Here is a 72089-nt window from a genome sequence, read left to right as displayed (position 1 = left end):
ACTTTTGATTACCAGACGTTGAAGGTGGGGGAGCTTGCATTCCAGGTTGACTGCTAAGATGGCCGAATACGCAGACCATGGTCAAACCAGCTAGTTACATGACTAACCTGCTGGGTAACCTGATTTTTTTAAATAATACAAACAGTTTGGGCAAAAAGCAGAATGCTCCTGGACTGAGAAGATCTCTCTTGGCTGGCTTGCTACAGCCTCTCCTGTCTGCCTGCTCCCATCTCTTTCTCACAAGCCTCTGAATCCACTGAAGACACAAGAACCCCAAGAGAGAAAAGTCTCCGACAGTGAACAAGATTTAAGAAGAATACTGTGCCCCAATGAAAAGCAAGATCTACCTACAATCAAAGACTCTACACTGAGCGAGAAGAACTACAACAAAAACTCTTCAGATATTGCCTCAAACTTTTCCACTTTATTTTTCTTCTGCTCTTTTCTGTCTCTATTTGCATGTGTGTATTGCGTGTGCTGCTAGGGTGGGGCATGTCATGTATCCGTAGACATCAACTGAATTAGAGTTTAAGTTTAAATAAATTTCAACTTTTCTTCTTTAAACCTAAGAAAGCCTGTTTGTGCTGGTTTCTTTGCCTTATAATTGGAAAGCAGTGAACAAAGATTCACCAAGAGGGAGCTAAAAACATGGTGTGTTTAAAATTAAACCCTGTTACAGTCAGACCAGGTGAAGGCTGAGAGAGACCCTTAGACACCTTTCTCACCTGTTCATAACAATATGAAGACCGTGCCCTTTTAAACACATACTGCCAATCAGCTGCAGCTTCACCATACAGAGTCATTGGTACATCTGCAGGATAAAGGGTGTTATATATTATATACAGATGTGGGCCACTTTTCTGGGAGTTGTCTCCAGGTGGTTTGTGCCTGTATTTGTTACCTGTAAGCACTATGGTGTAGAATGCAGCAAACTCAGATGCTGTTGTTTTGTAGGACTGGTGCTATCAAGTTAATGAGATCTTGAGGACTTCAGTTTTTATAGTGTCCGCATGGTTGCAGGCTACGTAAAGTGATTAAAATATTAGGCAGATTCCCCGCAGAATATATGAGACAGAAAATGTTATATTCAATGAATGTGAAACAACATTAATTCACAATATTTTCTATGAAACAAGCAATTAATATTTTAATGAAATTGACTAGTGATCTATTTGTTTTATTTTGCTTTTTAAGGAATACTTCATCCAGCATAAATATGTTAAAATTAGCAAAATGTTCATAGTCCCTCCCTTGCTAGATCTACCACCAGATCTGATGGAACCACCTTAAAAAATATCGTCTCTCCCCTTCTGTGATCAAAACTGCCAGATATTCCAAAATCTCCTTGAAGGATAATAACAATCTCTCAATTCTGTATGAGCTCAAATTTCCTCCAACTGAATATTGGGAAGACCAAAACAATTGGCTTTGGTCCCCACCACAAACTCAGTTCTCTAGCCACCAACTCCCTCTCCTTGGCAATTGTCTGAGGCTGAACCATACTGTTTGCGACCTTGGTGTTATATTTGACCCCTAAATGAGCTTCTGATGATATATCAGTACTTATTCCACCTCTGTAATATCGCCCACTATGCACTTGCCTCAGCCTATCTGCTGCTGAAGCCCTCATCTATGCCTTTGTTACATCAAGACTTGATTAGTCCAATGTATTCCTGCCTGGCCTCCCATGTTTCACCTTCTGTAAACTGGAGGTTTGCCAAAACTTGGCTGCCCATGTCCTAACTCACACTAAGTCCCATTCATGCATCACTCCTGTACTCGCTGACCTACATTGGCTCCCAGTTAAGCAACACCTTCAATTTGAAAATTCTCATCCTTGTTTTCAAATCCCTTCATGGCCTTGCCCCTCTTTATCTCTGTAATCTTTTTTCAGCCCTACAACCCTCTGAAATGTCTGCGTTCATCTAATTCTGATCTCTTGAGCATCCTCAGTTTTAACTGCTTCACCATTGGTGGCCATGCCTTCAGCTGCCAAGGCTCTGCACTCTGGAAGTCCCTCCATAAACCTTTCCATCTCTCCACCTCTCTTTCCTCCTTTAAAGCATTCCTTAAAACTATATTTTGGTCATCTGCCCTAATATCTCTTTATGTGTTTTAGTATCAAACTATATTTGATAATGCTCCTGTGAAGCACCTAGGGATGTTTTATTATATTAAAGGTGCACTATAAATACAAGTTGTTGTTTTATTCTAAATAATGAAACAACAGCATCAACCCTGTACAAAAAGCTCACTGCATCAGTGGCATATGACATGATTGTGACAACAATAATGTGGTGTGTGTGACTTGACCTTTTCTGAACAAAACGTATACTTAATAAATGTTTTCTTACAATGTGTGACTCTACAGATCATCTTAAACTAATGGAGCAGAAATTGGTATGCATTGAACCCAGTTCCCATGTATAAATGGACAAAAAGCAGTGGGACAACTTGTACCCAATCTCCACAGGCATTGGTCACATTGCTAAATCCGTGGCACCTGTTTTCTAGGTGTTCTTGGCAACACTTAAAACAGGCCTCAGGCCTGTGAACATGTAAATAAGGGGCCTAACTCCCTTTGAGCACCCCTTTCAGAAATGTAGCTCCCATGAACCGGCAGGCATCAACCAAGGACAAAAGACAACCAAAGATAGGTTTTGAAAAATAATTTAACTTTTAAAAAAGATCCTATGGAGCTAGCAGGAGCTGCAGTTCTCCTCTGACTCCACATGAGTTGTGATTGCCCCGTCCCCTCCACCCCTGCCCCCATAGCTTGCTCCAATCCCCTTTCCCAGGATTTACCTGAAGGCTGCAGCTGGCAAGGCAGGCAGCCCAAAATTGAGGTTTTCTCATGGTTGAGCTGCCTGTGGGGGCACGATGGGATGAATTTTGTTCTCAGCCCAATGTCTGGTTTCATGGGCGGGGAGAGCTGGAGAATTGGAGCGGCAGCGGCCGGCACAGAACTTGATGCCAGGATTGCCAGGCCTGATCTTCCCGGCAGCGGGAAGCTCCATGGCAGCCCCACTGCCACTTTGCAACAGGACCCTGGTTTAAATATTTAAAATACATATCTGCCTACATCACCAATACGTTTGCCGCAATCTTCCCAACCATTCCCAATCATTAGCACAACGTGTGGCACTCACACAATAGATTTGGGGGGGGGGGGTGGAAGGGGTCAACTCTGCATTGTGTGTAAAGATAAGGCGGGAAAGGGGTTAATTCTGCATTGCTATGAAAGGATAAGGGCGGAAGGAGTCAATTCTGCATTCTGTGTAACAATAAGGTGGGAAGGGGTCAATTCTGCGTTGTGTGGAAGGATAAGGTGGGAAGGGGTCAATTCTGCATTGTGTGTAAGGATAAGGGGAGAAGGGGTCAATTCTGCATTGTGTGTAAGGATAAGGGGGGAGGAAGTCAATTCTGCATTGTGTGTAAGGATAAGGGGAGAAGGGGTCAATTCTGCATTGTGTGTAAGGATAAGGGGGGAAGGGGTCAATTCTGCATTGTGTGTAAGGATAAGGGGGGAAGGGGTCAATTCTGCATTGTGTGTAAGGATAAGGGGGGGGGGAAGGGGTCAATTCTGCATTGTGTGCAAGGATAAGGGGAGAAGGAGTCAATTCTGCATTGTGCGTAAGGATAAGGGGGGAAGGGGTCAATTCTGCATTGTGTGTAAGGATAAGGGGGGAAGGGGTCAATTCTGCATTGTGTGTAAGGATAAGGGGAGAAGGGGTCAATTCTGCATTGTGTGTAAAGATAAGGGGGGAAGGGGTCAATTCTGCACTGTGTGTAAGGATAAGGGGGGAAGGAGTCAATTCTGCATTGTGTGTAAGGATAAGGGGTGGGGGAAGGGGTCAATTCTGCATTGTGTGTAAGGATAAGGGGAGAAGGAGTCAATTCTGCATTGTGCGTAAGGATAAGGGGAGAAGGAGTCAACTCTGCATTGTGTGTAAGGATAAGGGGGGAGAGGGGCCAATTTTGCACTGTGTGTAAGGATAAGGGGGGAAGGGGTCAATTCTGCATTGTGCGTAAGGATAAGGGGGGAAGGGGTCAATTCTGCATTGTGTGTCAGGCTAAGGGGGGAAGGGGTCAATTCTGCATTGTGTGTAAGGATAAGGGGGGAAGGAGTCAATTCTGCATTGTGTGTAAGGATAAGGGGGAAGGGGTCAATTCTGTATTGTGTGTAAGGATAAGGGGGGAAGGGGTCAACACTGCATTGTGTGTAAGGATAAGGGGAGAAGGAGTCAATTCTGCATTGTGTGTAAGGATAAGGGGGGAAGGGGTCAATTCTGTATTGTGTGTAAGGATAAGGGGGGAAGGGGTCAATTCTGTATTGTGTGTAAGGATAAGGGGAGAAGGAGTCAATTCTGCATTGTGTGTAAGGATAAGGGGGGAAGGGGTCAATTCTGCATTGTGTGTAAGGATAAGGGGGGAAGGGGTCAATTCTGCATTGTGTGTAAGGATAAGGGGGGAAGGGGTCAATTCTGTATTGTGTGTAAAGATAAGGGTGGAAGGGGTCAATTCTGTATAGTGTGTAAGGATAAGAGTGGAAGGGGTCAATTCTGTATAGTGTGTAAGGATAAGGGGAGAAGGGGTCAATTCTGCATTGTGTGTAAGGATAAGGGGGGAGGAGGTCAATTCTGTATTGTGTGTAAGGATAAGGGGGGAAGGGGTCAATTCTGTATTGTGTGTAAGGATAAGGGGAGAAGGAGTCAATTCTGCATTGTGTGTAAGGATAAGGGGGGAAGGGGTCAATTCTGCATTGTGTGTAAGGATAAGGGGGGAAGGGGTCAATTCTGCATTGTGTGTAAGGATAAGGGGGGGAGGGAAGGGGTCAATTCTGCATTGTGTGTAAAGTTAAGGGTGGAAGGGGTCAATTCTGTATAGTGTGTAAGGATAAGGGTGGAAGGGGTCAATTCTGTATAGTGTGTAAGGATAAGGGGAGAAGGGGTCAATTCTGCATTGTGTGTAAGGATAAGGGGGGAAGGGGTCAATTCTGCATCGTGTGTAAGGATAAGGGGGGAGGAAGTCAATTCTGCATTGTGTGTAAGGATAAGGGGGGAAGGAGCCAACACTGCATTGTGTGTAAGGATAAGGGGGGAAGGGGCCAACACTGCATTGTGTGTGAGGATAAGGGGGGAAGGGGTCAATTCTGTATTGTGTGTAAGGATAAGGGGGGAAGGGGTCAATTCTGTATTGTGTGTAAGGATAAGGGGGGAAGGGGTCAACACTGCATTGTGTGTAAGGATAAGGGGGGAAGGGGTCAATTCTGTATTGTGTGTAAGGATAAGGGGGGAAGGGGTCAATTCTGTATTGTGTGTAAGGATAAGGGGGGAAGGGGTCAATTCTGTATTGTGTGTAAGGATAAGGGGGGAAGGGGTCAACACTGCATTGTGTGTAAGGATAAGGGGGGAAGGGGTCAATTCTGTATTGTGTGTAAGGATAAGGGGAGAAGGGGTCTATTCTGCATTGTGTGTAAGGATAAGGGGGGAAGGGGTCAACACTGCATTGTGTGTAAGGATAAGGCGGGAAGGGGTCAATTCTGTATAGTGTGTAAGGATAAGGGGGGAAGGGGTCAATTCTGTATTGTGTGTAAGGATAAGGGGGGAAGGGGTCAACACTGCATTGTGTGTAAGGATAAGGGGAGAAGGGGTCAATTCTGTATAAGGATAAGGGGGGAAGGGGCCAACACTGCATTGTGTGTAAGGATAAGGGGGGAAGGGGTCAATTCTGTATTGTGTGTAAGGATAAGGGGGGAAGGGGTCAATTCTGTATTGTGTGTAAGGATCAGGGGGGAAGTGGTCAATTCTGTATTGTGTGTAAGGATAAGGGGGGAAGGGGTCAACACTGCATTGTGTGTAAGGATAAGGCGGGAAGGGATCAATTCTGTATTGTGTGTAAGGATAAGGGGGGAAGGGGTCAACACTGCATTGTGTGTAAGGATAAGGGGGGAAGGGGTCAATTCTGTATTGTGTGTAAGGATAAGGGGGGAAGGGGTCAATTCTGTATTGTGTGTAAGGATAAGGGGGGAAGGCGTCAATTCTGTATTGTGTGTAAGGATAAGGGGAGAAGGGGTCAATTCTGCATTGTGTGTAAGGATAAGGGGGGAAGGGGTCAACACTGCATTGTGTGTAAGGATAAGGCGGGAAGGGGTCAATTCTGTATTGTGTGTAAGGATAAGGGGGGAAGGGGTCAACACTGCATTGTGTGTAAGGATAAGGGGGGAAGGGGTCAATTCTGCATTGTGTGTAAGGATAAGGGGGGAAGGGGTCAACACTGCATTGTGTGTAAGGATAAGGCGGGAAGGGGTCAATTCTGTATTGTGTGTAAGGATAAGGGAGGAAGGGGTCAATTCTGTATTGTGTGTAAGGATAAGGGGGGAAGGGGTCAACACTGCATTGTGTGTAAGGATAAGGGGGGAAGGGGTCAATTCTGTATAAGGATAAGGGGGGAAGGGGCCAACACTGCATTGTGTGTAAGGATAAGGGGGAAAGGGGTCAATTCTGTATTGTGTGTAAGGATCATGGGGGAAGGGGTCAATTCTGTATTGTGTGTAAGGATAAGGGGGGAAGGGGTTCAAACTGCATTGTGTGTAAGGATAAGGCGGGAAGGGGTCAATTCTGTATTGTGTGTAAGGATAAGGGGGGAAGGGGTCAATTCTGTATTGTGTGTAAAGATAAGGGTGGAAGGGGTCAATTCTGTATAGTGTGTAAGGATAAGAGTGGAAGGGGTCAATTCTGTATAGTGTGTAAGGATAAGGGGGGAAGGGGTCAATTCTGTATTGTGTGTAAGGATAAGGGGGGAAGGGGTCAACACTGCATTGTGTGTAAGGATCGGGGGGAAGTGGTCAATTCTGTATTGTGTGTAAGGATAAGGGGGGAAGGGGTCAACACTGCATTGTGTGTAAGGATAAGGCGGGAAGGGATCAATTCTGTATTGTGTGTAAGGATAAGGGGGGAAGGGGTCAACACTGCATTGTGTGTAAGGATAAGGGGGGAAGGGGTCAATTCTGTATTGTGTGTAAGGATAAGGGGGGAAGGGGTCAATTCTGTATTGTGTGTAAGGATAAGGGGGGAAGGCGTCAATTCTGTATTGTGTGTAAGGATAAGGGGGGAAGGGGTCAACACTGCATTGTGTGTAAGGATAAGGGGGGAAGGGGTCAATTCTGTATTGTGTGTAAGGATAAGGGGAGAAGGGGTCAATTCTGCAGTGTGTGTAAGGATAAGGGGGGAAGGGGTCAACACTGCATTGTGTGTAAGGATAAGGCGGGAAGGGGTCAATTCTGTATTGTGTGTAAGGATAAAGGGGGGAAGGGGTCAATTCTGTATTGTGTGTAAGGATAAGGGGGGAAGGGGTCAACACTGCATTGTGTGTAAGGATAAGGGGGGAAGGGGTCAATTCTGTAGAAGGATAAGGGGGGAAGGGGCCAACACTGCATTGTGTGTAAGGATAAGGGGGAAAGGGGTCAATTCTGTATTGTGTGTAAGGATCATGGGGGAAGGGGTCAATTCTGTATTGTGTGTAAGGATAAGGGGGGAAGGGGTCAATTCTGTATTGTGTGTAAGGATAAGGGGAGAAGGGGTCAATTCTGTATTGTGTGTAAGGATAAGGGGGAAAGGGCCAACACTGCATTGTGTCTAAGGGTAAGGGGGGAAGGCGTCAATTCTGTATTGTGAGTAAGGATAAGGGTTGAATGAGTCAATTCTGTATTGTGTGTAAGGATAAGGGGCAAAGGGGTCAACACTGCATTGTGTGTAAGGATAAGGCGGGAAGGGGTCAACACTGCATTGTGTGTAATGATAAGGGGGGAAGGGGTCAATTCTGTATTGTGTGTAAGGATAAGTGGGGAAGGGGTCAATTCTGTTTTGTGTGTAAGGATAAGGGGTGAAGTGGTCAATTCTGTATTGTGTGTAAGGATAAGGAGGGAAGGGTTCATCACTGCATTGTGTGTAAGGATAAGGCGGGAAGGGGTCAATTCTGTATTGTTTGTAAGGATAAGGGGGGAAGGGGTCAATTCTGTATTGTGTGTAAGGATAAGGGGGGAAGGGGTCAACACTGCATTGTGTGTAAGGATAAGGGGGGAAGGGGTCACTTCTGTATTGTGTGTAAGGATAAGGGGGGAAGGGGCCAACACTGCATTGTGTGTAAGGATAAGGGGGGAAGGGGTCAATTCTGTATTGTGTGTAAGGATAAGGGGGGAAGCGGTCAATTCTGTATTGTGTGTAAGGATAAGGGGGGAAGGGGTCAATTCTGTATTGTGTGTAAGGATAAGGGGGGAAGGGGTCAATTCTGTATTGTGTGTAAGGATAAGGGGGGAAGGGGTCAATTCTGCATTGTGTGTAAGGATAAGGGGAGAAGGGGTCAATTCTGTATTGTGTGCAAGGATAAGGGGAGAAGGAGTCAATTCTGCATTGTGTGGAGGATAAGTGGGGAAGGGGTCAACACTGCATTGTGTGTAAGGATAAGGCGGGAAGGGGTCAATTCTGTATTGTGTGTCAGGATAAGGGGGGGAAGGGGTCAATTCTGTATTGTGTGTAAGGATAAGGGGGGAAGGGGTCAACACTGCATTGTGTGTAAGGATAAGGGGGGAAGGGGTCAATTCTGTATTGTGTGTAAGGATAAGGGGGGAAGGGGCAAACACTGCATTGTGTGTAAGGATAAGGGGGGAAGGGGTCAATTCTGTATTGTGTGTAAGGATAAGGGGGGAAGGGGTCAATTCTGTATTGTGTGTAAGGATCAGGGGGGAAGGGGTCAATTCTGTATTGTGTGTAAGGATAAGGGGGGAAGGGACCAACACTGCATTGTGTGTGAGGATAAACGGGGGAAGGGGCCAACAGTGCATTGTGTGTAAGGATAAACGGGGGAAGGCGTCAACTTTGCAATATTTTGTGAATATGGGGGGAAGACGGGATCAACTCTGCATTATTGTGAACTGTTTGCAGGGCTGGCAGCCTTTTAAAAATGGTGCCAGCACCTGCTCCGGCATCAGGTGACGCCGTGAACAGCGTCGCCAATGCCGCCCCCGCCAACTGTTTGGTGGGGGGGGGGGGGTGGCGGGGGGGAGTGGGTGGGTGTGGGAGGGACGGCTGCCATCAATATGTTAAGGGTTGCCTGCTGTGTATTCGCGGTGGCGTGGCGGCACGGCTCCCATGCAGGGTGGCTGCCATTTTCTGCACCTGCCGCTAATCCCAGTGGCTGGACAACAAAATGCAGCCCGGTGAGAGCAGCAAGCTCACAATGAATGTGCTGATGCGGCCCAAGGATCAATTTGTATCAATCCGCTGGTCAAGAAGCACCAAGTCTGGACTGGAAAATGGATCCAGGCTAAGTTTCATTCCAATGAATTTGAATATTTCCTAACTGTCCCATATTGGATCCAAAAACTACTGGTTGAGATGTTTATATATAGACAAGTACATAATGAAAGTCATTAAGAGAGGATGTATTTCAGCTTGATCATTGACCAAGAGGAAAACATATTAATGTTTGCTGCCAAAGGACACGTGAAAGTGTAATAATTTTGTTGTTTTGAAATGCGGAATGTGTACTGCCTCACAGAAAGGACATAGTGCAGTTTTCAGGAACTTGGTTTAAAGTTTTTCCAAAAGTAATGGCTAGGATGAAGGTATGATGGGTAGCTTTTTTCTTTATCCATCACACTTTTGTGTGAAATAATTTTAAAAGTTCAATGTCAATCTAGAATTGTGTTCAAATAATTTTTGTTTGAATTTTTCCTGTAAATAATATTTTGTAATTATTGATAGTATCCCACAGTGTTCGATAACATATTCCTTCTGAAAACAAATCCATGAAGATTTGAAGGAATTAAAATGTCAAAGGTCAAAGGTTGATAGACCCTTCAGAATTGTTAACATCTGAAAGACTGCAGAATGAAATGATTCTCCACATTGGCAATTGCTTTGCTACATATGGGGAATAAACAGTCATAATAGTATAATCAGCAAGATTTGAAGCATTGAAGAATTTTCAGTTACACTTTTGTGAAGATTGAGATTGTGCTCTTATTGCAATTAAGGCCTTGGTCAAATTACAGTGGAATAACAACATTAAAAGGAGCCATTACCTCATCTGAGCGGGTGTAGAATTGGGAGGTCAGGGCACATCTATAACAGTAGAAGCCATTTTAATTACTTATTTAAACTCCAAAAGCATTATCCTTTCACTACAGCATTAACAATTCTCAATTTTGAAAACTCAGGCCGGAATTTTCCAGACTGTTTGGCGATGATCTGGGAAATGGGAAGGCTAGCAAAATGACAAAGGAAGGTGTTGGGGGGTGTCAGATGTCTTTCCCACCACTATACCATTTTGCCTGCAGTGGAAAAGTTGGCAGATCGGCTTCCCATTAGGAGGCCAATTGAGCCACCTAAGTGGCCAATTAGGGGGCACCCCACCTCAAAAGGCTGGGCACGGTGGGAGGTGGGGAGCGGTGTGGCAGGATGGTGCAATGAGTTCCTTCTCTTGTGCAATCTGAATGAACATCTTGCCCAGAGAGATTTAATTCAACCTCTCAGTTGGTGGGGCCCACCCCCGCGTGGGGAGACCGCCCAGTGGGACCTGGTGGCCTCCCAGTGGGCTCTGAGGGTGGCCATCCCATTGGTCCAACAGAGTAGCCTCCCCACCCCCGGCAGCAATGGCCGCCCGCACGGCAACAGCGCTGCCAGTACTCAGCAAAGCCCACCCCACTCAATTGCGAAGGCGTGCCCCAGAATCCTCTAATCCCACTTGCCTTTCTTCAAGGGCACCCAGCCACTGAGGCACCTTCTCCTTGGTGTTGCAGCCTCGGCAATGGCCATCGCTAGCAATAGCACTTCTGCGGTTGCTGAGCTGCTGGCCCTGGGCCAGCAGGTCTTGGGGGCAGGCCGCCATCCTTAATTGTATGTTGGCCCTGGCAGTGGCCTCTTAATTGGCCACCAACTGCAATATGCCTCCCCGCGTTCTGCTGCAGGCTGAAGTGGGGTCGCCTCACGCTTTTGGTTCCGGCAGCGGGACTTATGCTGCAGCCACAAAATTCAGCTCTCAGTCATGACATCCATGATTGATACTTGTGATAGTTTGATGCTTTCTCTAGGGGATGTTTCTGGAAGAACTTTTATCCCCTTGCCAAATTAAACCAAGTAGGGTGCTTATCAATAAACACAATAGGTCTGTCAGTCTAAAGCACATAACCATTTCACAATGGCGTGATTGTCAATTGTGATTAGCACAACAAAACCCTTCATACAAAGGTACATTGACATCACAAATTTATGTTCAGAAGAAAAGAAAGGGTCAATTATAGGGGAAGGGGAATTATTCCTAAGGTTATGGTATGACAAGGAATTCCATTGTCCAATGCACACATACTGCAGATCACACTTGATTTTGAAACGGCTGGGCAAGGGCGGGTGGGGAGGTTGGTGGTGCAGGATGGTACAGCAAGTTACTCTCCTCTGCTACCTGAATGAACATATTGTCCAGAGAGATTAAATTCAATCTTTCAGTCTCTGATGGTTGTTAACTGAAACTAATTTTGATTACCTCAACACACTAATGTCAGTTTACATTGCAAAACTGCCCCTAATTTCACACTATGGACACTAATAGGGTAATCTCCCTTTGAGAGGCCAGGATGACAGGTGTGTGAAAAGGAGATGTTGAACTGTTGTCATTACTGATCTTTAGAGTATTCTTTTGAGATCAGGGAACCAATCAAAGAGTTTTTTACTTCACTTGATAGTTCTTCATGGTTGCAGTGTAAGGAAAATAATAGAAAAAATGTTTCATTCACCAGCATCGTCATCCTTTATCTCAAATATAAAAACACACAACTGGAAATTAATAGAAATGGATTATTGTATTGTCAACGATGGGCATTTCAAATGCTACTTTGCAATTTGACTTTACATTTGTTCCATTTATTATTGTATTTTATGGTGTAAGAGATGAGAAATATTAAACAGACTTTGTAGATTGAAAAAAAATGATGTAAACCATTCACACATGTTATATGGGCTGAATACTTCTGGGCATTAATCATGGGCTATTATCTAATAAATCAGCATGGTGAATTGACTTTGTGGATATTCACCTTACAACTGGAACATTTTTCAAACCCTCATCAAATGTGTCTTATTTATATGAAAATGTTAAAATGTTCTCCCAATGGCTCAGCTTGTTCAGGCAGTGAGTCACTGAGCCATACTGAGCAGGAATGTATTAGTTCTATTAATGCTCAGTTAGCTGATCTCAGCACATACAGCAGAAGGAACACGATAATTAGCCTCAGTGCCCCTGGGTAGGGAAAGGAAAATCAGCCAAAGTTTCCACTCCTAGCTGGTATTCATTGGTCCCTGCTGGCAATGCATGATTCTGGATGTTTGGTTATGGATGAGATTGGGTGATGAAATTCATGGTCAAAGAGCCTGCTGTTACATGCTGTCTGCATCAAACATGAAGAACAGTCACTTGGTCATGGTATCAGTGGTTGTCCAGCTCCCATGGAATCATACTCGAGCGAGGAGTCAGTGTCTTCATGGGAGCAGGAATCTGAGCAAATTAGTGGCAAAAAAGAGAAAAATATGTTAAAACATGCATTTTTAACAGATTCCTGGCACAGTGCTGTCGGTTTTTTTAAGTGACTTCAAAGAGGAAGAAATTGTAAAACTGAGTCTTTCTGAAGATACATTGCGAATGCCAAAAATTGTTGGCTCATTAGTGCCAAATAACCCCAGACTAAAATTTACCTCATCTTCAATGCTGAAAACATTATTAGAAGGAACAATTTGATGTGTGCTCAGCTAACAGACATCAGCAATAATAAACAAGACTTCATTTCAGGATCTTTATTAAACACCGTGAGGCTAACATTTACAGTGACAAAATAAAAGGCACTCAGAATCTGAAATAACGATAGAAAATTCTGGAAATACACCACAGGTAAATTGGCATCTGAAAGAAAGGTTAACATTTTCGACGTGATTTTGCATTAGAATTATGGGACTCATTTAAATGATAACCTGACTATTCTTTCAAAAGCTAGATGACCTGTTGTGCATTTCCAGCTTATTCTTTGTACTTTGAAATACATGCCAGCAAATCATCATTTGCTCATGCTGCATTTTTCTGGATGCAGTTCAATCTGTCCTGTCTCTTCAAGTCAAATCCTGCTGTACCTGTAATGTTTGAGTTGCTTAGGAGGAAGAAAAAGGCATCTATATTAAATCTCTCAAAAAATTTAAAATGTGCGACAATGAGGAATCATCTATTCAAGGAAGTTAAAAGCAACAACAAAATACAAAACACCAGTGTCATTTTAATTGAACGCGCACAAACCTCAAGTATGTATATTGTCAAAAAAAAAGTCTCCCTGCTATCTCCATGTGGGATTGGAAAATTAGATGCACATTATGCATTGGAAATTGCTCACTGCTTCTGCTAGGGACTGGCTGCATTCCAAATGAGAGACTACAATGGGAGTTAACAAAGATATCAGCTTCAATAATATAATATTCTCAGCAGATATGACAATATCAGCATAACCAGATAGATTGGATAGATGATATGTAAATGCATCAAATATTCATACTAGATGCTTTCAGATGCAAGTGGAAAAAGTGGGAGGCAGAGGGTGCGGGAGGTATGATGAAGATGTTTACTCTCTGCATCTATGGTCCTGTTTAAACATTAAATGAATTCTGTGCACATCTAGCAACAACATAATACTTGGGACACAAATTTCTGTCTATTCCTACTTCCTTTTCCTGTTTTAGACTAGCATGCCATCCTGTGATTATAATCAGCAACCTGTGGGAGGCCTGGGCAAGTTATTCGCAATGCCTCTATGTTAATTTGAAGGATAAAAAATCTGTTGTCACACATAGCGATATTGGTATAATTATAATGCATAGACTACAAATCATTATGTTCTGAGATCCTTCTGTTCTGTCTAGTTGTTATGTAGATCAGCCAAGTGCTTTGTTAAGCCCCCAACTGGTTTGAACGAGCTGTATAGTCAAAGCATTTGAGGATGTAAGTAGTCAGGAGTAAAGAGCAGTAAAAAACATACTGAGTGAGCTGTGAGCCAGAGACATCAGTACGTAGTGACAGAAATGATAAAAACTGCACACTGAAGCTGAATAGAAATAAACAAACATAAGTTTGAAGTAGTGGCAGAAGGATTACCACAGCTGCAACTCCCAACTGTAACCCCAGCACAAAACTGGAAGGAGTTTAAACAAAGAAAGGTAAATTAGGTACATCAGTTCCGAAGAAGGGTCACTGACCCGAAACGTTAACTCTGCTTCTCTTTCCACAGATGCTGCCAGACCTGCTGAGTGAATCCAGCATTTCTTGTTTTTGTTTCAGATTTCCAGCATCCGCAGTATTTTGCTTTTAAATTAGGAGCCAGTTGCCTGTCTTTTGAAGGAAGAGGAAGAACGAAGACTCTCAACATTCATCACTGTGTTTGGTGATGAACTGATGAAGAGTATTGTTGGGGTCAAAAAACTATAGCCGTTCCACAAGGCAGTCAACGTAGGTTCAGTGTGCGTCCTTTGGAAACTTGACTGGGACAGAATCATAGAATCATAGGAATTTTGACACAGAAAGAGGCCATTTGGCCCATCATATCTGTTCTGGCTGAAAAACAGCTATCCAGCCTAAACCTATTTTCCAGCTCTGTGTTCGTAGTCTTGTAAATTACGGCACTTCAAGTGCATATCCAAGTACTTTTTAAATGCGATGAGGGTTTCGTCCTCTATTACCCTCTCAGGCAGTGAGTTCCAGAATCATATCACCGTTTGAGTGAAAAATTTCTCCTCAGCTCCCTTCTAATCCTTCTGCCAGTTACTTTAAATCCATGCCCCTTGATTATTGACCTCTCTGCTAAAGGCAATGTGTCCTTATTATCCACTCTATCTAGGCCCCTCATAATTTTATACAGCTCAACTTAATCTATCCTCAGCCTCCTCTGTTCTCAAGAAAACAATCCCAGCCTATCCAATCTTTCACCTTCGCTAACATTTGCCAGTCCTGGCACTGCCTCATAAACCTCCTCTGTACCCTCTCTAGTGCAATCACATCCTTCCTACAATATGGTGACCAGAACGGTACACAATACTCCAGCTGTGGCCTAACTAGTGTTTTATACCATTCTAGCAAAACCTCCCTGCTCTTATAATTTTTGCCTCGGCTAATCAAGGAATGTATCCTGTATGCCTTCTTAACTGCCTTATCTACCTGTCCTGCTACCTTCTGGGATCTGTGGCATGCACACTAAGGTCCCACTGTTTGTCTACACTTCTCAGTATCCTACCATCTACTGTCTAGTCCCTTGCCTTGTTTGCCCTCTCTAAATACATTACCTCACACTTGTCCGAATTGAATTCCTTTTGCCACTTTTCTGCCCATCTGACCAGTCCATTGCTATTTTCCTGCAGCCTACATTATTCTTCACTATTAATCACACAGTCAATTTTTGTATCATCTGCAAACTTCTCATCATGCCCCTCCATTTAAATCTGAATCATTGATACATACCATGAAAAGCATGGACCTAATACTGATCCCTGTAGAACCCCACTGGAAACAGCCTTCCAGTCACAAATACTCCTGTCGACCATAACCCTTTGTTTCCTGCCAATGAGGCAATTTTGTATCCAACTTGCCACTTTCCTTTGAATCCCATGGGCTTTTACTTTTCTGACCAGTCTGCCATGTTGGACCTTGTCAAAAACCTTGCAAAAATCCATGTAGACTGCATTAAACATGTAAACCTCATTTACTCTGCTCATTACCTCTTCAAAAAATTCAATCAAGTTGGTCAGACATGACCTTCCCTTAACAAATCCATGCTGACTGTCATTGATTAATCAGTGCCTAAGTGACGATTTATATTGTTACTCAGAATTATTTCCAATAATTTGTCCACCACTGAGGATCGGCTGCATTCACTGACTCTATCCACCCCTACAAGGCCATTGACATAAGAGGTGGTAAGGCTACAGGCAGGGGCACAGACTCCCCAAGTTTGAATTTCCTGTGCACCACCCCCCCCCCACCCCCCAGCCCTCAGCTGGCACCTAGCATAGGATTGCATAGGAACCTTACCAACAAGGATGGATGCAAAGTGCATATGGGAGTCCTATGGTGAATAAACATACGACCATACGAATTAGGAGCAGAAGTAGGCCATTCAGCCCCTCAAGCCTGCTCTGCTACTTGATAAGATCATGGCTGATCTGATTGTGGTCTCAACTCTACTTTCCTGTCTATCCCCCTAAACCCTGGACTCCATTATCATTCAAGGATCCATCTAACTCAGCCTTAAAAATATTCAATGACCTTGCCTCTAATGCTCTCTGGGGAAGAGAATTCCACTGCCTAATGACTCTCTGAGAGAGCCTCATCTCCGTCTTAAATGGGTGCCCTCTTCTATTTCAACGGTGTCCCTGGGTTTTAGTTCCTCTCATAAGCAGAAACATCCTTTCAACATCTACCCTGTCAAGTCCCCTCAAGATCCTATATGTTTCAATAAAAGCACCTCTCATTCTTCTGAACTCCAATGGATACAGGCCCAACCTGTCCAACCTTTGTTCATTATTAAGATAATCCCTTTATCCCAGGAATCAGTCAAGTGAAGCTTCTCTGAACTGCTTCTAATGCAATTATATCCTTTCTTAAGTAAGGAGAACAAAACTGTACACAGTGAATTTGGAGTAGTACGAGGCGACTTGATTGAAACATATAAGATCCTGAGGGGTCTTGACAGTGTGGATGTGGAAAAGATGTTTCCCCTTGTGGGAGAATCGAGAACTAGGAGTCACTGTTTAAAAATGAGGGGTCGCCCATTAAAGACAGAGATGAGGAGAAATTTTTTCTCTCTGAAGATCGTGAGTCTTTGGAATTCTCTTCCTCAAAAGGCAGTGGAAGCAGAGTCTTTGAATATTTTTAAGGCAGAGTTAGATAGATCCTTAATAAGCAAGGGGGTGGAAGGTTATCGGGGGTAGGTGGAAATCTGAAGTAATCAGTTCAGCCGTGAATTTATTGAATGGCGGAGCAGGATCGAAGGGTCGAGTGGCCGACTCCTGCTCCTAGTTTCTATGTATGTTCATACTCCAAATGCAGTCTCACCAATGCCCTGCACAACTGTAGCAAAACTTTTTTACCTTTATATTCTATTTTCCTTGCAAAAAATGACAACATTCCATTTGCCTTCCTAATCTCTTGCTGTAACGTTTTGTGGTTCAAAATGAGGCCCATAGTCTGAAGAGGAGTGCTGGAAACTTTTTTCTTCATATTACAATACAGAAACAAGCCTTTTGCTTTCCAGGAGGCTAGATGCAACCCCTCAGCTCCAGGTTGGCACACGTCTTCTAGACTTGCTGGTCTCTTCATCTTGGTGCGGGGGGTGGGGGGGGGGGGGCGCGCCTCAGATGTACCTCTAATCCACCAAAGGCCCACTATTTCTGGCTGCTGTCTTGACCCTGAGAACTTCCATGGGATCAGTGGCAGAGACTGTGGGCAGGCACTTGTACCAGGATGTGGCCAACTATGGATTTTCATGGTCAGCATGTCTGTACAAGAGAGTAACGAAAAGAATGTATAGAAAATTACAGAGAAGGTTAAGAATTTTTGACAACAGTAAAAATGTGGTCATAGCATCACAATTGGCATTGCTAAAAAGGTTTTTTGGGCTATTTAGCTTATGAGATTAATTTTAATGACTGGAATATTGGGAGCACAGAGAATCAGGTGCACTGATTTGGTAATTCCCTATTCTGCAACCACATTGAGCAAGGTTCCATCATAGATGTGCAATCTTGCAAAATTGACCCTATTATGCGGGAGCAGATAAGTCCAAGATTGAACAGAAATAACAACAACAACCTATATTTATGCAGAACCTTCAATGTAATAAAAGATGCAAAGGCACTTCATAGCAGTGGTATAAAGCAAAATTTGACTTCAAGTCACATAAGGAGATATTAAGGCAGATGACCAAATGATTGGTCAAAGAGATAGGTTTTAAGGAGTGTCTTAAATGAGGAAAGAGGGCTAGAGAGACTGAGAGGTTTAGGGAGGAAATTCCAGAGCTTGGGGGCTTTGGCAACTGAAGGCACAGCCACCATGGTGGAGCAATTAAAATTGCGGATGCTGTAGGAATCAGAATTGGCTTACCGCAGATAATGTGGAGGTTTGTAGGGTTGGAGTTTATTACAGGGATAGTGAGGGGAAAGGTCATGGAGGGATTTGACAACAAGGAGGAGACTTTGAAAACTGAGGCATTGTTTAACTAGGAGCAGGCGAACACTGGGGTCATGGGTGAATGGGACTTAGTGTGAATTAAGGCAGATTTTTCGATCAGCTGAATTTTATGAACTGTTATTGGAAAAGTCCATTCTCGAAGTAACAAAGGCATGAATGAGGGTTCCAGGCGCAAATGAGCTGAAGCAGGAGGTAGAAATAGACAAATTTTGTGATGGTGCAGATATGTGGTCAGAACAGGGGTCAGCAACATGTCCGTACACAGTCACCAGTGTCCATGGTAAAAGATTTTGAGGTTCGTGAGTGGTAATTTCAGGGACGAGAAATTTCCCATTGGTTTCTTCTTTCTGACTCAAGTGGCTGTAAAAGAAAAATCACACTGTCAGTTTCACAGCTGACAGCTGACAGTGCTGAGAGCAGGAATGGCACTTCCGAACTTCAGACACATTCAGGATTTTCCGATGGTTTCTTTTTTTTTAGCAATGGTCAGAGAGGGAAGGGGGAGTAGAGAGAAAGGGGGAGAGAGTGAGAGAGAAGGGAGAGAGAGGGGGAGGGAAGGGAGAGAGAGATGGGAGAGATGGAGGGGGGAGGAGAGGGAGAGAGAGAAAGGGGAGAGAGGGGGAGAGACAGAGATTGAAAGGGGGAGACAGAGAAAGAGAGAGTCCGTGGGAGGCAAGGAGAGATGGGGGGCAGAGAGAGATGACACACGGAGAAAGGGGGAACAGAGAGACAGAGAGGACAGAGAGACAGAGAGAGGGGGGCAGAGAGAGGGGGACGGAGAGACAGGGGGACAGTGAGAGGCGGGCAGAGGGAGGAGGGAAAGAGAAATAGGGAACGACACAGGGAGAATGACACAGAGAGCGAGAATGATACAGAGAAGGGGTACAACACAAAGTGGGGGAACATAGAGGGGGAACACAGATAAGGAGAGGGAGAAAGAGAGAGAAAGACAGACAGGGAGAGAGGAGGAAGACAGCAATCAAGATCACTGCTGACAGATGAATATCTATCCGGAATGCTCCGCATCACTACAAGAAATGTGCAGGCAGATACTGACTACTTGTGCAAGCAACAAAATGCCAGGTATCCCACTAAATCAGTGTCCAACATAGTGACCAGAAAATAAGTCAATAAATTAGTCTCATTTAAAGCTTCTTCACAAAAATGCACATTTGTTGTTGTTTTGATGAATAGTAAGATACATTTTTAATAAAATTTAATGCATTTTTAATGCCTTTATCTTTACGAAATTATTTTACCGGCCCCCTATGTAAGACAAAAAATTTGGACACCCCTGCTCCAAGCCTTTAACCTTGTGTTTTAAAATAACTTAGCAGCTAGGTTATTTTAAAATACAAATTTAAAGGTTTGTGTAATGTAAACTTAACTCAAAATGGCAAAAGTCACATAGGGAATGTCTCAATTTCTATGCTCTGGCACGCATTACTTTCACTTGAGACACAAGTTACTGGAGTTTTATTTCTATATAAATGTCACAATTCCGCTGCTATCCATTTGGAATCACATTGTTCCAGAACTTCTATTAAGGGGGAAACAGGCAGGAAAATCCAGGGAATCTCCAGAAGTCAGCACTGTATGATCCTCATGAGTTCAAGCATTAGTTTCAATTGGGGCTGAGTTATATTGACAAAAACAGGATGCTGCTGACCCATATAAAATATTTAGTAAACATAATGTAATGGATAGCTTTAATACAGCTTAACCTATGATGAACTGTCTGTGATTCCTTAACAAAATCCATACTGCATTTGTAGGTTAAAAAGCTGTCAGGAAAAACATAGTAAAAATTTATTATGTTTCAATGACCATGTTCGAAATAGTCATTAACTGATCTGTTTTGCTGTGAATTGGATTAAAGGACAAGTTTTACAAGTATATCAAAGATCAGTAACTACAATGTGTAATGTGCATCATTTACTATCCAGTTTGAAGGCAGATAACCTGAGTGGCCAATGCCATTTGAAAGTTGTCTGTATCATATAATTACTTTACATTAAAAGTGAACGTTTGCTAACAGGTAAGAGATTTGGCTTGGACATAAACTGGTTAGTCTGGAGTACAATCTTACATGCAACATCTTATAGGCAACATGTCGGTGCCCATCCCTGGGTCAGAACTCAACTCAAGTCAAATATGATATCATGGCTGCGAACAGTCTGGTTCCACTTCAGAACGTTACCAGGGAGAGGGATCGAGTTGATGGCTATGGAACGGATCTTGATGTGAGGACTGAAGACAATGACTTTGGTCTTCCCAATATTTAGTAGGAGAAAATTTCTGCTCATTGAGTGCTCGGTGTCGGAGAAGCTTACAGATTCAAACAATAGATAACAGACACTTCATTGACTTCTGACACAATGGGCAGGATTTTATCTTAACAGACCTGCACACAGCTGGGAGGCTGCGAGTGGCTCGGGAAACCCATTGTTACAGCAGCAGGCTTTGCCATTGAACATAAGAAATAGGAGCAGGTGTAGGCCATTCAGCCCCTCAAGCCTGCCCTGCCATTCAATAAGGTCATGGCTGATCTCTCCCAGGCCTCAACTCCTCTTTCAGGCCTGCTCTGCATAACCCTTGACTCCCCGAGATTTCAAAAATCTATCTACCTCCTCCTTAAATACATCTAGTGATCTAGCCTCCACAACTCTCTGAGGTTGAGAATTCCAGCGATTCACCACCCTCTGAGAGAAGAAATTCCTTTGCATCTCAGTTTTAAATGTATGACCCCTTATTCTGTAACTATGTCCCCTAGTTCGAGATTCCCCCACCAGTGGAAACATATTCTCAACATCTACCCTGTCAAGTCCCCTTATATGTTTCAATACGATCACCTCTCATTCTTCCAAACTCCAATGAATAAAGGCCTAACCTGTTTAGCCATTCTTGATAAGACAAGCCCTTCATCCCAGCAATCAGCCTAGTGAACGTTTTCTGAACTGCCTCCAATGCCAGTATATCCTTCCTTAAATATGGGGGCCAAAACTGTACACAGTACTTCAGGTGTGGCCTCACCAACACCCTGCACAGTTGTAACAAGACTTCTGTATTTTTAAACTCTAACCCCCTAGCAATAAAGGCCAAAATTCAATTTGCCTTTCTAATCACTTGTTGCACCTGCATGCTAACCTTTTGTGTTTCATGTACAAGAACACCCAGACCCCTCTGTACTGCAGTATTTTGTAGTCTTTCTCCATCTAAATAATAATCTGCCTTTTTATTCTTCCTACCTAAGTGGATGACCTCACACTTTCCCACATTGAACTCCATCTGCCAGGTTTTTGCCCACTCACTTAACCTATCTATATCCCTTTGCAGATTCTTTGTGTCATCATCACAACATGCCTTCCCACCTATTTTTTTATCTCAGCAAATTTGGATACACTACACTCTGTTCCTTCCTCCAAGTCATTAATATAGATAGTAAATAGTTGAGGCCCTAAGACCGATCCTTGTGGCACCCCACTAGTTACAGCTTTCCAACCTGTAAAGACCCATTAATCCTGACTCTCTGTCTTCTGTGTGTTAGCTAATCCTCAATCCATGACAACACATTACCCCCAATACCCTGAGCTCTTATTTTGTGCAATAACCTTTTGTATGGCACCTTATCGAATACCTTCTGAAAACGTAGCTCTTTAACTCAGCCCCAGCATTAGCATCCCGCTTCTGGGTTTGCTGACCAATTAGAGAAAGCAGGTAGGATGATGCACCAAAACTGTCAAAGGAAGAACTTCTAGTTAAAGGGACCCCTGAAGGGATCAGACTGGCTGAACTGTACATTGCTTCCTGAGCCATCAGCAACCACAGAAATGGAAAAGAAATGTGGAAAGGCTGCCTCCTGTGTCTCAGACTCTCCCCTTAAGGTTCTTGTGGGACTGAAGGGAGGTGATGTTTCCCAAGGACGGGAGGAAGATGCTGTGGTGTTGTAGTGTTTTGAAATTGCAATTGCTTTGTGTATTCTGCACGCTAGATGCTGTTGTAGTATACACTTGCTAGCAAAGGGAAAGTGAAACTAAAACAGAATAAAGAAGAAGCCTTTGTGTTCAACAGCCTGCACTCTACTTTTGCTATGAAGGACAGCCTCACAAACCAAGCAGGCATGGATGGAAGTGCCAAGGAGGTGAGCAGCAGGAGTGTGGTCCTTCAAACCTGGATAGGTGCCCCAAGAGGTTCAAAGACTTCAGGAAGGCAGGATATGTGAGTGGCAAAACACTCTGAGATGCCAATCCTTGACATTCCCAGCTTCCTCCTGCACATCACTCCTCAGACCAACACACCTTGCAGCTCCACTCATTCCTCTCTCTCCAGGTACTGCCTCACATCCCCATCTGAACAGCCAACATTCACACCTCATCCTCATCCTTGTGCCATCTAAAACCCATGCCTCAAAATCAACCTCCACAAATGGTGCCCTTCCCACCTCTCCACATAATCTATTTCTCATGCTCACAGCTCTCTGCTTTCTTTCCTTGCAGAAGAGAGCACAGAATTCCAGGGAGAGGCAGAGAACTGTGGGGGAGGGGGGAACATGGTGAGCCTTCAGTGATAGTCACCTTGATGGCTATTGGCAATGCGTGCCCACTTTTGACTTGCTGTGAAAGTCTGAGCCTCCTAAGGCACTGGTGCTCACACATGTTGAGAGAGCTGCCTGTAGACCCTGTAATGGGGTTTCGCCTCCTTTGAGCTGAATCTCCATGTCCATCCCCTTTGTCCTGTGGAGTGGCATTTGGTTAAGGAGAAGGCAGCTAGCGCTGCTGCTGGTGTTGCTTCTGTTACTCCTGGTACTATTCTTCATCAGAGATGCAAGGTAGAGCTGTATAAACTACTCCCATGCCACAACGAAGGCTGACTGAAGGGAAGTGCAAATCAATGTGAGTGAAGTCCAAGACAGGTATTATGGCCCGACCGCTCAAGACAAAGCCCCCAATCAAAATATATAATTCTGATTGTAGTGGAAGCAACACACTGTCAACTCAGTCCCGCCACTCCACAGGTTGCATAACATATATCTTTAAGTTTTCCCAAATCAAAGAAAGCTACAGCCTAATTGAACAATCTAGTAACCCCTGATTGAAGTGAACCAAACCAGGTATCTTTAGATATCAACAAATTAACTGTTTATTAGAAAAACTAAAAAAAATGTTGAACACTACTAAGATAAAACAATGTTTAAAAATAAAAATAACAGTAAAGTCCTTGCAGATTTACACTTCCTGACAAACAGTCCTCTGATTCAAAGTCCACTCGCAATCTTTCAGGGTCCGATGAGGAAAGGAAAACAGTTCTTCATCGATAGGCCATTCAGTAATTCAGTTCAACATTTGAAGCTTCAAACTCTTCTTTCCAGCGATGACCACAGCAGATCGACAATTCGCAACCATTTTCAAAAGAATCAATCTGGCTTAACTTTTAGAATTTTGAGAGGTGACAAAAATATTATAAATTTGTTTCCTTCAGCTTAAATTGACTGAGAGATCTCTCCTTCTGTGCAGGCTGGCACAGCTGTGTCTGTCAAAATAGTCTGTTTCTCAACTGTCTCTGCCAAGCCAGTTTTTCAAAAGTCAAACGCAACATTGTATGTCCTGTTCTCTGTCTCTGAATGGTTGTATCCAGGGCAACCAAGATGCACTTTTACTTGGTAACTTCTGAAGCTTACTGCCTTAAAGAAGCACTGCTCCCTTACAATCTTAAAGGCACACTACATCTTTCCTGGAAAAAAAACAACAGGATCATGACACAGGTAAAAGCACACTCTCAGAGGAAATGCTGTGGGCACCAGCCTCTCACTGAGGCATGGTTGCAGCTCTTCAGTTTCACTGTTAGAAAGCTTTCTAACCTGTCAGTTTCACTGAAGAAGCACTCCCCACTGTGCTCTCGCCTGGTTGATCCCGGCGAGTTTCACACAACTAGGGAAACCCTGCATGGGCTGTTAAAGCCAGAATGCTGTGTTAAATAATTTGTTAATTACATGCTGAAATGACTTACCTGAGAGCTGCATGGGGTTTCCCGCTTGCCTGCGAATACGCCCAGGTTAAACCTGGAAGTTGACAGCATCATGCCAAGTTCCCAACCTGACACCACTTTTCGGGGCTTTAATCCCTCGGCCGCACCCAAGCCCACCTCCCCTTGGGAGTAAAAATTCTGCCAAATGACTGCTATCAATATACTCTACAGCACCAACTGTATAACAGCTCTCCAATTCTGTTCACCCACTTGCTACACTATCGTGCACATATACACCCATCACACAAATCTTTCAATCTTCAACTTTATCCGATTGACGGAAAAGGCGATGCCAAGAAACCCACATCGCCTGTCGAATCAACTGCCAACTAGGCACTTAAGTAGACAGCAGTGGGCCTTCCATGGGATCAAGAACCCTGGTAACAGACGTCCCGTCCTCTGAGAGCTGCCAGCCAATCAGAGGCCGGCAGCTCTTTAACTGAGTAGCACCATTGCAGAGGCGGTGGCTGCTGCCGGTGGAGCACCTACCCGAGGCCCAGGAGTGGTGCTGGACCCAGTCAGGTCAGGGTGGGAGGGGTCTTGCGGGGTAGGGGTCGTGGCGGAGGCGTATGTTGGGGCGGGTCAGTAGCAAGGGTAGGTGGGTAGCTCTCAGCGGGCCACCCCTTCCTGATGCCAGGTCCCTCATTTAGGCACTAAGTGCCTTTTAACGAGTAACCCCCCACCCCCCCCAATCCTGGTGCCGGCAAGTAGACCGCACGGTTTTTCTTGCCATGCTCCCTGTGCAGCAACAGGGCTGCCTGCCATATGGCTAATTGCAGCGACGACGGGATGAGGCCCTTAATTGGCGGTTAATTGCCCAGTTAAGGGCGTCAACTGGCAGCAGGGTAGGAAGGCTGTTCACAGGCCTTCCCGTCTGGACTTAATTTTGGTTCCTGCCCCACTACCATCCCACCCAATTATATACTCTACTCGCCTCCAAACCCACTGTGGGGAGAGCATAAAATTCCTCCCTCAATGTTGAATAGTGCCCTATAACTTATCATTGTTTGGTATGAGAAAAATAATAGTGGAGTACTGTAACTGTTATTCAACATAGATTGGTTGTTACAGCCAGGAACTATGCTTTCCTACAGGGTTATTCTTTCCAGCTTGAAGTGCTGCACCTTGGTTTATTGGAGACTACTTGCTTGATAGAGTCCTACTATTGGAACGAGGGGATCCATGGGATTAGGACGACTGCTTGTGCACTGGATAAACACCAGTACAGACTTGTTAGGACAAATGGCCTGTTTCTGAGTTGTAAATTCCAACTATTTCTGAAGGAACAGATTAGAAAAGGGAGAGCATGTATTACTGTATGGATTAGTGAGAACATATCATGAGTTAATTTGTGAGAATACAAAAAAGAGGAAATGATGGTTTCACAAAAATGGTACTTATGAAAATAATTACTTCAGAATGGTAGTTTAAAAAAAATCTTTATTCTCTTTTTGCAATCAGATTAGCTTAAAAGTCTTCTTGATTTTTTTTATCAAGCAACATGGTATCATACTGGTGTTAAAAAACAAATTATATCTCACTTCTGATCAGATCCCTTCGAACAATAGTGGAGAACAGAAATGATCAAAATTGTGGAAGATCTGGTTGGACCAGGGAAGGACATAGGCAAAGAAAAGAACCATAGAAAAATTACAGCACAGAAGAGGCCATTCAGCCCATCATGTCTGCGCAGGCCAAAAAAACTAGCTGCCCAATCTAATTCCAGCACCTGGTCCGTAGCCTTGCAGGTTGCAGCACTTCAGGTGCATGTCCAGGTACCTTTTAAAAGTGTTGAGAGTTTCTGCCTCCACCACCATTCCTGGCAGTGAATTCCAGACACCCACCACCCTCTGGGTGAAAATGTTTTTCCTCATGTCCCCTCTAATCCTTCTACCAATCACCTTAAATCTGTGCCCCCTGGTAATTGGCCTCTCCACTAGGGGAAACAGGTCCTTCCTGTCTACTCTATCTAGGCCCCTCATAATTTTGTACACCTCAATTAAGTCATCCCTCAGCCTCCTCTGTTCTAAGGAAAACAACCCTAGTTGATCCAATGTTTCTTCATAGCTGCAATTTTCAAGTCCTGGCAACATTCTTGTAAATCTCCTCTGTACTCTCTCCAGAGCAATTATGTCCTTTCTGTAATGTGGTGACCAGAATTGTACGCAATAGTCCAGTTGTGGCCTAGCTAGCATTTTATACAGTTCCAGCATTACATCCCTGCTTTTGTATTCTATACCTCGGCCAATAAAAGAAAGCATTCCATATGCCTTCTTCACCACTCTATCTACCAGTCCTGCCACCTTCAGGGACCTGTGGACATGCACTCCAAGGTCTCTCACTTTTCTACCCTCTCAATATTTATTGTGTATTCCCTTGCTTTGTTTGTCCTCCCCAAATGCATTGCCTCACACTTCTCCAGATTGAATTCCATTTGCCACTTTTCCGCCCACTCAACTAAACCACTGATATCATTTCTGGAGTCTACAGCTATCCACTTCACTATCAACTACACGACCAATTTTTGTGCCATCAGTAAATTTCCCAATCATGCCTCCCACTTTTAAGTCAAAATCATTAATATATACCACAACCAGCAAAGGACCCCAACACTGAGCCCATTGGAATGCCACTGGAATCCACTTTCCATTTGCAAAAACATCTGTCGACTACTACCTTTTGTTTCCTATCACTGAGCCAATTTTGGATCCAACCTGCCACCTTCCTCTGTATCCCATGGGCTTTCATTTTTCTGACCAGTCTGCCATGTGGGACCTTGTCAAATGCCTTACTAAAATCCATGTAGACCATATCCACTGCACCACCCTCATCAATCCTCCTTGTTACTTCCTCAAAAAACTTAATCAAGTTAGTAAGACATGACCTTCCCTTAACAAATCCATGCTGACTATCCCTGATTAATACTTGCCTTTCTAAGTGGCAGTATATCCTGTCTCTCAGAATTGATTCTAATAATTTACCCACCACCGAGGTCAGACTGACCAGCCTATAATTATTTGGCCTATCCCTCACACCCTTTTTAAACAATGGTATAGCATCAGCAGACCTCCAATCCTTTGGCACATCACCTGTATCCAGTGAGGATTTGAAGATGATCCTCAGCGCATCCGCTATTTCCTCCCCGGAAAAAGGAAAATCCCTAGAATTGAATGAATCAAAATAAATGCATCAGTCAGAAATATAGTTAGAAAATTGCAGGTTTAAATTGCTGACTATACCAAATTACAAACGGGCATTCATTCAGCTGGCTCAAACTCTTCTCTCTGAGCATAAGAACACAAGAAATAGGAGCAGGAGCAGATAATATAGCCCATTGAGCCTGCTCTGCCATTCAATATGTTCAATATGATATGCTCCGGGGCTGATCCTGGCCTAAGCTCAAAAAGAATGCTGTATGCAACTAGATAACAGTAAAAATACTTTATTCCGACAAAAACAAATCACAGATAATTATTCAGTTCAGGCTAGATCGCATGCCTTGCTCCATGTCAGTGTTACTATGCTGCAGACATTCTCATAACATGCATAATTAGGCTTATTTCAGTAGGCATTTTTTTCTGTTCACAATTAAATGAGGCAGCTTGAATTAACCAAAAAATTGGGTTTATCTAAAGTTCCAACAGGCATATTACTTTAACAGAGAAGCTAACCATCACTGAGCTTGATAATAATCCATAGCCTGCAGACTGAAATGATGGGCTGGATTTTCGCAGCAGGGGCCGGAAACAGAAGTCAGGAACATTTCCGGGTCCCATACCCACCCTGGGGGGTGGGGAAACAGTATTTGCCTTGAGTTTCACGGGATGTCCACTTATGGAGACAGGCTTGGCGGCCAATTAACGTTCGCGGGAGTGGGAACAGAGGCAGGACAACTCGGGGCCTGATTTAAACTGCCCATGGTAGCCATTACTGTGGCTTTCATTTGAGTGCTGATAATGCCGAGTGAGAGATCTCAGAACACTTGATTTGCACAATGTCTCAGCAGAGTCAGAAGCCTGGAACCTGGGCCAGGGCAGCCCCTCGTTTTTCAAATGCGAACCTGGAAGTCCTGCTGGAGGCCATGAGGGAGAGGAGGGAGGTCCACTTCCTGGATGTGGCAGGAGGAGGCCACTCACCCAGACTAAGCAGGCATTGGTAGACATTGTTGAAACTATCAGCAGAAGAAGTGTCATCTGGAGAACTTGGATCGAGTGAAGAAAGAGGAAAAATGACCTCCTACACTCTGTCAAGGTGAGAAGGTGAGTGTAACCCCCAACCCTCAGGCCAGGCCTCTGAGTATTCACCCTGCAACACACAAGCTGAGGAGCCTCAGGGCACATGCTGCTCCTGAACATGGGAGGAGTGTATGTCCAGGCCACTGACTGAACCCCTCAAAGCCATAGTGCTGCTGAGGACCTGCTAGCATTGAAACATGAATTGGAGCAGCTGGTATTGGCTTGTAGAGGACAGCAGTGCCTTATCTTCTCTCATTTGTCCTTCCAGGAGAAATGGTCTCATAATGCTCAAGAGAGGGCCCAGATGGGTGGAGGAGTCCCCTGCCTTCATATAATTACACCCATGGAGGAGAGAGCAATGGAAATAGCTGGGATCGCAGATCACAAGGAAGTCAGCCATGTGGAGATGGCAGTCATGGTGGGAATGATGATTACAGAGAGCAATGTGGACATTAAGGAGGTGCATTGCACTCACCCCATCTGACAGCATGCTGAACACTGAGTTGCACTGGGAATTTCTGCTCTCCAAGGCTGTCTCCCATGATCTCTTCTTGTATCTCCCACAGGTGTAGATGTTGACTCAAGGAGACCATCTCCTTCACCATCACCGGGCCAAGAGCAGCAGAGTTCCGAAGAAGGACCGTCACATCTGATAAGCGCCCGTCTCCCAGCGCAGATACACTCAACTCAGTGGGTCCTCATGCACATTTAGATAGGGCGGGCACTGGTGATGTGTATGGCACTAGTGTGCAGGAGGAGGTGCCAAGGCAGAGGCAGCTGTGGACAGTCCTCCTCAGAGGCAGAGCCTCAGGAGTCACTGGGAAGGAAGCTCCATCTAGACCAGCAGCAGGAGATGTGCTCCCACATGTTGGAATTCCCTGAGGCAGTGCCTAGTCATGGGCAGAGAATGGAGGAGTCCATCCAGCCCATGTGTGCCACCAAGTCTCAGGGCTTTGAGTACATGAGCTCCACCATTGACCACATGAGCACAACCTCATGGAGAGCCATATGCGGCAGCACTTGGTGTTCATGCAGGAACTGCGCACTGCCATATACAGATACATACCATGCTGTATAGCCTGGACCAGCCAGTGGCGCTGGTGGCACTGAAATGTTTGGAGGGGATGCCAGTTGCACCCCATCTGGTCCTCCCCTCCAGCCATCCGGAGCGACAGCCAAGGGCTGAGGATGACACTGAAGAGGTTGGGCACCATCATCATCTTTGGTCTCCTTTGTCCTTCTGACAGAGGGAGTATCTGTGCAGCAGTGTCCAGTGATGGGAGATTGCCCCTGCAATGAATCAGGTGCAGAAGCCTCTGGAGATGCCCCCACTAGCACCTCCATGACGAGGAAGACTGGCATGAGCATCTTAGAACATAAGAACTAGGAGCAGGAGTAGGCAATTGAGCCCCTCGAGCCTGCTCCGCCATTCAATACGATCATGGCTGATCTCATCTCGGCCTCAACTCCACTTTCCTGCCCACTCTCCATAACCCTTAAAGCCATTTCTAATTAAAGATCTGTCTATCTCCTCCTTAAACTTACCCAATGTCCCAGCATCCACTGCACTCTGGGGTAGTGAATTCCACAGACTCACGACCCTTTGAGAGAAGTATTTTCTCCTCATCTCTGTTTTAAATCTGCTACCCCTTATCCTAAAACTATGACTGCTCATTCTAGATTGCCCCACAAGAGGAAACATCCTCTCTATGTCTACTTTGTCAATCCCCTTAATCATCTTATATAACTCCTCTCATTCTTCTAAACTCCAGAGAGAAAAGGCCTAAACTGCTCAATCTCTCTTCATAAGCCAAGTCCCCCCATCTTTGGAATCAATCTAGTGAACCTCCTCTGAACAGCCTCTAATGCAACTACATCCTTTCTCAAGTAAAGGGACCAAAACTGTATGCAATACTCCAGGTGCAGTCTCACTAATGCCTTGTACAGTTGCAGCAGCACTTCCCCACTGTTATACTCTATTCCTTTAACAATAAATGCCAAAATTCCATTTGCCTTCCTTATCACTTGCTGTACCTGCAAACTAGTTTTCTGAGATTCATGCACGAAGACACCCAGATCCCTCTGCACCGAAGCACTCTGAAGTTTCTCTCTATTTAGATAATAATTTGCCTTTCTATTCTTCCTACCAAAATGGATAACCTCACACTTATCCACGTTAAAATCCATCTGCCAAATTTGGCCCATTTATCTAATCTATCCATATCTATTTGTAGATTTTTTATTTCTTTATTGCCCACCTATTTTCGTGTCATCTGCAAATTTGGCTACAGTACCTTCTATCCCTGCATCCAAGTAATTTATATAGATTGTAAATAGTTGGGACCGACTCCCTGTGGCACCCCACTAGTTACATCTTGCCAACCAGAAAAAGGACATATTTATCCCGACTCTCTGTTTCCTGTTGGTTAGCCAATCCTCTATCCAAGCTAATAAATTGCCCCTAACCCCATGTGAACTTACCTTGTGTATTAACCTTTTGTGCGGCACCTTATCAAATTCCTTCTGGAAGTCCAGATAAACTACATCTACAGGATCCCCATTATCCATTTTGCTTGTTACAGCTTTGAAGAACTCTAGCAAATTAGTCAAACACGATTTACCCTTCATAAAACCATACTGACTCTGATGGACCGCGTTTTGACTTTCTAAATGTCCTGTTATTACTTCTTTAATAATGGATTCTAAAAATTTCCCAACGACAGATGTTAAACTAACTGGTCTATAGTTTCCTACTTTCTGCCTCCCTCCCTTTTTGAATAAGGGCATTACATTAGCTTTTTTCCAATCCACTGGAACCTTTCCCGTATCCAGAGAATTTTGGAATATTACAACCAATGGATCCACTATCTCCACAGCCACTTCCTTTAAGACCTTAGGATGTAGGCCATCAGACCCTGGGGACTTGTCTGCCTTCAACCCCAATAGCTTGCTCAGTACTTTGCTTCCGTTTTCACGATGGAGGACACTAGTCCCACCCCAATAGTACCAGGTAATGCAGAGGTTATATTAAGGGAGGAACTTAGAACAATCATCATCATTAGGGAAAAAGTAGAGTCATAGAGTAATACAGCACTGAAACAGGCCCTTCAGTCCACCAAGTCTGTGCTGACCATCACCCACCCATTTATACTAATCCTACATTAATCCCATATTCCCTTACCACCTACCTACATGAAGGGCAATTTACAATAGCCAATTTACCTATAAACCTGCAAGTCTTTGGCTGTGGGAGGAAACCGGAGCACCCAGTGGAAACCCACGCAGTCACAGGGAGAACTTGCAAACTCCACACAGGCAGTGCCCAGAACTGAACCTGAGTTATTGGAGCTGTGAGGCTACAGAGCTAACCACTGCACCACCCCTTCAGCACCTCTCTTCCCTTTTATATACTTATAGAAGCTTTTGCTATCCGTTTTTATATTTTGCACCAGTTTTCTTTCATAATTTACCTTTGCTCTTTTTATTATTTTTTTAGTAACCCTTTGTTGATCTTTAAAAGTTTCCCAATCTTCCTGCCTGCCACTGGCCTTTGCAATATGGTATGCCTTAGTTTTTGTCTTTATTTTATCCTTAACTTCCTTGCTTAGCCATGGATGTTTTGTCCCCCTCTTACAATCTTTCTTCCTCTCTGGAATATATTTTAGTTGGGATAAATTGAACATCTCCTTCGACATCTGCCACTGCTCGTCAACTGTCCTACCTTTTAGTCTTCCTGCCCAGTCCACGAGGGCCAAATCTGTCCTCATGCCTATATAATTACCTATGTTTAACTCCAGAACGCTCGTGTGGGACTCCACCCTCTCGCCCTCAAACTGAATTTGAAAATTTAGCATGCTATGATCACTTTTCCCGAAGGATCCTAAACAATGAGATCATTTATTAATCTCATTACACAATACCAAATCTAGAATAGCCTGCTCCCTGGGTGGTTCCACAACATATTGCTCCAAAAAACAATCTCTAATACATTCAATGAACTCTCCCTCGAGGCTACCCTTGCCAATTTGACTAATCCAGTCTATTTGCATATTAAAATCACCCATGATTATTGCTGTACCTTTATTACAAGCCCCCAGTATTTCCAGGTTTATACTGTGTCCCACTGCGGAACTACTGTTTGGGGACCTATAGATTACTCCCACCAGTGACTTCTTTCCCTTGCTATTTCTTATTTCTACCCAGACTGATTCTACGCCTTGATCTCCAGTGCCTATATTGTTTCTCACTACAGCACTGATATCTTTCTTCACTCACAAAGCTACACCATCTCCTTTTCCTTCCTGTCTATCCTTCTGAAATACTGAGTACCCTTGGATGTTCAATTCCCAAACCTGGTTTCCCTGCAACCACATCTCAGCAATCGCCACTAAATCATACTCATTCGTCTCTATTTGCACTGTTAACTCATTTATTTTATTCCGAATGCTTCGTGCATTCAGATACAAAGACATTAAGTTTGTTCTATTATTAAATTTCCCTACTCTTGTACAATTCTTTGGTGCAATATGATGTTCACACGTTCTGTCCCTTCCTTTTATTTTCTGGTAACAATCAGCCTCACCACTAACCTGTGCTCCTACCTTCTCCTTTAATTTCCTATTTTTCCATGCAACTGAACCGTCCCCCCCACTATTTAGTTTAAAGCCCTATCTGCAGCCCTAGTTATGCGATTCGTCAGGACTCTGGTCCCAGCATGATGCAGGTGGAGCCTGTCCCATTGGAACAGCTCCCTCCTTCCCCAGTACTGGTGCCAATGTCCCACGAATTCAAACCCATTTCTCCCACACCAATTTTTGAGCCACGCATTTACCTCTTTAATCTTACTGACCCTTTGCCAATTTGCTCGTGGCTCAGGTAGTAATCCGGAGATTAGTTCCTTCTTGGTTCTGCTTTTTAATTTAGCCCCTAGCTGCTCATATTCCCTCAGCAAAACCTCGATCCTCCTTCTACCTATATCGTTGGTACCTACATGGACCACGACAACTGGATCTTTCCCCTCCCACTCCAAGTTCCTTTGCAGCCCAACTGAGATATCCTGAACCCTGGCACCAGGTAGGCAACAGAGCCTTTGGGACTCTCGATCCTGGCCACAGAGAACAGTAATTACGACTACATTTCTTTTTTCTCCCCCCACTTGACTGCCTTCCTGTACCACGGTGCTGTGGTCAGTTTGCTCATCCTCCCTACAGTCCCTGCTCTCGTCCACACAGGGAGCAAGAATCTCGAACCTGTTGGACAAGGACAATGGCTGAGGCTCCTGCAGCACTACCTCCTGGATCCCTCTACTACCTCATTCATAGACACACCCTCCTGTCCCTGACCACTGGCCAAATTCAAGGTAGTTAACTAAGGGGTGTGACTGTCTCCTGAAACACAGTGTCCAGGTAACTCTTCCCCTCCCTGATGTGTCGCAGTGTCCGCAGCTCAGACTCCAGCTCATCAACTCTGAGCCGGAGTTCCTCGAGCATCCAACACTTGCTACAGATGTATTCACCAGGAACCACAATGGGGTCCACCAGCCCCCACATCATGCAGGTACAACACATTACCTGGTCCTGCATCTCTATTTTATATAATCAGATTTTAATTTGTTATTTAAATTTCCGACTGGTCTTTAGATTTTTAAAATCCACTTTAGTCTTTTGCATCAGGTGGCAGGATCGTATCTCCAATGCAGAAGTCCTCGAGGCGGCCAACATCCCCAGCATATGCACCCTACTGAGCCAGCGGCACTTGAGATGGCCTGGCTATGTGAGCTGCATGGAAGATGGCAGGATCCCCATGGATGCATTGTACAACGAGCTCGTCACTGGTATCAGACCCACCGGCCATCCATATCTCCGCTTTAAAGACGTCTGCAAACGCGACATGAAGTCCTGTGACATTGATCACAAGTCGTGGGAGTCAGTTGCCAATGATCGCCAGAGTTGGCAGGCAGCCATAAAGGTGGGGCTAAAGAGTGGCTAGTCAAAGAGACTTAGCAGTTGGCAGGAAGAAAGACAGAAGCTCAAGGAGAGAGCCAACTGTGTAACAGCCCCGACAACCAATTTTATCTGCAGCACCTGTGGAAGAGTCTTTTACTCTAGAATTGGCCTTTATAGCCACTCCAGGCACTGCTCCACAACCCACTGACCACCTCTAGGCACCTACCCATTGTCTCTCGAGACAAGGAGGCCAAAGAAGAAGAAGACTTAAAAATCAATCAAGTCTTACTCTATGTTGATTCAATTAAATTAAATTAAAAACTTACCTGAATACTGACCCCAGCTGCTTTCCGTTTCCTTGCTCTCACTGTTCAATGTGACATCACTCTGATGTCACTTTTCAATTTTTCCCCAGCTCCTCAGGCTGTTCCGGCTCCGCTCCTCTCTGTCTTTCTCCCACACAGGTTTTGGCACGCTTTTTTATACCTCCGGTCCTGCTGCTCCTCGGGCTCCGCTCGTCTCTGTCTCTTAGCCACAAGTTGAGACAAGTGAGCAGCTACCTTCAACTCCTCTGAGGCAATAAGGGGAGCACCACGTAGAAGTGGCGGAGAGCAGAGGCCACCGTGTCAGGCAGCGCACTGAGTGGGTAATTGGGATGTCATTTTCCTTTATGAATACAATGTAAACAATGACACTTGAAGCCAGACGTTTATTAAAGATGGGACAAGAAAAGAGGTATGAAGTGGTGAAGGAGAGCAAGGGATCTTCAATGGTGGCAGTGAAACCTCTGAGTAGATGTGAATCCTTCATTGGCGGTAAACGTTTACATGTTCCAGACTGGGTCTTCAATGGAAGTATTAGTACAGGCAGCTCAGAGTGAGTTCCAGACCATGCCGTCAGTTAAAATGTAGCAGAATCCTATGATCCCTGACATTCATAGCATCCTGATGATACCTTTGAGGTTCAGGCCCAGCCTGGCCACCTCGCAGGGTGGAAGGTTTGTGGAGGGTGCTGCTCCTCATCGTCACTGGGCTCAGAATCTGAGATTCGCGCCCCCCCTTGCCAGCTGCAGACTTCCTTGTGGTCAGGCAGCCTCCCAATTGTGCTTGACAGCCTTGACCCTTTACTTTCATGCCCCATGATGCCAGGAGGGTGACAACCCCCTGCACTGCCTGAGCACTTACTGCCCACTCTCCCCGCCACCTGCGCTGACCCCCTCTGCACTGTTCACCCTTTTATGAAGGACAGTTAATTCCCTGGGGTCGCCATCATTGGCTCCCTACCGTGTGCCCGTTCCATTCAGCTGGTCTGCCCCAGACTGTACATGCAGTATGTGTGCCCCCACGAAAATCACAACATTCCCCCATTAATTGGCTCTTAATGAGCTCTTTAACCAGCTTAATTGGCCTTAATCATGGAGCAGGCAGGATCATGGGGGTGCTCTCCCTCCACCCTGGTGAACATGGCCAGTGCCAGGAAACCAGCACACCAGCCAGTACCAGTATTATTAACCTCCCCCCAGTCGCGTTCCCACCCCTGGCGAGACCCAAAAGTTCCACCTGATGTCTCAAGCCTCAGTCCATCATCTTTTCCTAATACCCAGGCAGAGGTTGGAAAGACGAGGCCAGCTCAGTTCAGTATCTGTGGATAGGGAAGGAAGAGGTGCTTTACAGATTCCTACCCAGTTAGAACACTTTTTCCTTGACCCTGGAAGAGGAAATTTGCTTGTACCTTCTTCCTCATCACTTTCTGGGCAGCCAGAGTGGAACATCTTCCCTGAAATCGCACAAGTTCCAAAGGCAGAAGCGCTTAGAAATAATTGGTCAATTTTGGTCGACAAGCACAAAATGGCCCATGTAGTGAAAGGGTTAATGTCTAGGACAGCGTGAGTAATACCTCCCATTATGATGATGTAAGAGATCACATTAGAGAGAATGAAGGAAAAGAAGCAGCATGGCATCAGAGGAGTCAATTATACTTGAATGAAGTTTAATATAGTTCTATGGTATGTAATAAATCAGTTATTGTTTAAACCTATCGAAGACTCAGTAATCTCTCCTAACTAGACTAACCAAACATACAATATGGTGAACAGTAATGGTCTTGCCAGCAACACCCAGAAAACTTCAAAAAAAAAGGTTGGAAAGTGGTACCAAAAACTCCAAGACTGCAGAACTCGAGAAGAGGCTGTGAGAAGCTCCAGAGCTGCTCTGTGGGCAAAGAAGAGGCATGTAGAGTCAGGGAGTCAGCTTGCAGAGGCATTCAGGCTGCACCACAGAGGCGTGGTGGTCGGTGAAAAACATCCCGGTCTAGTGATCACAGGCTTCGAGTAGGAGAACCAAGAAATGGTGGGAATCTGGTGAAAAACTCTTCAAAAGGGTAGAAAATTTGTTTCTAGTGATGCACTAAGCAGGTAGCACTGGGAAAACCAAATCCCTCGCAAGGGTGGATCCCAGGTCAGCGCCATTACATGTGGCAAATGCGAGGCAGAATAGAAAAGAAAGAAAAGGCAGCTACAAATACTTGATACTTCAGAGGAAGGGAGTGAAGCGATTATTCAAATTACACTAAATTCTTGGTCTCGCAGAAAGATTTCTCAGGGAGAGACAGTGACCGCAATGGGAGTCAGAGCAAGGCTGAAGTGTGGGAACACTTCTAACACTGGAAGGAAAATTTAGAACAGAAAATAAATTACCCAGGAAGCATAGAAACACTATTGATCACAACTTAACACTGCCAGAGAGGCTTGGACACATGGAAGGACCAAATCAAACTCAAAACTGGTCACTTTGGAGAAAATGATTTTTGAAGTACAGAATGGCAAGTCTGAAGCAGAACAAGTTATCACATTACTTTATTCCAAAGGAGCAATAGCAGATAATGTTATTGCAAGACAAGGCATTAATGAGACATCAGATAAATCTGAAGAAGTTTTAAAAGCCTTTAACAATTATTTCAACCTGAGCAGTAACAAGATTCTAGAAAGGGCCAATTTCAACAGAAAGGTCCAGAAACCAGGTGAACCTAGAGAAGCTCTTATTAACAACATTGATAGGCTAGTAGAAGGATGCGAATATGGAGATCTGAAATCAGAATTAATATGAAACCACATTGCAGTAGGTATTGCTGATGAATCCTATCAGTTTTATTGCAGTCTAAGGAAGACCTCACCCTAGACAAAGCAATACAGCTGGTGAGACAAGCAGAGGTCCGAAAGCAGAATAGAGCAATCCTGAGAGGTGAAGAAAAACCTTGGTTCAGGAAACCTCCAATGACCGTACAGTTCCTTAAGCACAGGACTGTAAAAGAAGCACCAGAAAAGAGGTACACTCGGGAGGGAAAGTGCAAGACAACATGAAATCCTGCCAGCCCTGTGGCACCATAAAGACGCACTGGCACAAACAACGTCCTGCAAACAAAGCAGAATGCTTTCACTGCATGAATGTTGGCCATTTTGGGAAGATGTGCCAAACTAAAACCTTTACTTTAAAAGATTCTCAAGGAAAAGTCTTCATGCATAGAGCTATGAATGAAGTTAAACAATCTCCATCAGAAGAGAAATCAGAAAACTTCCTTGGTGAGATCAATAACCCTAATCATGCATTCTGGACTACCGAAATATATGTCAATGAACATATCACCAACTTTAAACTAGACACTGGAGCAAGTGTAACAGTTTTATCAGACAAAGAACTGTGGTTATCAACTCAGTTACACGGTCCAGGAGGGATTGAACTGAAAGCCAAGGGAGAGCTACAAGCAATACTCCAGTACAAGGGAAAGCAGTTATTGGAAACACTGTATGTTCTACAAAAGCAAGAATTTTTCTCTTTTAAATAGAAAAGTTTGTATAGACCTTAATCTTATCAGGAAAGTGGAAGAAGTTAGACAGCAAGAATCCAGGAGTCCCTTCCAAAAAGACTTTCTGAAATTGTTTACCGGTCTAGGAAGACTTAAGACCGAATATAGTATTATTTTGCGGAAAGACGCTAAACCTGTAGGTCTTTTCACGCCTAGGAAGATACTACACCCACTAATGAAGTGAGTCCAACTTCAGCCAGCAGAGATGACCAGGATGGGAGTCATTTCTCCTGTCATGAAACCTAGAGATTGTGCTCTGGAAAGGTTACAGTTCCTAAAGCTAATGGTACTGTTTGCTTTTGCGTAGACTTAACAAGGCTGTGGCAAGGGACTTTCATCTGATGTCCTGAGTAGACAAAAGCTTGGCAAAGTTATTCAAAAGTACTACATTCACAAAGCTGGACGTGAAAGCTTTAGGCAATTTCCTTTGGATGAGAAGTCAAGGTTATTGACAACCTTCAGCACTCCGTTTGGAAGATTTTAATCATTTACCATTCAGTATAACATCTGCACTGGAAATATTCCAAAGGACCATGTCAAACATTCTATAGGGCCTTAAGGGAGTAATATGCCATATGGACAACGTCTTAGTCCATGACCTGAGGTTTACAGTGCTTTTGAATCGTCTACGAGAAGAAGACCTGACACTTAAGTGTGAATTCTTGAAAATGTCTATTCATTTCCTAGGGCACATTGTTAGTAGCAAGGGCATAATGGCAGTCCTGCAAAAGACGAGAGCAATTAGTGAATTCCCAATTCCTACTTCTATCCAAGATCTTCAACAATTTCTTGAAATGGTTAATCAGTTGGCAAAATTTCTGCCCAATCTAGCGCAAGTTACTGAACCCTGAAGACAGCTATTAAGGAAAGCTTAAGCATGCTCATGCTGGGATGCACATCAGGAGCAGGCATTTCAAAGGATCAAGGAAAGGCTGATTTCGCCAGATATGTTGGTGCATTATAACCTCTCACTATCAACCATAATTTCAGCAGATGCCTCATCTGCAGGGTTAGGGGCAGTCTTTTTCAAGAAGATTCAGATGGATGTCGTAGATCGGTTTATTATGTGTCTTGAGCATTGTTTGAGACTGAGATGATGTACGCTGTCATACAGAAAGAAGCTCTCACAGTCACATGGGCTTGTGAAAAGTTCTCAGATTATATCATCGGCTTAAGAGTTGTCATACAGACAGACTACAAACCCTAGTTTCCTTACTGGATGAAAAGGAACTCGTGAGAATACCTCCAAGAATCCAAAGGTTCCAGCTGAGGCTAATGGACATCATCTATGAAATGGTATACATACAGGGCAAGCAACAAACGACAGCAGATGCAAGAACAATAGGGCAGTAATAGGGGATTTTAACTAACACAATATTAACTGGGATAGTTTTAGTGTGAAAGGAATTGAGGGAGCAAAATTCTTGAGCTGCATTCAGAATAACCTTTATGCCCAGTATGGAGCAAATCCAACAAGAGAGGGAGCAGTTTTAGACTTAGTTTTAGGAAATGAAGATGGGCAGGTGGAAAGAGTGGCAGTGGGAGAGCATTTTGGTGGTAGTGATCATAATTCAGTCAGTTTTAAAATAATTGTGGAGAAGGACAGAGATAGAACAGAAGTTAGAGTTCTCAATTGGGGCAAGGCCAATTTTACTAAACTGAGGAGTGATTTAGCGAAAGTGAACTGGAAACAGCTATTTGAAGGTAAATCAGTGACAGAACAGTGGGAGGCATTCAAAGGGAGATTTAAGGGGTTCAGAGTAAACATGTTTCCACAAAGAAAAAGGGTGAGATGACCAAGTCTCGAGCCCCATGGATGTCAAGGAGCTTACAGGGTAAGATAAGGCAGAAAAGGAAAGCTTATGTCCGACACCGAGAACTCAATACTACAGAAAGCCAAGAGGAGTATAGAAAGTGGAGGGGTGAAATCAAAAAGGAAATTAGGAAAGCAAAGAGAGGGCATGACAGTATACTGGCAAGCAAAATCAAGGTGAATCCAAAGATGTTTTATCAATACATTAAGAGTAGGAGGATAACTAAGGAGAGAGTAGGGCCCATAAAAGACCAAAAAGGTAACCTATGTGTAGGGGCGGAAGATATTGGTATGGTTCTTAATGAATACTTTGCGTCTGTCTTTACAAGTATCGGATGTGATAAACATAGGGAGCGAGGAAGTATAAATCACCAGGGCCAGATGAAATGTATCCTAGGCTGTTAAGAGAAGCAAGAGAGGAAATAGCAGAGGGTCTGACCATCATTTTCCAGTCCTCACCGGATATAGGTGTGGTGCCGGAGGATTGGAGAACTGCGAATGTTCTATCACTGTTTAAAAAGGGAGCAAAGGATAGACTGAATAATTACAGGCCAGTCAGTCTAACCTCAGTAGTGGGCAAATTATTGGAATCTATTCTGAGAGACATGATAAACTGTCACTTAGAAAGGCACAGGTTAATCAAGGATAGTCAGCATGGATTTGTTAAGGGAAGGTTGTGTCTGACTAACTTGATTGAATTTTTTGAAGAAGTAACAAGCAAGATTGATGAGGGTAGTGCAGTTGATGTGGTCTACATGGATTTTAGCAAGGCTTGTGACAAGGTCCCATATGGTAGACTGGTTAAAAAAATAAAATCCCATGGGATCCAGGGAAATGCAGCAAGGTGGATACAAAATTGGCTCAGTGGCAGAAAACGAAAGGTAGTTGTTGACGGCTGTTTTAGTGACTGGAAGGCTGTTTCCAGTGGCGTTCTGCAGGGCTCAGTACTGGGCCCCCTGCTTTTTGTGGTAGATATTAATGATTTGGACATAAATGTAAGGGGCATGATCAAGAAGTTTGCAGACGACACAAAGATTGGCCGTGTGGTAGATAATGAGAAGGATAGCTGTAGGCTACAGGAAGATATTGATGGTCTGGTCAGATGGGCAGAAAAGTGGCAAATGGAATTCAACTTGGAGAAATGTGAGGTGATGCATTTGGAGAGGTCAAACAAGACAAAGGAATAAACGATTAATAGGAAAATACTGAGCAATGCAGAGGAAGTGAGGGACCTCGGAGTGAATGTCCACAGATCCCTGAAGGTAGCAGGACAGGTCGATAAGGTGGTTAAGAAGGCATATGGAATACTTTATTTATTAGCTGAGGTATAGAATACCAGAACAGGGAGGTTATGCTGGAACTGTATAACTCATTGTTTAGGCCACAACTTGAGTATTGTGTGCAGTTCTGGTCACCTCATTACAGAAAGGATGTAATTGCACTAGAGAGAGTACAGAGGGAGATTTATGAGGATGTTGCGAGGACTGGAAAAATGCTGCCATGAGGAAAGATTGGATAAGTTGGGATTGTTCTCCTTGTAACAGAGAATGCTGAGGGGAGATCTGACTGTAAGGTACAAAATTATGAGGGGCCTGGATAGAGTGGAGGTGAAAGGTCTATTCACCTTAGCAGAGAGGTCAGTGACGAGGGCGAATAGATTAAATGATTGGTAGAAAAATTAGAGGGGAGCTGAGGAAAATCTTTTTCACCCAGAGGGTGGTGGGGGTCTGGAACTCATGGCCTGAAAGGGTAGTTGAGGCAGAGACCCTCAACTCATTCAAAAGGAGTCTGGATATGCACCTCAAGTGTCGTAATCTGCAGGGCTACGGACCAAATGCCAGAAGGTAGGATTAGAATAGGTGGATCGTTTTTCGGCCAGCACAGATGAATCGACAAGTGGCCTCTTTCTGTGCCTTCAATTTTCTATGATTCTATGATGTATTGTCCAGAGCTACCTGTTGACCATTCTACACAATAGGATATTAACTTTATGAATGAGATTGAATCATATTCTCAGTTTACTGCAACACAATGGCCAGCAAGCTCAAAAAAGCTCCAAGAAATTCATCATGCTCAGATACAAGATAAGGAATGCATTCGTATCTGCCAAAATTGCACGCAAGGTTGGCCACAGCAGTGCCCCAGTGATGAAAATCTTGTTTGAGTACAGAAAGCACTTTACTATTGTGGATGATTTTCTGGTATATGGTGAGAGGCTGGTGATTTTGGTGTCACTCCGGGCCGACATCTTGGAAAAAATACACCAGGGCCACATGGGTATCATGAAATACAGAGCACGGGCTCAGTCGTCCATGTGGTGGCTGGGAATATTGGAAGATATTGAAGAAATGATTTCTAATTGCCATGTATGAGCATTGCACAGACAAGACCAGAGGGAACCCTTTATCTCGACCCAATTCCCAACCAGACCATATGAATGTTCGGATATGGATCTATTGATGTTTAATGGGAAAACCTACCTGATTGTTATTGATTATTTTTCCAAGCTGATCCAAGTCAAACATTTGTACACAATTACTGAGACAGTCATTCGAGCTTTAATGGAGATCTTTGCAACACATGATATATCTGACTAGGTGGTTTTCAACAATTGTTCACAATTTGCAAATGACTGCTTCATGCACTTTGCGGAAAACTGTAGATTTGTACATCTTACAAGTTCCTCTAGATATCCTCAATCAAATGGTGAAGCTGAAAGAGGAGTTAGAAATAGCAAGGCATCCTAAAAGAAGAATGAAGATTTCCGAATAGCACTCCTAAACTACAGATCTACTCCATTACTATGTGGATTAGCACCATTAGAACTGTTGATGAGAAGGAAGCTCAAACAACTTCCCATCCTACCCAAAAAATTATTTCCAGGGCTAGAAATCCAGGATTATCAGAGAGTTCAAGACAGAGAAAAGTCTTATCAAAAACAACAAGCTTATTATTATAACAAGAGATATCGTACCAGGAACCAAGCCAAATTGATGGAAGGAGAAAAGGTATGGGTACGAGACCAAAGCAGAGAAGGTGTAATCATCCAGAGAGTTGCTAATCAACAGAGATGTTATTTAGTACATACCTCAGAAGGTACTATAAGAAGAAACAGAAATTGTATTTCTATCCATCAAAGATATCAATCATTTATATATTTGGATGAACTAGATGTTGAACCTAAAATTCAGAAAGCACCAGATACTACAAACCTCTGAAGGCCGTCCAAGTCAAGAAACAAGAGTTTAGAGAAAGACTACTGATCTTCCGAGTCTGACAACAACATGATCAAGGAGAGTTTTGAAGCCTCCTGACAGATTGACTCTGTGATGTCAGAGACTTGGGGGGAGATGGGGTAGTATGCAAAAATAAAAATGAATATATTCAAACAATGGACAAAGTCTTGGGGGGAGATATAGTATAAGGGTTTGAAAGGGTTAATATCTGGGACATTGTGAGTAACACCTCCCACTAGGATTATGTAAGAGATCATGAGAGAGACTAAAGGAGAAGAAGCAGCACGGCATCAGATGAGTCAGTCATACTTGAATGAAGCTGTATATAGTTCTATAGTATGTAATAAACCAGTTATTGTTTAAATCTACCAAAACTCAGTAATCTCTCTTAGCTAGACTAACCAAACATATCACAGCCTAGAAATGAGCTACAGCACAAAAATTGGTGGGAGAGGAGGACTACCCACACTAGTTAGGACCCTTACAGGCAGCGTCTAAAATTAGTGCTGGTCAAGAGTTGGTTTCGTTTTGGATATTGTTTAGAGTCAGTTGGGATTGCAGCCTGCTGAGAGAAGCATCCAGCTCATCCTTTATCCACCTCTCTGAGAAACCTTGAGAATCCAGTGAGTGAACTAGAGAAATTGATGCCGCATTCTTCCTGGAAATCCTGCCAGATTAATCCTCGACGTCGCCTGAAGAGAACTGCTCTAAAAAGACCCCAATGACAGCCGTCTATGCGTATTTGGGATGCCAGAATAAAGGGACAACTAACATAATTCCACATCTTATTCTTTTCCTTCAAGGATTAGCAAGTATTTGGCCAAAGTATTATTTTTGTTCTTTTTAAAGAGATCTCTGCGGAGATAACAGCTGGAATTTTACAGTGGGCAGAGGGGAGCCGTCCACCGACTGAAAAATCAGTGGCGATCTCGCCTCCACCGGGCCTGGGGATCCAGGCTGGATTTTATGGTCCCCAGGCCCTTAATTAGGAAGTCCCACCTAATGGAGCTGCCGGCCAATCAGCGGGCCAGCAGCTCTTAGTCCCAGCAGCATCACCCAGAGCGGTGGCCACTGCTGGGACTGCAACCCAGATGAAGAATGAAGATGTCGGGGAGCACCGGGAGCACTGGGCGGGGGGGATTGTTGGGCGTTGGGGGCGGTTGGCTCATGGGGGGCAGCCCTCCGTTGGGCAAAGGGTGCCTGAACAGGAGGGCCCCCCTCCCAGGCCATCAGAAAGCTGCCTAGTTTTATCAGGTGGCTTTTCTGAGACCTTGGCCACTTGCTCTGTCTTCCTTGCTGCTTCCCCCTCATCCTCCTGCCTCAAAGACTGCCCTATGTGACTGCCCATGTCTGCAGCTAGACTATTTTGAAGGCAAAGTACAACAACTGTGTAAGAGCAGCAAAACTTCTTTCTATGTCGACGAAGTGAATGTTCCAGAGTGATGCAACATGCCAAAAAATGCCCAGAAGGCAAGCAGCAACCTGAAATGATCAACAAGCAACTAACCTGTAAGTACTGCATGATCTCTTTAAACAGCTTTGGTCAGGAGGTCTTTCTGCCAGTTCACGCCATGTTGTGCTGTGTGAGATCAGCAAGTGATGAATGAAATGCTGCTGGGGTGATGGAAAATTGAAGACAGGTCCTGTCAGAAGCACAGGACCCTAAATTACATATTTTACTTTGAATGCTGCCAAACATGTGTTCTTGCTGCTGCCAGCATTACTTCCTCCACCAATATGGCAGGAGGTGTGCTTCCTGCCTGCCCTATTGGGGATTTAGTAAGCTGTTTAGTGCCTGATAAGCAAAAGTGTGTGGCAGCATTTATAAGCCATTGTGATAAATTGACTCTGCTGTAGCTACTTTCTCAGGTTCAGTGGTGTGAGTTCTCCTTTAATGTTCTGCATCTTCTCTTTAAAGGGAGTTGACTGACATTGTTTTTTTTTATAATTCATTGTACACTAGCACAATGCTGAGATGTAATAATAGCATCCCTTTATGATCTGGATCAGATATTTGTGTCTTTCACATGTATCGCTTTAATCTCTCTGAAGACAGATCAAGTTAACATTTGTTTGATTTGAATCAAAAATTGCTTTATTCCACAGACAGGTGGAACAGGGCAATAGGTATGATCAGAGACATATAGATGAATTGACTCAACTTATATTTGCCGAATGATACTAAGTAATAAAACTGCACCACTTTGGTGAATTGACTTACTTAAATTAAGTGGAATAATCCCAGTGCATGCTGTCTTGCAGCCAAGGCACAAATATGCTCTCTGCAGGCTCCTGTCTTCTTCAGCCTTTTTTCTGCCTGCCTGTGCACTTCATCTGTTTCCAAATCCTCACAGCCTAACTCAGTATCTGTTTTTACAATCTTCTCACTGCATCAAGAGTTTGTTCCTCAACAATGATCAAAGGTTTTTCCAATACAATGATGAAAAATGTCTTTCCAAATATCCATACAAACTGACAAATCTCTTAGTATTTAGGCTTTGGGAGAAGCAACTTCCGGTTAGCATATTAAGCACCTTTTATTTAGGAGCCAATTTTTTAAAAGAAAATATTGGTTAGAATGCACATTGCTTTTAACATCCTCAGAAGTAAAAGCAATTTGTTTTCCTAATCCTTTCTGTGGAAAAATCAGCAGAATATCCAGAAGTGTAGAAAACACGTAGGGGGTGAATTTCTGCAGGGGCTCCCTCGCTTGTCTGCCAATAACTTCAGTGAAACAACCACAAGGGTAGAAATTAGTTATGACCAGTTTGAACTGGGAAGCAAGAGGATTGCCCTAAATTAGTCCTCAGCCCTGATTTCAATACTTTGATTACAATACTCTGTCGTGCCTCCACAGGCAGCTTGCCTATTTTCAAAGGATTAATTTTGAGCCAACTGCCTTACGAGCAGTGGCCCTCAAGTAGGTCTTGAAGGAGCAAGGGGGGTTGATGGAGTAACAGGATGAAGGCAGATTGTGGGCCAGCAGTGACTCTGAGGAGCTCTGTGACCTGGAAGGAGCATTCATTACTTACCCATGTTTCCTCAGCCATCACATAAACACCACTGCACTCTGCTTCCCTGAACTGTCAGTTTATCACAGAAAATCCCACAAGGGAATAGAAAAGTGGTCAAGCTAAAACTAGACCATGTTTTGCAACAAAACAAGAAAGCTCAGCATTTTTCAATCTATTTTTATCTTTGTCAGTAATGAGAAGAAAGATACTTTTATTCACCAAATCAAGATAGACAAGAACACATTAATAACAATTGCTGACAATATTGGACTGAATTTTATTTCGCCGACGGGGGTCTCAGTGACAGACTGGAAGGTGGGTGGATGGAGGGGGGCGGGGCAGTGGGTTTGACCTCGCATCGGCCCTCTGTCGGACTCCTGGCCGAACTCAATGATGGCCAGGTAATTAACTGCCTGCTGTCGGGGATCTCATCCCCTTTAAAGACAAGATCCCACCCCAAGAGCTGCTGGCCAATCAGAGGGCTGGCAGCTCAGCAGTACCAGCAGCGCCACCAGCAGCAGTGGCCACTGCTGGTACTGCGGAGGCCTGGAGCAGTGATGATGGAGGAGGCTCCGGGACTGAGGTAAGTGGGTTCGGGATGGCTGGGGCCAGGGTGTGGGGTAGTGGTTAGTGAGGGCAGGGTAGTTGGTTCTTGCCGCATGGACGGCCATCGCCACCCTGGGGGCCCTTCATGGTCCATGGATTGTCCCCAGAGGAGGGACAGTCCCCAACAAGCCTGCTAGGAGGCGGCCAGGTATTACTTGACAGTGCCTCCATGCAATAGCAGGCTCCTCCAATGTTGGCTAAATGCCAGTGGAAGCGGGAGATGGCCCTCAATGGACCACTTAAGTGATTTAATTGGCCTCCGAGTGAACTTCCTGCCTGCTACAGAGCTCACCATGGACAAAATGGCATGGGGGCAGGACAACGTCAGGCAGGCCACCCGATGCCACCCCCCACTATTTTGTCTGCTCCCCTCTCCCAGCCTCCCAGCTCATCTTCACGGGATGGATAAAATCCAGCCGGAAATGTGTGCACAGACTCTTTACCTCATAGGGATAGGACAGTAGCTAAAATGGTGACACAAATAAATAAGTGGTCTTCTCAAGCCCTACCAAACCCTCCAATCCTCTTATTATGCATTCCACTCCTCCAACATTACAGTCTTATCAGACTAGCACTATACTTGTGCCCTCTGACAGCTGTTCTGAAGCCTTTTTTTGTTGAAGGACCCCAGGCTGAATTTTGTGCCCATGGTGTGGGTTCCAGGGACCCCTGCCTCTGCTGCATCATTCTGTGCCTGGGGCTCCCATCCCTTTAAAAGACAGGAGACCACCTCCAAGAGCTGCCAGCCAATAAGAGGGCTGGCAGCTCTTCAGCCTCAATAGTGCCACCAGCAGCCATGGCCACTGCTGGGAATGCACCCACCTCCCCACAAGGTAAATGGAGTCGGGGGTTGTCGGGACCAATCAGACAGGCCCCAGGGAGGGCAGGGACGGGACGAAGATTTCCAAGGGGGTGGACAGTGCCACCCAGGGATCACTTTGTGGGCGACAGAGTGCACAATCAGAGGGTCACCCCACCCCAGCCTATAGGGAGACCACTTGGATTTACTGGACATTCTCCCCATGTGGCAGGAGCACATCAGCCACTGGTAAAATGCTCAGCCTTAATCAGCCATTTAAAGGCCTCAATTTGCCTCTGAGCAGGAAGGCGTTCTCCACCTTCCCTGCCTCTGATAAAATTCCATGGCATCAGGAAGGTGACGGGAATTCCACCCTCGCCTTCCCTTGCCATTTTACAGCACCCCCCCAACCCACCCCGTCTTCTAGCCCATCCCTAAAGGGCTGGTGAAATTCACCCCCCCCCCCAACCATTTCAAATGGATTAGTATTCATGCTCCCTCCATCTAATTTATAATGCTGCATAATGCTCATCATATGAAAGTGTTGCATGTAAAGACCATTTTAATAATAATGCATTTGAGTAAGCAGATATTTACTTACAGATATCAGTGACGTGGATGTGCATGCTACCCACTGCAGAGTTTGTCTATCCTTAGCAGGAGAACAAAGAAGACAGGAGCCCATAGAGGACAGTGCATGGACAGAGTAAGAGATCAGAGGAGGCAGAGCACAGAGACAGCAGGAGCCTGGGGAGAACACAGCAAGGAGTAAGCACCAGAGAAGCAGAGCATGGAGAATGCAATAGGGAAGCAGGGCACAGCATGAGCACAGGGGTGAAGACAGAAGAGCACATCTCAGGCCGCCGCCGTTCATTCGATTTCTCAACCACAATTCTTTGTGTGGTTTCCCATGTTGTCTTCTTGTAAGGCCAGCCTATGTTGGGACTGCCTGGAAAATCTCTACGGACTCCCAGAAGTCCACAGAGCCCTGTTTGAGAGCCACTGCCCTATGGAATTGTCTCCTCTAACCACATTATCTCTCTCCCAAAAGACACCTAAAAAATTACTCTTTGACAGTGCTTTCCATCTCCCTATATCCCAGATTTCCTCTTTTGCTTTCTTATTGCCTGCCTTCTGCCTTGCTAAGCATCTGAGCTATACCTTTTACTCGCATGTGCCAAATAATTGCAAGTTACTGTTTACAATATGCAGCGACTGTGCTGCCTTCTGCTAATCCACTGTTGCTTTTAATTCAATAACCTTGCAGTGATATAACCCTGAATGTGGACACCATCAAAGATCAGTGACATGGAACACAATATTGGGGCGGCACAGTGGCGCAGTGGTTAGCACCGCAGCCTCACAGCTCCAGGGACCCGGGTTCGATTCTGGGTACTGCCTGTGTGGAGTTTGCAAGTTCTCCCTGTGTCTGTGTGGGTTTCCTCCGGGTGCTCCGGTTTCCTCCCACATGCCAAAGACTTGCAGGTTGATAGGTTAATTGGCCATTATAAATTGCCCCTAGTATAGGTAGGTGGTAGGGAAATATATAGGGACAGGTGGGGATGTGATAGGAATATGGGATTAGTGTAGGATTAGTATAAATGGGTGGTTGATGGTCGGCACAGACTCGGTGGGCCGAAGGGCCTGTTTCAGTGCTGTATCTCTAAACTAAACTAAACTAAATATTCAATTAAGGAACAAAATCTGCCGCTGTTTATTTGCATCATAGCCCTTCAATCGTCTGTATTTCAAGAGGATCGTTGATCATCTGTGGGATCTGAATTTAACTCCAGCCCAGATTGATCGGATAAAAGTTTACTGTGTACGGGCCCTATGTTGAAGAGACCAAAGCCATTTAGTAATGGACATGGATCCTCTGTACAAAACTGTCCATAGCTTGGCATGAATTGACAGTCCAGTTAAAAATGCCTTAAAAGATATTTGATATGGCAAATAGAAAAAATAGAGTAGTAAGGAGTGTTCCTCTAAAGTTGGGACTGAGACACATTGTCGAGGCAGAGTAGAGGAAGCTTTCATCTGAATCTAATCCTTAATTTACCGAACTTCAAAGTTCTGGGCGCTGGCAAAGAGCACCAAAAGGAAAAGAAAATGTTCCATTTTCCGCAACAGGTATTTTTCATTTGAATGAGTATAAATAGTACAAGTCTCCAAAATGTTTCAGTGTGGCTCACTGGGTAGTACTTCTGACTCCGCTAATTGTGGATTCCAGCTCCACTCCAGGATGGAAGCACAAAATAGGCCAATATCCCAGTTCAGGAGTGTGGGGGGTGGGAGAAGGGGGAGGTGGATGCTGCATTATTTGAGGATGAGGTGTTAAATCGAAAGTGTCTTGGCCTGCAGCCTATTGTGATGACTCAAGTGAGCATTAAAGATTTCATGGCACTACTGAAAGAAGAGATTTCCCAGTGTCTTGGCAACTTCCTTAACCGAGATCACCAAGAACAAATTAACATCTTATTGATGTTTGTGGGATAGAAAGAAACCAAAAGAACTTGAATTTCTATAGCATCTTTCACAACCTCAAGATGTTCCAACTGAGTACTTTTGAAGTGCAGTCATTGTCGTAATAGACTGAAATATGACAGCCATTGTGAGTCAAGCAATGACCCACAAACAGCAATACTATAAATGACCAGATAATCTGATTTTGGTGGTGAGGTCTCAATGTTGGTCAGGACACTGGGAGAACCCTCCTGCTCTTCTACGAGTAGTGACACGGGATCTTTTATGCCCACCTTAGAGGGTAGAAAGGACCTCGGTTTAATGCCTCACCAGAAAGGTAGCACCCCTGAAAGTATAGCACACCCTCAGTACTGCACTAAAATATCAGCTTAGATTAGGTGTTCAAGTCTCTGGAATGGGGTTTGAGCCCAGAACCTCCTGACTTAGAGGCAAGAGTGCTACCCATTGAGCCTAAGGAAGGATATATGTGCCATAGAGGGAGTGCAACGAAGATTCACCAGTCTGATCCCTGGAATGGTGGGACTGTCATTTGAAGAGAGATTGAGGAGATTGGGCCTATATTCTCTAGAGTTTAGAAGAATGAGAGGTGAAGCATATAAAATTCTTACAGGGCTAAACAGGGTAGATGCTGGAAGGCTGCTTCCCCTGGCTGGGGGATCTAGAACCAAGGGACACAGTCTCAGAATAAGAGGTAGGCCATTTAGGACTTAGATGAGGAAGAATTTCTTCACTCAGAGGGTGGTGAATCTTTGGAATTCTCTGCCCCAGAGGGCTGTGGAGGCTCAGCTATTGAGTATATTCAGGATAGAGATTGATAGATTTCTAGATATTAAACATATCAAGGGATATGAGGATAGTGCAGAAAAATAGCGCTGAGGTAGAAGATCAGCCATGGTCTAGTTGAATTGCAGAGCAGGCTTGAGGGGCCAAATGGCCTAGTCCTGCTCCTAATTCCAATCTTCCTATGTTCCTATGAGCCAAGGTTGACATCCCTGCTATATACAAAATGGGTGCCATTTCCCTACAAAGCAATTGTCACTGCAATTCAAAACAATTAATTTTACATGGAGCACTTACAGATGTTTCTAAGAATTGGCTAAAACACCATATAACTGCAAATCTTTCTTCTTTCAGATTTTGATAAACTAATGATGAGTTGGCCATGAATATGGCGTGCTTTAATGCGCTGGACAGTTTAATATACACAGAACCAAACGCTATGAATTAGATTTCCTGAATCTCAGACTGTTTGCACACCTCGATCCCATCTAAAAGAAGTTAAACCTTTATAATATCGGAGTTAGCATGTCTCTGTTCTTGTTTAATAATGTACTGATCTAAATGTTATTGCTCACCTGCAAACTCATTCCGTTTGATGTGATTTATTACTGGGAAACAAGACATTTTCCCCCTCTATGTCAAGGCTTTAACAAAATGAATTCATCACTTTATGCTGATGTTGTGATTTATAGTTCAAAAGCGCTGGGGACTGACAGATTCAACATTTCTGTGTTCGAAATTAGAATGGGATGTTTGATGCCATAAATATCCATTCTCACCTTGTGAGAGGGAAGTATTGCAACTTGGAATAAATCTGCTTCTACAAGGATGGTAATGAACACTTTGTGTGATAGAGCAATCTAAACTGCTTTTCACTGCTCTCCTTTTTTAACTGCTCTCCTATTGCATTTATAATTTATCTTATGGGATGTGAGTGATGTGGAAACCTTTTAAATAAAACATGCTATAAGCTTGTCTACCAAAGGCCCTGCCTCTAATTTGTAGCAACAACAATTTATATTTATGTAGCACCTTTAACATAATAAAACATCCCAATGGGTTTCACAGGCGCATTATAAAAAATCAGACATCAAGTCACATAAAGAAATATTAGGTCAAATGACCAAAAAGCTTGATCAAAGATGTAGGTTTTAAGGAGTGTCTTAAAGGAGGAAAGCGAGGTAGGGAGGCAGAGTGCTGTAAGAAGCTTATGGCCTGGACAACTGAAGGCACAGCCACCAATGGTAGATACTCAAGAGGCCAGAATTAGAGGAGTGCAGATAACTTGGAAGGATATGGGGCTGGAGGAGATTACAGAGATAGGGAGGGGCGAGGCCATGGTGGGATTTGAAAACAAAGATGAGAATTTTAAGATCAAGACGTTGCTTGATTGGGAGCCAACATAGGTCAGTGAGCACAGGGTGATAGGTGAGTGGGACTTGGTGCGAGTTAAAACACGGGCAGCCGAGTTTTGGATGACCTCAAGTTTACGGATGGTAGAATGTGGGAGACCAGGCAGAAATACATTAGAATAGTCGTCTAAAGGTAATGAAGTAATGAATGAGAGTTTCAGCAGCAGATGAGCTGAGACTGGAATGGAGATGGAACTAGGCGGTCATGGTAATGGCGCTAATATGAAGTCGGAAGTTAATCTCGGGGTCAAATGTGACACTAAGGTTGCAAACAGATTGGTCTAATCTCAGTCTGTTGCCAGGGAGAGGGATGGATTAAATAGCTAGGGAATGGAGTTTGGAGTGGGAACAAAAATAATGGCTTCAGTCTTCCCAATATTTAATTGGAGTAAATTTCTGCTCATCCAGTGCTGGATGTCTGGATGTAGTGACTGCAAACAACCTGACCAAAACTGGTTGAATTATTCCTTTGCCAACTGTAGTAAGAGTTTCATTCTTTCAGGAGCAATCCCAGTGCAAATAAAAGTGTTTGACAAACGTTTTCTCATTTGTTTACAAACAGACAATGCAATGACATAAACTGCTTTGGGATGTGTCATTTGTATGTAATGTTAAAACGAAAATGACTCATGGCTTTCTGACTTAAAACTCTTGGGCTTGTTATGCTGAATGGAAGCTGTGAATTGGTGCAACAAAGGGAAGGGACAGAAGCGCTGACCACAGGTCACTCTTGTGCACCTTCTAGTGGCTGGATTAAGAGTTCCAATCACAGAGCACTTTGCATCTTCTCAGCTGATCAATGGTTATGAGCAATGAGATAATTACAAGGAGGAGGAAATAAGTTGCCAAAATGAGGATAAAATAAAAATTCCTGGCCTGGAACCTCTGTGTGGGGGTTCTCACAGTCCCCTGCTGTAATTTAAGAACATGAGATGTAGGAGCAGGAGTAGACCATACGGTCTCTCTAGCCTGCTGCATCATTCAATACGATTGTTTCGACCAGGTGAGCAATGTGTCTAGAGGTCTCTTGCTGTCTTCACCTGGTCTTATTGTAACAGGGTTTAATTTTTAAACACACTGTGTTTTGGGCTCTGACATTACAGCCACCGGCTGCAACTCACGTGACCTCGGAATTCCGAGGAGTTCTGAGGTGTGACACAGGTGGGAGGGGGGAGGGGTGAAATATTCAGGGCAAGAGGGGCAGGGGGAGTGGGGAAAACCCTTTTGATTGGTGGGGGGTATGGTGGGAAGGGGTCAATGTTTAAAGTTGTTAAAGGTCGAGGGGTGACATGTTGAGATCTGCGAAAAGTTTTTTGGGGGGATTGTCCAATTAATCAATCGATACTTCTTTGGGGGTATGGGTGCAGGGAGTGAAAATGTGTTAATTTTTCAATTTAAAAGTGCAAATGCCATTGCTGGGGATGGAACGGCCGTCCACTCTATGTCATCGGGGGTGGCCACTCTGCCCCCTCCATTTAAATGAGCTCCTGCACGAAATATCACGGGGGTGCGCCTGTAAGATTCAGCCCAAAATATTTGTTCAACATCTTTGCCATTTCCTCATTTCCCATGATAATTTCTCCTGTCTCTGCCTCTAAGCGACCAATGTTTACTTTCGATACTCTCCTTTTTATATACTTGTAAAAGCTCTTACAATCTGTTTTGATATTCCTGGTTAATTTACTCTCATTCTATTTTTTCCCTTTTTATCAATGTATTGGTGGCCCTTTGCTGGTTTTTAAAACACTCCCAATCCTCAGGCTTACAACTATTCTTTGCAACATTATAAACCTTTCCTCTTAATCTAATAGTATCCTTAACTTCCTTACTAAGCTACAGATGGATCTATCTTGCTGAGTTTTTGTTTTTTAATGGAATGTATTTTTGTTGAACATTGTGAACGGTTTGTTTTAATGTTTCCCACTGTTTTATTTCCTCACGTAACTCTTAGTCTATTTACCCAATCAGTGTTAGCCAAGTCTCCCCTCATGCCTATGTAACTCATTTTGTTTAAGATGCTTGTTTGGGACTGGAGTATGTCACTTGCAAACTTAATCCTAGCAGATCTTTTACTATGAGATTACTAATTAACTCTGACTCATTGCACAATAGTAGATCTAAAATAGCTTTATCCCTAGTTGGTTCCACAATTGTTCCAGGCCAATGTTACAAAAGCATTCTACAAACTCATCTTCCAGACTACCTTTGCCAATTTGATTGGTCCAGTCTATATAAAGATTAAAGTCCCCCAAGATTATTAAATTGCCTTTGTTACAAGCTCCAATTATTTCTGCTTAATGCTCTGTCCAACAGTATAATTACTGATAGCAGGCCTTTGTACTACTCCCACCAGTGTTTTCTGACTTTATTTATTCCTAATCTCCACCAATACTGATGTAACTTCCTCATCTTCTAAGCCAAGATCTTTTCTCACTATTGTCCTTGCATCATCCCTTACTATCAGGGTCACTCCTTCTTTTCCATTCTGTCTGTCTTTTCAAAATGTTGTGTACTCTGGAATATTTATTTCTCAAGTTTGGTCACCTTATAAACATGTTTCTGTAATGGTGATTAGATCTAAACCATTTATTTCTATTTGTGTCATTAGTTCATCTGTCTTATGCTTCATGCAATCAGATAAAGAGCCTTTAATTATTTGCATGGACCTTTTTCACTTATGCACTATTGTAGTTAAACTTTCTGCCCTTTCCTGGTCCAATCTGCATGTCTTTACCCAAATTGCTACACTGTTCTATTGTCTCAACTTTTCTCTTTAGATTTCTAATTCTCCCTTCACCTGAACTCTCCTTCCAACCCTCTTTCAGTTTAAAACTCTATCCACAGCCCTAGTTAAATGATTCACCAGGACACTGATCCCAATCCAATTTAAATGGAGCCCATCAAAATTGAACAGCTCCCTCTTTCCCCAGTACTGGTGCCAATGCAGTATGAATTGAAACCCCTTCTTCCCACACCAGTCTTTGAGCCATAAAAACAAGAAATGCTGGTAATACTCAGCAGGTCTGGCAGCATCTGTGGAGAGAGAAGCAGAGTTAACGTTTCAAGTCAGTGACCCTTCTTCAGTTTAATTCTGTAATCTGCTTGCCCCTATACCAATTGGTGCATGCCTCAGGTAACAATTCAGAGATTATTACCTTGAGGTTCTGTGTTTTAATTTGGACCTTAACTCTTCAAACTCTCTCAGCAGAACATCACTCTTAATTCTATCTGTGGCATTGGATTTACATGGCCCACAAGAACTGGATCCTCCCCCTCACAGTCCAAGATAATCTCCAGCTGTGAGGAGATGTCCTTAATCCTGGCACCGGGCAGGCAACACAATCGTTGGAACTCCCGGTTGTAGCTGCAGAAAGCAGTATCTATCCTCCTGACTGTTCTGTTCCCTGCCACTACCACACTCCTTTTCATTCCCTCCAGTTGAATGGCATCCTGCACCATGGTGCTATGGTCAGTTTTCCCATCCATCCTGCAGTCCTTGGCCTCATCCACACAGGTAGCAACTATCTTGTACCTGTTAGCCAAAGTCAAGGGCTGAGGCTCCTCCATCCGTATGTGCTGGATTCCCAAACCTACCTGGCTCACAGTCGTACTGTCCTGTCCCTGAGCATTTGACCAACTCTAAATCTCTATTTCACCTAAGGTCTTCTGGAACAAAGTATCCAGGTAACTCTCCCCCTCCCTCATGCCGAAGGAGCTCAAGCTGTAGACAATTACCGCAGATATGGCTGTCCTGGACTGCCATGCATTCCACAAACTCCCACATGTTGCACTCACAGCACATCGCCTACCCTGACACCTCTGTCTAACTTTATTTATTTATTTGATTACTTTATTAAATTAAGAACTAGCTAACTAAAGTAACAGCAAGTTACAGTCTCTTAACTTGGAAACAAAAGAAAACCACCAGCTACTGGAGGTAAAACAAAATGAATAAAAAGCAGTATCTCTTTTGCACTGAAATCCCACTTGCACTTCACACTTGGTTTACGAAGCATTCTGTATAAGAAGGACTCGGTCTACGAAGTACTCGGTTTATGAAGCACTTTGTTCCTGGATCACTCTGTGCTCCACACTTTCTTTACACATTTTGGTGGGAGTGCGCTGGCACCCCCAAAGAAATGGTGCCAATGGCTGTTTTCAGATTAGGAGAATCCTAATGCAGGCTCAGGGCACCTATTTTTGATACAGTTAACAACAACAAATTTGCAATGAATGATATATTTCATTAGTATTGTTGCATTACTGGGTTAATTGCATTTACAAGAAATATATCAAGATATACCTCAATTATGCATCTTTTCACATTTGTGAAAGTAAACCTATCAGTTCATTGGCCTTCGTGCAACACCCTATTTGTGCAGTTAAAAGAATGTGCTTAAATAGTCTATTTCGAACCTTAAGCTGCTATAGAATCATCTCACAGATACATTTCTTCTGTTTTACACCTCTATTATTATAAATCTGATCACAACACATTCAGTTAATAAGGCAGCAATCTTTATCAGTGCAGTGCAGTTATATTTGTGGCTTAACCAGTAAAGGAAAAATATTATCTCTTTAAACTTATTTATAGCTTGTCATGATAGGCATGTGTACAGATTGACTTTTGATGCATACATTACATTAGTTCTGACATCAGCCAAGGATGCCTGCCACTGTGAACACAACATGTCATCTCTGTCTAAATACTTTGACAACAGCATAGAGTCATGGGAAAGGGTCACAAATGCAGTTGCTATATATCCAGAATATTGGAGTTAATTCAAACCATTTTGAAGTTCTTTAACTCTAGTTTGTAGGAATTAGCAGTTTAACTGGAAGTGCATTATAGTATATGATAGACTGTCGAAGCTGAGTTTGCTATGGGTGACATGCTGCCACTGATATGACAGATGCCAGTGTAAGGAAGCATTTAGTCACTTAGGCATAATCAGATCAAAAAAATGCAACCAGTGTAAAGTGTAAAGGCCACATTTATAAGTGCAAAGATAAGGATGCCACAATGTCGTTCCAAATCATTTCAATTCTGAAAGGGTTAAAATAATCTTGTTGTTCAGTAAAACTGTAATACATGATTTATATGACAATTGCATCAATATGCAATGACATCAGTTTGACAACTCCTGTAAGCGAGTCTCATTTTTTATAAGAATAGTATACATGTGTCTCAATTTGTTTGCCTGTGAATGGGGAATGCAGTTTTCATCAATAGCATTAATCAAAAGTAATGATAAGAAGGATGTAAGGGCGCTTTTATATTTGACAATTCTGCGATTTTGGTATAGGGAGGGAAATGTCCATACATTGGCCTTTACATTCCTCGGACTGGCTCACTTATTTCGAGGGCAGAATCACAAACCCACAGAAACCAATGTAAACACAGGGAGCTGATGCAAAACCATTGCTCTGTCCCAATCCAGTCTACAGAAGCACCAAATGTAAAAGTGCCTTAAAGGAGGTGGTACTGGTATACAGCTAATCTGACTCGATTCAAGTAAGTATTTTTGATGTCTGAAGTGTCTTATTAGTAAACTCAAAGCAGTTTCACATTTATGGAGAGCCATCAATGAAAAACACATAATACTTTCATCATACAGGTCACATTAATCCAAAGATCAGATGGCATCAGAGACCAAACATTAAAATGACCTTCCCTCGTAACAATGGAACACCTGATTCTTCCACCTAAATTTTGAGTGGTACTAAGGATAGTGACTCACAGATGTTGTAGATCTCCATTTGGGCTCTGTGGGACCACTTTTGAAAATTGCTTTAAAAAAAAACATTGCACTCTGAGTCAAGAGCAATTGTAATCTTTAGGTGAAGCAGGGTTAGAGGGCAGATGATAATTGGACCACTGCATAAAGGCTTAATTCAGTCACCATTTTAAAGTCATATATTATTTTCTTATATTTTTATGTTACTGTTATAAGCTTCCATGTCCACATTAATAGAGAAAACTGACTATGTGCACTGTCACACTGTAATTACACCCTCTCACTATTGGTGTCACTGCTTTCCTCAAAGGAACTTTGTTTACTTACAACATTCAACTAATTTTCAAAGGTATCAAATTAGAATGAGGAAAGAAACTGCATATCTGTCTTTCTCTCTCTCTCTCTGTTTCTATCTAACTGTCTTTATCCCTCTATCCTGTCTCAACAATGTTTGGAATTAGAAACTCTGTACACTGTAGTAAGTGATCAGCATTGACCATTTCTGATTGCCAACAAAGCACAGGAGTGATTATCTGTTGGTTTCACAATTCAACCAGAGATTTTTTTTTGTTAAAATTGAAGCAACATTAAGTGAAGGGAGGTACACTTTCTCTCCCCTGTCTCACACACACCTCTCACTCTATGCCTCTCTTTCTGATTCCATTCTCCTCTCTCATCTTAATATACTTTCTAAGTTTAGAGAGCAACTGGAGTACTGCATTTGTTTCTGGGTACTGTTCCTTAGGAAAGATATATTGGACAGGATTTTATCCTGCCCTTCGGAGGAAGGGGAGCACACAAAATGGCAAGAGGCGGGTTGGGTTGGGAGGCGTGCCAGACGTTGTCCTGGCCCCCTGCCATTTTGTCCAGGGTACCCATGCCAATTGAAGTCCTTAAGTGGCCAATTAATGGCTACTTAAGGGCAGCCTCCCACCTCCGCTCCGATTTTATTGGAGGGGCCTTCCGACATGAGGAGGAGCCTATGAGTAGGGTCATGGGGGGAATCCCTACTCTGGGGGCAATCCATGGTTCCTGGAGGGGCCCCCCCCCCAGCGGTGATGGACACCCCCAAGGCAAGAACCTGCCCCAACCTCACCAACACCCCCCACCACCACCTCACCAGGCCCTGCCTGACTGGCCTCAGTGACTCCAACCCCACTTAAGCTTCATCCCGAGTTCTCTGACATCTTGTTTACTGCAGACCTCCTGCAATATCAGCAGTGACAACTGCTCCCGATGGAGTTTGCTGGTACTGCAGAGCTGCTGGCCCTCCGATATCCTGGCAGCTCTGGAGGTTGGAGCTCATCACTTAAAAGGATGGCGTCTCCCTTTAAGGTGTCTCCAATGGCAGGCAGTTAATTGGCTGCCGGCCATGGAATTGCACCGGGGGTCTGAAACAGAGCCGAGGTGGGGCTCCCCCTCGCCTTCCGGCCCATTATCGGGACCCCCATCACAGAGATAAAATCCCAGCTCTGCCCTTAGATCGGGTGCAATGCAGTGCAGATTTACCAAAGTTATACCAGGGTTTAAGGGTTAAATTATGAAAACATAAAATTAGTTTGTATTTTCCTGCATATCAAAATTGATGGGTAATCTAATCAAGGTGTTTTAAATGATAAAATAATTCAATAGAGTAGAAAAAGAAAATCTACTTCTTTTGATGGGGGAAACCAGAACAGGCAGGCATAATACTAAAATTAGAGCCAAGTCATTAGGAGTGAAAAATAGGAAAAAACATCGGGGAAAAAGCATATTTTATAGAATCATAGAACCATAGAAAAAGTACAGCATAGAAGGAGGCCATTCAGCCCATCATGTCTGCACAGCCGAATAGACAATCTGCCCAAACTAATCCCACCTTCCAGAACATTGTCCAGAGCCCTGCAAGTTACAGCACCTCAGGTACATGTCCAGGTAACTTTTAAAAGAATTGAGGGTCTCTGCCTCCACCACCATTCCTGACAACGAATTCCAGACACCCATCACCCTCTGCGTGAAAAAGTTTCCCCTCATGTCCCCTCTAATCCTTCTACCAATCACCTTAAACCTGTGCCCCCTGGTAACTGACCTCCCTGCCAGGGGGAACAGGTCTTTCCTGTCCACTCTATCTAGGCCCCTCATAATGTTGTACACCTCAATCAAGTCACCCCTCAGCCTCCTCAGTTCCAGGGTTATATATATATATATATATATACATATATGTACATATATAATATATATATATGTACCCAGATTAAATTTATAGAAAGAGTAAAACCATTTCATAGGAACATAGGAGCAGGAATAGGCCATTCAGTCCATCGAGCCTGCCACGCCATTCAATACGATCATGGCTGATCATTCACTTCAATGCCTTTTCCCACACTATTCTCATATTCCTTTCTGTCATTGGTATTTAGAAATCTATCAATCTCTACTTTAAAAATACTTAATGACTGAGCTTCCACAGCCCTTTGGGGTACAGAATTCCAAAGATTCACAACCCTCTGAGTAAAGAAATTTCTCCTCATCTCTGTCCTAAGTGGCTTCCCCCTTATTTTGAAATTGTGTCCCCTGGTTCTAGACTCCCCAACCAGAGGAAACAATTTAGCTTCATCTACCCTGTCTATCCCTTTAAGTATTTTGCAGGTTTCAATGAGATCACCTCTCATTCTTTGAAACACTGGAGAATACAGGCCCAGTTTCCCCAGTCTCTCTCCATAGGACAGTCTGTCCATCCCGGGAACAAGTCTGGTGAAACTTCGTTGCACTCCCTCTACGGCAATAATATCCTTCCCAAGGTAAGGGGACCAAAACTGCACACAGTACTCCAGGTGTTGTCTAACCAAGGTTCTATACTATTTAAGCAAGACTTCACTACTTCTGTATTCAAATCCTCTTGCGATAAAGGCTAACATACCATTAGCCTTCCTAATTGCCTGCTGCACCTGCATGTTAGCTTTCAGTGACTTATTGACAAGGACACCCAGGTCCCTTTGTACGTCAACACTTTCTAATCTCTTCCCATTTAAGAAATACTCAGCACATCTATTCCTCCTACCAAAGTGAATAACCTCACATTTTTCCACATTAAATTCCATCTGCCACGTTCTTGCCCACTCACTAAGTCTGTCCAAATCCCCTTGAAGCCGCTTTGCATCTTCCTCACAACACACCTTCCCACTTAGTTTTGTGTCATCCGCGAAATTGGAAATATTACATTTGGTGTCCACATCCAAATCATTGATATATATTGTGAACAGCTGGGGCCCAAGTACTGATCCTTGCAGTACCCCACTTGTCACAGCCTGCCAATGTGAGAATGGCCCGTTTATTTCTACTCTCTGTTTTCTGCCTGTTAACCAATCCTTAATCCATGTTAGTATATTACCTCCTATCCATGTGCTTTAATTTTGCTAACCAATGCCTGTGGGGGACTTTCTCAAAAGCCTTCTGAAAGTTCAAGTATATTACGGCTACTGACTCCTCTTTATCAATTCTGTTAGTAATATCCTCAAAAAACTCCAACAGGTTCATCCAACATGATTTCCCATTCATAAATCCAAGTTGACTATGTCCAATCAGATCATTATTATCCCATCCTGGCCACTATGTGCAGTGGCATTGTAAATATTATGAGAAGATTTTTTGATTGGTGTTTCCAGCAAAATTGTAACAATTTTACAAATTTTCCAGAAATAATGAGCACAGGAAATCTGTCTCCTATGCTTGCAGTGTGCCTAATGTATGATGCCTAAAGGAAATTTAGGATTAGAAAGAGTCGGACAGAAACAAAGCAGATGCAGAAGTGACTGAGTGAGTTAAAGATAAAGTCATGCATGAGCACAAGCAGAAGCCAAGCGAAATGCAGAGAAATGTACAAAGAAACTTGGTGAGATATAATGGGTAGGCAGACCTGCACACTCAGAGCCTAATTAAGGGGCAGACAAAAAGAAAGACAGCAACATCCACATGTAGAGTTCTCACTAATTGCACTGTCCAGCTTGTTAAGAACAAATTTTATACTAGCAACATCTTTGCTAAAGTGAGAGAGATACTGTATTTGAAGAGAAAGAACAGTTCCATGGGCTGAATTTTATCAGCCCTTTGGGGAAGGGCTGGGAGGTGGGAAGGCTGGCAAAGTGGCGCAGGAAGGTGTCGGGTGGTGTGCCCAACGTCTTCCCGTCACCATGCCATTTTGCCAGCGGCAGCAAGGGTGTTTCTTGGCCCACCTGCCTGACGCCCAATTGATCTACTTGCGTGGCCAATTAAGAGCCTCCTCCTGCCTCTGTAGGCATTTTGCCCATGTCAGGAGGACCCTGGCAGCCTCCCAGCAGGCTCCATGGTGGGAGGGAGCCCTCCTTTTTGGGCACTCTTTGGCCCATGGTGTGGTTCCTCAGGCGCAAAGGCTGTCCCCGCGGCAACTGTGCTGCCTGTCCTCAAGCGAACCCCACCCCCATCCCAGTTGCTGGGGTCTGCCTGACTGGCCTCTGCATCCCCAGACCCAACTTACCTGACTTTGAGGGTGCATGGCTATCGATGCGCCCTTATCTCTCAGGTGCGGCTTTAGTAATGCCCACCGCTTGCGGTGGTGCTGCTGAGGCTGCTGATCTGCCAGCCCTCCGATTGGGTTGGCAGCTCTTGGGGGCAGCATGCTGTCTTTAATAGGGATGGCAGCCCCGGCGGCAGCCACTTAATTGGCTGACCCTGGCAAAATGTGGCCCCGGGTCCTGCTGCCCACTGAGCGAGGTCACACACCGCTTTCAGCCCCGACAGGGGACTTCTGCCATCTCTGCAGAATGCAAGCTACTGTTGCAATTTTTTGCCATCTAGATTCTTGGCAGATTTGCATCAGGGGCTGGTTCTTTAACTGTGTTCATTCAGCGAACTTTATCTCTCATGACCATAATCATCCTCTAAAGCTGGAGTAAAGTCTCATCTGGATTAATATTCAGTTTAGATTGATGTGGATCAATATGTATAAAGCTGATATAATAATCCCCTGTTACCATAAGTGATACTTTCAATCTTAATATGTCTCAAAAGCAATGAGTATTTTACTGAACTTTAAAGTGACATGAACAGGGTCAGGATGGATAAATTGGTGGCTACTTTTATTTGAAAGATATGAATACCAAATGCAAAGGGTCGAAATTAAACCTCAGCAGAAAAGCGGGTGGTTTAAAAAAATCATACTAATTTTTTTTGTTGCTTCCCTAAAGGTAATGGTTTAACTATTAACGATCTAATTATGGGGGATGCAATAGGGCAAATCGGTTGCTGGTGGTAAGAAGTTATTATAGTGAGAGTAGCAGCCAGCTTATAATCTCACTGTCTGATCCCCAGTAGTTCAGTCAGAAGAGGAAGGCAGTTTCATGGTTTCATCTGTTACACAGAATTAAATTCAAAATACCAGGGATGCTTGATCATACCACCCGAACAATTCTGAAACTGCTTTAAATGCGCAGAGAATGCACGCATCCAAACTAAATGGTACGTGACGTAAATATTTCCATTCTGATTTGCATATAGCTAAAATATGGAATCGGCATTGATGCCTTGAATACATTCACTAAGTCACAAGGAAAAGGCGTGGTTCCAAACCGTGGGAGACCAGAAAGATCCCAGGCACAATCCTTGATCAGTGATGAATTATCTGATTTTTGCCATCAGCTTAGAGGCGAACAAATCAGCCAGAGCTTCTGTTCCCAGTCAATGTGCAAAGACACACAGTGCAAAATACATGTGAATGTTGGGTGTAGAAATCAGATTGGGATGTGATGTTCTCCACCCTCCACCACCATGGTTGAACAATAATACTCCTCTTGGTTCAGACACGAAAAAGGCAAGAGAGTTGCGAATACTTGTGAAACTGCCATTCAACACCTTCAAGAAAGGAACTTTAAAAAGGAGAGAATAAAACACTGCTTTGTTACTCAAGATTCAAATAACACACTAAACTTGACAACAACCCTACTTGAGTAGAAGTTAATACTCTGCAGCAGAAAACTGAATTCGCCTGGAAACAAGGGAGTTCTCCCAAAACTTTGGCGAGGAACCGGTGGAACCCCCATGGAATTGCTGGGCTGGGCTGTTCAATTATGAAAAGGCAGCACTCTCAATACCGAGAATAGTCAGACAATTGCATTCAAAATGCTCAACTTTAACATATTGTGTATAAAAAAAGATGTGGTGAAGTTCAGAATTAATTAACAATGGTTTGCAGCCAACATCAATAAATGTGTGAAATTTCAGGAAAAAAATAATAGTTTGTTACAATAGTGTGAAATTCTCGCATTTTGTTTCCTCTTGGGGAGGATGGGGTATTAATAATTCATCAGCTTTCAAAAGCGTTGGTAGCAAAACGAGCAAGATTCACTGAACAATAACTTCATAAATACTTAACTCGTCCACCTAGTGTCTCCTTGGTGGTTATTATGATGATTATATTTGTAACTATCATCAAAGCAGTCCTGATATAAGTGAATTTCTGGATAAGTCTTCAAGCCCCTACTACTGGCCCTGATGATGATACTATGCTCTGTTTCTCGGCAACTTTATTTCATTCCCTTCACTTCGTAAACAGAACCAAAATCCACCTTACTTACAGTCAACTTAAAGGTGAAATTTAATTTAAGCAATAGTGATTACTTAACATTATTTTAATAATTTAATAAAATAATATATATAACTAAAATTTCCTATATTCCAACAGTTTTCAAACTTATAAAGTGGATTGATAAAGTAATTTTCCATTAATTGCATCTTGCATCTCACACCGATGAAAGGATCAGAAAGAATAGAGATCGTGTAGAAATTGGATTATTAGGAGTAAGTATGAAACACACAACGGGAAGAGAGATAGAACAAGTAGCTAAGGGAAGTTATTGTAACAGAGGTTGCAAATCTATGTTCTGTATTGTTGGTAGTTTTGGCACAATGAGTACCGTTTTAGTACCAAAATGAGGTCCACACTGCTTCTGCTCACTTACAACACAGTCTGCACCAAATCCCATAACAGTGAAGACATTAGCATGGGTGTTACGAGCGTGCGCCGGAATATGCAGAGTAGGCAGATTGTGACGTCAGTCAGTGTCTAAGATTGCTTTGACGCCAGTGCAGCTATTTTAGACCTCGCCAATCCAGTGAATGTCCTCTCTTAAACATGCACAGCTAAACATGCATTCAGTAGCACGAAGGACGCCCACATCCTGCCATCAGTCCTATTTAAAGAGATCATCAACAACTTTCAGGTCAGTGCTGATCACTTTCTACTGGCTCTGTTTGAGTTTGTGGAAGTACTGGGTGTTTTGAGGAGTTGCTTACGGCTGGTGAAGTCTGCAGGGAGTGGTGCTGCATATGGGGAAGATGTTGCTTATAATTTCAAAGGGTCTGAGCACACCGCTTTCTCATGGGTGTTATAGTAGCGGTCCCCTTGGGCTAGAGCATGTGAAGGAGATGATACAGAGACAGAAGAAAAGAGGACAAGTTGCTCAGAGAGGGAGGAGGAGGAGGGGGAGAAGGTCTGTCAGCAGGAGGCCTTACCCACCTATGCTCTTCTGGGAGCACTTCTCTTACCTTCACCTAAGCCAGGAACAGTGTGTTGGACATCAGTGATTCACAAAAGAGATGGTCACTGAACTCTGTCACCACTTGGAACTAGACTTGCAACGTCAGAGAAAGGCAAGGACGCCACTGTCAGTGACCAGGAAAGTGGCCGTGGCCCTCAATTTCTTCTGTCCATATTCTTCCAAGTTAGAACAGGCAGCATATCGAGTATCTCCCAGTTCACCTTCCAATGTTGCATCAGAGATGTGATAGGGGCTCTTTATGCCAGGAGAGGGGATTGATTGTCTTCTCTCTGAACAGAGACAAGAAGGCAGAGCACGCACATGGCTTTGCCAGGATGGTAGGTTTCACCATGGTCCAAGGGGCTTTTGAATGTACACATGGCTTTGCAGGTGTCATGTCTCATTGGTGAGATGTACCACAACTGCAAAACTTAATACTCACTGAATATGTAGTTGGTGTGCCATCATATTTAGCACATCATGCTAGTGAACGCCTGCTATCCCGGCAACTGTCATTATACATTCATTCTGTACCAGTCTGCTGCCCCAGCAATCTTTCAGCTACCATGCTGACTGCTGGGTGACAGGGCTGTCTGCTGTACACCTGGTCGATGACTCCCATCCACAGCCCAAGTACCTATGGTCAGCATTCATATAATGAGAGCCATACTGCCACGAGAAACATCATTGAGCAGATTATTGGTGTGCTAAATCAATATTTCCGCCAGCTTGCTTGCTCTGGAGGAACCCTCGCTGGAGTGGGTGCCCTGATTTGTGGTGGTCTGTATGCTCTCCAAAACCTGGCAATCATGAGGGCACAGTCCTTACCACCAGGCAATCGCCTTAGGAGGTGGAGGAAGGATCAGGAGGAATAGAGGAGACAGCCAGCACATTCCAGGCAGGCTATCTGTGAGCATATCATTCACTCCGGTTCCCATGCATACAACCCCAGATCCCCATTAGGCAACAGTTCCATGTCCTATCATCCCTCTGTTATTGATCATCTCCTTGTCCTCTCAGTTAGAATCATGAAGTTAAAGGTACCACAGAACAACCATTCTGTACCAACTTATTCCAACAAAACATCCAATATTCCATAAAATACTCAACTAATCACCCTTGTACATTCCCTGACTACCTGTCCTATGGGTGCTTTTGCCTGCCCTCGTGGTCCTATGTAGTGCCACTCCAGTGGCTGCAGCATGGTTGGTGGAAGGCTGCTGGCAGTCACTGGGGTAGATTGCAGATGTTCTTGTAGGGTGCCCTTGAGCAGCTCTGGGCCTAGAAGGCCTAGCTTCTATTTGTGCCATCACAGTATGGATGGCAGCAGTCTGGGCTGGCTGGGCTGAAAGGCAACAGCACTGGTGGAGTTACAGTGGTGAGAGCACAAATGCTGTCATCCTGAGACAAGACAGCAGGTTTGTGTTCCATGGAGCCACTGCCACTCCCCCAGGTTGGTGCCTCAGCAATCCTCGTAATCTGCTGGAACACTGATTGCCAGACAGTTGTGAGACCCTGAAAGCATTTGAGCACTGGTATCCATAGCCATGATGGCAGCTGTCTCAGCCTGCATGGCACCAAACTGGGCTTGCATGACTTCTGCTACAATGGAAGCTGAGACATCACCTATCACACGCTGCATTAGGGTTGGGTCACAAGCGTTTTCAAGGAATTTCCCACCACTTCCATGCTGGAAAGGATAGGCTCCAAGCTCTGCACAAAGCCAGAGCTGAACTCTGACATGACCCTTGACAGTGACAATAGGCTTGCCAATGCACCAAGCATTTCTGTGTGCATGCCCATCAGCCTCTTTCTATGCAACATCCCATCTCAGTCCTCATCTGATCTCTGTATAGCAGAGCTTCTGTATGACCACGCCATCCCAGGATTTGCCACCTGCACTATCCTCTCCCTTGGCTTGGCTGCAGACCACTTGTGCCTGGTGACTCACAAAATGCAGATCCTGCCTGTATGCCACTCTATAAAGTAGATGCAGTGCCACTCTTTGAGCTACTGACTGCAAGCGTGAGATTGAGTGATGGTGTTTCTTTTTCATCAGCCTCTTGTTCCTTGCTGACACCAGCCTCCCACACCACTGTCTGACCAGGGAGTAGTTCATGGAACATAGAGAGATACAGCACAGAAACAGGCCCTTCAGCCCACTGAATCTGTGCCAACCATCAACCACCCATTTATACTAATTCTACATTAATCCTACATTTCCTACGACATCCCCACTATCCTTCTACCACCTACCTACACTAGGGGCAATTTACCATTGCCAATTTGCCTATCAGCCTGCAAGTCTTTGGCTGTGGGAGGAAACCAGAGCACCCAGCAGAAACCCATGTAGTCACAGGGAGAACTTGCAAACTCCACACAGGCAGTACCCAGAACTGAACCCAGGTTGCTGGAGCTATGAGGCTGCAGTGCTAACCACTGCGCCACCCTTGGTTACTGGAAAGCATAAAGGCAAAAGTGTAGTACTGGGGTGAGGGAAGGTTGGGAAGACATGAGATGTGTGGCTACAGCATCTGTAACTTGCAAATCAGGAAAGATTGTGGGATGATGGGAGAGTGGGATGTGAAAATGTGTATAAAGAAGGAACATAGCCTCATCCTGGATGGTTTCAGCCCTGCTGCTGGCAACAGCCTCAGTGGTGGCTGCACCAATGACTTCCAACACCGCCTCCTCCATCAGGATGAGGACATTCAGCTGTGCCTGTCACTCGCCAGTTACGTCCTTCTGCCTCCAATTGTCAGCCGTTCTGTCCTGCACGAGGGAGAAGTGTGCTATGTGTTTGGTTGATGTGCTTGCCACAGTTGAATAGCTGGCATTCTGAAGCAAATTGATAAACTTGATGAGCATTTAGGCCAGTAAGGGATAGCTCTGTTCAAAATAGTTAAGGTTTATGAGGCTGATTAATGTTTCCTGCTCATAAATATTCCTATTTTCTATATTCCTAATTGCAAAGAGTAATATGCACTTTAGCGTTGACAAGTAAAGGAATTTCCAATCCATATTGCTGGCAGCAATTTGATTGGTGCGCTTACACTTTGCTTGGAGATCAAAGTCATTGTTTTCTCACTTTTATTCAAGTACTTGCTGGGAAGCTCCAGAGAACAGTAAATTGTATTGACATCATCATCGACAGTAAAAATGTCATTTTGAAGCACGCAAACCAGGCACCACAGGCCACAGACTTTTCTGATAAAATGATTAAATGTCTTTTCTTGTGAAGCCCAAATGCATTACGAAAAATGAATGGAAAATCACTATTCATGACCCACTGATGACAATAGCTTGTTTTATTTTGATCTTTTTGGTAGTAAACTCAAGGCGAGTGTCCACGAGTTGTGATTAAATATGGATGTTGTAAGTAAGATGACACTGATGTCTTCTGTAGCAAGCATATCATGTGAGATAATAATGTGTCACTTCTCATGATATTATTATCCTTTGCTAACGGGATCTTTTATCAGAGCACACCATCACTACCACCCACTCTTCACCTCCCGCACCGCCCTGCGTACACTGAGTGGCTCTGTCTTCTTTAGCAGGCTGCAGACAGGAGTGAGGTAGTCTCCTTGTCACAGCTTATCTTATTTAAAGCACTTGCATTTAGTATCAAACATGGCCTCTCACTTTGAGTACAGACATCTCTCCCTCAGGAGATGGCCCCTATTGTAATAGCAGCTGCTAAAGTCCCTCGAGAAGCCCTGTGGCACTATCTCAGATGTCTGCTTATTCCAGGGCAATAATTAACGAGTATTGGGATAATTTTATGAGCCTGCGCTGTCGGAGAGGGTCTTTCCTGCTAGTTGGCCATATCAGAAAATCAGGCACACGTTGCCTAAAAATGTCTGTCCAGTAAAGTATGTTAATAAAATCAGGAACAGCACGTGCCCAGATTTCTGATGTGTGCTGTCAGCAGGCAAGGCTCCCTCCGGCACGTAGCCTCATAAAATTATCCCATATAAATTCACTATTGCTCCAAAATATTTGGCACTGTTTAAATTGTGTTCGTTATTAATAAGGCATAATTTTGAAGTGGCTGGAAGTGCTATTCCATTTGGTGCCATCCCATCCGTTGCTAAAATCATATCATTGTATCTAAAATTATGATGATATATTGATGCAAATGATTCATTTGCACATTTCCTTCAAATTACATTGGGCTTTTACAATGTATTGGGCAAATAAAAATGATGCCAAATGCTTAATAAAGAAAGAAGGAACCCCCTATTTATATAGTGCCTTGCATGACCTCAGTATTTCCCAAAACGCTTTACAGCAATTTAAGTACTTTTGAAGTAGAGTCACTGTTGTACGGAAGGAAGTACATGCATAAGATGTTGTCTTTAAATGATTTTGTTTATACAATGATATTTTTATAAAACACTTTGTAATTGTTTGTATGTATGGTCCTTCTCCAGCCATGAAGTCACAACAGCAGGAAATGAAGTTATGAACCGTGAACTGAACATTAGTGCATGCCCACATGTGCAAATAGTAACAACAACAGTAATGTCTTGCATTTATATAGAGGCTTCAAAGTGGAAAATGTCCCAAGGCACAAGTGTTGGAATCTGCTGTCTGCAGAACGCATGGGGAAATGGGTGCGAACTGTTATCTGAACCAATGGCTTGTTGAATGCTATGGCAGGTGCAAAAGATAGGGTTTTTTGGAACAGAATGTCCGAATAAAAATTGAAAACAAATACTTCAGGTTGCTGACGTAACCGAAACTGGTTGGGACCAGATGAAAGGGTGAGGCAGTGACTTTCAAGTTCAGATGGCAGGAAGGTTTTTTACAGGAAGGCAGTGAAGACTGGATCTAGGTGTGGTTTCTGTTACTTAAATGAATTGATTAACCAGACCTGGCCATATAGTGTATAGAGTTGTCACTGAAGGGCACAGATAATGGTGACACTGGGAATCCACACTGTCAAGCCTTTTGTAAGGAGAACGGAGAAGGCTCTGGAGAAGTACGCCATTGTTCTTTTGGTGAAGATTGTCCATGTGGAGTTCGGACTTAAATTGAAACTGCTGTCAATCGGGAATTGTGGCTGCATCTTGGAAGACAGGATCTGGACCTGAGGAATGTCAGGGCTGCGAATAACTGTGTGACTGTAATTTGGAGTCAAAAATGTTGAAAAGACTACTCAGAGGAATTATGAGACCCATCTTTGTTACATCAATAAATTAACGTGTGATTTTTAAACTCTCATCTCGAATGTAATTTAACTGCGAGTTCATGCTTAATTTATGTTGGTTTTGGTTTGAGTGCTAAAGTAGAAGCTACAAAAGTGAAATCTTGTCTGTTTGATATTTGTTCCCTAAATTGGGATCAATCAGTAGATTTGATTCTTTTGGTTTGTAAACCCAATTACAAACATTTTAACCAGATAAAAGCTCACAACTTCAAGAGAAGGGAATTCTCAGCAAATAAATTAAGTGGGAATGGTAGCTAATGATATTACCATATATGGATAACAAAAGCAGGAAAAACACACACAGAAACGTAACACCTACATTCCAAAAGATGAGATAGATTAGAAACAGTATAAACATGAGAGTTTGAATTTAAAAAAACCAGAAGGGCAGCACAGTGACGCAGTGGTTAGCACCGCAGCCTCACAGCTCCAGCAACCCGGGTTCAATTCTGGGTACTGCCTGTGTGGAGTTTGCAAGTTCTCCCTGTGTCTGCGTGGGTTTTCTCCGGGTGCTCCGGTTTCCTCCCACAAGCCAAAAGACTTGCAGGTTGGTAGGTAAATTGGCCATTATAAAATTGTCCCTAGTATAGGTAGGTGGTAGGGAAATATAGGGTCAGGTGGGGATGTGGTAGGAATATGGGATTAGTGTAGGATTAGTATAAATGGGTGGTTGATGGTCGGCACAGACTCGGTGGGCCGAAGGGCCTGTTTCAGTGCTGTATCTCTAAACTAAACTAAACTAAACTAAGAAGTATTGAATTCCTCATCAATGCTTTCAACCTATGATAAGAACGGCTGACTGTATGACAGGAGAATTCTGCTCTTAACCGAGAGTGTTTAGTCTTGTTAAGCAAGAGGCTTACTCGGGGAATTTAAGGTGACAGTTTACTTTGAATTATGATGGATATCCTAAGATATTTTGCTGCAGCATTGTCAAGGTTGAACTTTTGGATTCTATTTTAGAAATAAGATTATGTTTTACATTTCTTAGTAATCTTTGATATTGTAGTATACTTAACCACTTAAAGTGTATTGCATGTTTAATTCTCTAATAAATATATCAAAGTTAATAAATTGTCTCATGTAGCATTCTGTATACAACTACAAGAA

Source organism: Heterodontus francisci, chromosome 1 (assembly GCF_036365525.1).
Source record: "Heterodontus francisci isolate sHetFra1 chromosome 1, sHetFra1.hap1, whole genome shotgun sequence".
NCBI classification, from domain to species: Eukaryota; Metazoa; Chordata; class Chondrichthyes; order Heterodontiformes; family Heterodontidae; genus Heterodontus; species Heterodontus francisci.
Note: the sequence above shows the minus strand (reverse complement) of the source record.